The following is a 71,434-nucleotide window of genomic DNA, read 5'->3' on the forward strand; positions in this document are numbered from 1 at the left end:
TTTCCATGGAGACCGCCTTCACCAACACTCCGCTCAGAACAAATACCGGGGATCCACCAGGTCTCAGCTCCTTGTCCCTTTAATATTTTCGTTAAGACCACATGGTCCTCATTAAGCATTTTGAGGCACAGTGTCCCTACCTCTGAGCCAAGAGGCCTACCTACTCTGAAGGTGGGTCATAACATCTCGGAACAAGATGATTAAAAAATATCTACAAGGTCTCCAATAAGGCTTTGGTGGCACAGTGGTAGTGTCCCTGCCTCAGACCCCAGAACACCTGGGTTCAAGTCCCACCTGCTTCAGATATGTGTCATTACATGATCTCAATAGGGTGATTAAAAATATCTGTAAGGATTCCGCACCCTCCCCTAATGTGAAAATGTGTGATGTTAAAGCTGATTCCTGGATGTACCTCCATTCACTCTCTCGGATCTAACTCCTTGGAACTGCCTTCAGTGGACAATAGCTACAGATTTGGGGGATTCCTTCTTAAAAGGAGATGAGCAGCTGCAGTGGGGTTGTAGGTGAGAGCGAGAAAGATGCTGGACTTATTTACAAAATAGATCTAATAGAGTCATAGAGATGTACAGCATGAAAACAGACCCTTCGGTCCAACTCGTCCATGCTGACCAGATATCCCAACTTAATCTAGTCCCGTTTGCCAGCACTTGGCCCATATCCCTCTAAACCCTTCTTATCCAGATGCCTTTTAAATGCTATAATTGTACCTGCCTCCACCACTTCCTCTGGCAGCTCATTCCATGTATGCGTCACCCAATGCGGGAAAAGATCCCTTTTATATCTTTCCCCTCTCACCCTAAACCTATGCAGTCTAGTTCTGGATTCCCCCACCCCAGGGAAAAGACCTTGTATCCATGCCCCTCATGATTTTATAAACCTCTATGACATCACTCCTCAGCTCCAGGGAAATCAGCCCCAGCCTATTCAGCCTCTCCTGCTAGCTCAAGCCTTCCAACCCTGGCAACAATCTTGTAAAGATATCATAGTTGATTCTGCAAACAAGTTATTGATGGGCTGAAGGGGCCTTCATCCTAAATAATCTTGTGACTGATACAAAATGAATTAAGTAACTGGGTCATTAGTGAATTCATCAAATTTTTATCCTGCTGAAGGACTTCATCCTAGCTCTCTATAATCTAATTTGATGTAATTTGCCAGGAGTTAGTCCCCTCACTATCCAATTACCCTCGTCCATTGTACCATCCCAAAAACACATTACATATGGTAAGAAGTTGAGCACAGTTTGTTGAGACAAAGATGGTGACTGTGAATGAAGCCTATACCCCTTTATCATTGCTTAAATACTCTGATATCACTTGCAAATTGATAAGCACAAATCAGAGTAGAGATGTGCAACACAGAAACAGACCCTTCAGTTCAACTTGTCCATGCCAACCAGATATCCTAAATTAATCTAGTCCCACCTGCCAGCATTTGGCCCATATCCCTGCTGTTTTAGGTTTCAGAAAGTCCTGGCAGTAGATTTAAAATTTACAGGACAAGCATTTATGTTGTTATTCTAAACTTTGCAAAGTGCCATCTTTAGCTTACTTGCCTCTGATTGTTGATTCAGATCCCAGTGCAGAGAGTCTGACACTGAATCCCGTCTGGCACTCTGCTGCAGGGAATACCTAACTATTCCAGGTACTGTCCTTCAGGGGAGACTATAAACCAACACTATGTGTGCTCTCTCGGATGGGTAGGCAAGATCTCATAGTCTACTTTGAAGAAGAGGGGAAGTTTTCCCAAGTGCCCTGGCCAATATTTATCCCTCAGTCAACTCAGAGTCATACAGCACGGAAACAACCAGTCCATACTGACCATAATCCCAATCTAAATTACTCCCACCTGCCTGCACTTGGCCCCTATCCCTCCAAACATTTCTTATTCAAGTACTTATCTAAATGCCTTTTAACCATACCTGCATCCACCCCTTCCTCTAGCAGCTCATTCCACATACAAACTCTCTGTATGAAAAAGTTGCCTCTCATATCTTTTTAGAATCTTTCTCCTCTCACTGTAAAAGTATGGTCCTAATTTTGAACTCTACCGCCCGAGGGAAATGACCCTGGTCATTCACCTTATCTATATCCCCCGTGATTTTATAAACCTCCACAAAACAATTACATGGTCATTAGCATTGCTTCTTTCAGGACCTTACCATGGGCAAATTACCTGCCACATTCAAACAGTGACTCTCAAAACTCAGAATCATTGCTGTGCCAAAGGAGGGAATTCAGCACATTGTGTCTGCGCTGCCTCTTTGAATTATCATTTGTATAGTGCCCTTCTCCCATCTTCTCCCTGGGCGGCACGGTGGCACAGTGGTTAGCACTGTTGCCTCATAGCGCCAGAGACCTGGGTTCAATTCCCACCTCAGGCGACTCTCTGTGTGGAGTTTGCACATTCTCTGCATGCGATTCCTCCGGTTTCCTCCCACAATCCAAAAACGTGCAGGTTAGGTGAACTGGCCACGCTAAATTGCCCGTAGTGTTAGGTGTAGGGGAATGGGTCTGGGTGAGTTGCGTGTCGGTGTGGACTTGTTGGGCCGAAGGGCCTGTTTCCACGCTGTAAGTAATCTAATCTAACTCTGCCTTTTCTGGATGAGTCTAATTTACCTTTGAAAACCATAATTGAATCTGACATTTCCTGATACATTCCAGTCACTGTGTGAAAAGATAACTACTCATGTCACTGTTGTTTCTTTTAACTAATTACTTTAGATCTCTCATTCTCCAACCTTTCAAATGTGGAATAATTTCTCCTAATCTCCTCTGTCTACACTCCTCTTGATTTTGAATACTTCCTTGATTGAAAAGAGCTTTGAGCTGACATAGCTCTATAAAAGGCCCCAAACAAGCCTTTCCTTTACAATCAAAATCTGCTTTCTTACTACTGATTAGTCACTTGATCTCTTTTCTGCAGAGGTTGCATCCACCTTCTCCCCTTTGCACGCTACAACTCCCCCTCCCAACTCTATCCAGCTTCTACCTGCACCCAGAGTTACGGAGTGACCTGTTAACGCTGTCTCTGACATTGCCTCTGTGAATCCAGTCAATGGGCACATAAGCTACCACTGAACTTACAGAGTCATAGAGTCAGTACAGGTGTTGGGAGGTCATGTTGCAGCTGTACAGGACATTGGTTAGGCCACTGTTGGAATATTGTGTGCAATTCTGGTTTCCTTCCTATCGGAAAGCTGTTGTGAAACTTGAAACGGTTCAGAAAAGATTGCAAGGATGTTGCTAGAGTTGGAGGATTTGTGCTACAGGGAGAGGCTGAACAGGCTGGGGCTGTTTTCCCTGGAGCGTCGGAGGCTGAGGAGTGACCTTATAGAGGTTTACAAACTTATGAGGGCATGGATAGGGTCAATAGGCAAAGTCTTTTTCCCTGGGGTCGTGGAGTCTAGAACTATAAGGCATAGGTTTAGGGTGAGAGGGAAAAGATATAAAAGAGACCTACTGGGCAACTTTTTCACACAGAGTGTGGTACATGTATGGAATGAGCTGCCAGAGGAAGTGGTGGAGGTTGGTACAATTGCAACATTTAAGAGGCATTTGGATGGGTATATGAATGGGAAGGGTTTGGAGGGATATGGGCCGGGTGCTGGCAGGTGGGACTGGGTTGGGTTGGGATATCTGGTCGGCGTGGAATAAAAAAAACTTCAAGTTGTAATACATTATCAGTCAGAGTGCGTTTTCTGGAGTTGAGCTTGTGTGGATAATGTTGACAACTTGGACTGAAATGAGCCTTCAGGCAGCACTTCAGCTTGTGTTCTATGCAGTGCATAGTCAATAAGGGAATCACGGCCCAGTTATCTTCCACGATTTCCTGAATCAATCCCTTAGAAACATTTGGTGCAAGTAGCACTATCATTTCATTATTCACAGTGATTCTTTAGCTCCTTAATATCCACGGCCATCTCGGGTAATGGCATTTATAATGCAAGCAGAAAGTGGCATCACTGTAGCCCAGTCATAATGTCCCATTGCATCGCAGGAGCAGACCATCTGACTGGAAATGTATCAGTCTGTAAACAGACTCTTTAATAATCAGTGTTTTTTTTAATTAAACAATCAATCCACAGAAAAAAAAACAGAAGTTGTCAAACAAAATGGCATCTGTAGTGATTGTAATGAGGTCAGCCGGGTAGACCGCACAGAATATGGGTCCCCTGATTGGGGCTGTTAATCCGGTCCAATCAGGGAGCCCTGGCTGACAGATAAGCAGGAGTGTCCGACATGGTGTTCACTCTGAGAGCTGGCTCTGAGGGAGCTGGATCAGTGTCAAAGCCGCTCCACATGTAAATAAAAGGAGACTTGGTGAGACGGGATACCAGCCTCTGTGGAGTTAGTCCAACATCCACCGACTCGCATTATAATTCACACTGCTTTAAACAGCCAATTACAGTATTGCAATCAAGCAGCCTTTCCTTTATTGGCTCTCTAAGGCACTAGGAGAAAGTGAGGACTGCAGATGCTGGAGATCAGAGCTGAAAACTGTGTTGCTGGAAAAGCGCAGCAGGTCAGGCAGCATCAAAGGAGCAGGAGAATCATTTTTTTCGGGCATAAGCCCTTCTTCAGGAATTCCTGAAGAAGGGCTCATGCCCGAAATGTTGATTCTCCTGTTCCCTGGATGCTGCCTGACCTGCTGCGCTTTTCCAGCAACACATTTTTCAGCTCTCTAAGGCACTGACTAGAATGTGTAAGTGTGGAATGTCACTCAGCACACAGGTAGTTCTCTGATAACGCAGTAGCTGCGTTCCTGTGGGACACCATGTCATAGAAAATCACACGAGATAAATAACAGGGCCTATGGGGAAAAACAGGGTTAGGGGCAAACCATCAAAAATATCAGTAAAGATTGAAACAAAAATAGAAGTTAGCCTTACACAAATGAAAGCACAGTCTAAGTAAATCTTTAAATCATATATTTTAATGAAATAATACAGTAGGTTTAACATTTTAGCACAAAAATTGCTGACTACAGCACTGTACCTTTCACGAAGCTCTTCACCTGGAAGTGCGTAAGCTGCCTGTCCAGGTGATGCTGAAGCATAAGTCCAGCCCTCCTCAAGATTCTCAGCCAATGTTCCTTCTCATTATAGACTACAATTCCCAGTTTCAATCTAGTCATGATTTGGAGGTGCCGGTGTTGGACTGGGGGTGTACAAAGTTAAAAATCTCACAACACCAGGTTATAGTCCAACAGGTTTAATTGGAAGCACACTAGCTTGGAAGCTAGTGTGCTTCCAATTAAATCTGTTGGACTATAACCTGGTGTTGTGTGATTTTTAACTTTGTTTCAATCTAAGTTTCAAGGCTTGCAGAGCTGATTGCATTCCTGTTTTAGCTGAACACACTGAGTGGGCATTTTGCAGACAGAGGATCCTGAGGCTGGGTTTTGCTGCTCATCTGCTGCCGAGGGTGGAATCGCCTTATTCAAAAAAAAAGTCTGCAAATTCACATTTCAATCACATTTCAACCAAATCGCGTTTGACAAACGCATGTTATATGTTTGTGCCCATTTCCCATCATGGAGGCCAAACAGGGAATACCAGGCATCGCAACAATCCTGAGAAGAAAAGGGACTTTAAAAGAATCATGTTATAAATTTACAGAGAGAGATACATTCTTGTGGTTCCCAGTGTTTGAATCCCTGCAGGGGTAATAATCACATTGCTAATAATCGCTGTGAATCGTTCCGCTCTGTGGAACAGTGTTGCTTGAGTACCTCTTGTTTGCAGATATGTAAAAGGGTCAGATGTGGAGTTGAGTTTGCAGTAGGGAGTGCATGCTGGAAATTTGACCAGTGCTGTTCACTACTTGCCAACTGTGTACATTATTAGCCGTAAAATTGAGTCAACATGCATTGTAGTTCCTGCCGTAAGCTTCAGTTGGGAAACTGAGGAAGTTTCTCGGTGGTGTAATCTCAGTTTCTGTAATCTTCCCCAACCCCCTCCCATTACAGAATTGCTGCTTCTCAGAGATAGGCTGCTCCTCTTCCACCGCCTCAAAACTTATGAATGTCACTCCTTGTAGGCAGGAGGTGTGGGTATTAAGGAGGTCAAGGAGAGGGAAGTCAAGTAAACAGAGTCCCATCAATTTAAAGACTAACCTGTGACCAAGGTGGTCAAACTGAGGAGAAAGTGAGGACTGCAGATGCAGGAGATCAGAGTCAAAAAGTGTGGTGCTGGAAAAGCACAGCAGGTCAGGCAGCATCCGAGGAGCAGGAAAGCCGATGTTTTAAGCATAGGCTCTTCAACAGAAATGTGAGGGGGGGGGGGGGGGGGTGCATGATGAGGAGCTGTGCTCCTGCTCCTCGGATGCTGCCTAACCGGTTGTGCTTTTCCAGCACCACACGTTTTGACTTTGGTCAAACATGAGCTGATCAGGGAGAGTCAGCATGGCTTTGTTAAAGATAACGGTGTTCACTGAAATTTTGAGGTGGTGACCATTAGGCAGGTGAAGTTACACATGCAAATAAAGGTACAGATTCCCAGAAATCATTCAAGCACATTAATGTGAATACACACAAAACTGACAGTAATCTTGGACTGCATATTATTTGAGAATTAGGAGTAGGGATAGTGGACAGATACAGAAACTAGAGGGTTGTGCTGGGTGCACAGGAAACCCACATCAATTCCAAGGACCACACCCTCCCTCCAGCCAGGACACCCACCCCAGGACCCAACACTTACTCCTGCCAACAGACATGGCACACCATCATTCTGCACCCCCACCCCCAATGCTCAATCTTCCACCCTCACCACATAACCCAACTTTCCTCCATCTGTTCAAAATCCTGGGGCCCCAATGGTCAACCCCATTCTCCCCAGAATCTGATAGCCTCCTACCTCCTCCAGCAGAAACATCAATCCCCACCCAGTATGGACATTCCCCCATTGCTATCTCACTGTTGGGCCTGATACTCCTACTCACACCAACTTACCTTAACTCTTTACCATTTATGCTGGCCAGCTTGTGCCCTGGCATCCAATTCATCTGACACTCTACCTACTTGGCACCCGAACCCACACACTTATCTTGTACCTTTACCCTTTAATGGGGCTGGGTGGAGTGGCTGTCCTTGCTGCTGCGCACTTAAAATATAAATCACAGAGTAAAGCACCAAGTGCCCTGAAAAGGCGGACATGGTTTAAATTCTTGCTATGATCCTATGCTGCAAGAGAGCTGTGGGATTGTGCTAATGCTCACTATTTCTGAAGGAGCAGTAATCAGAATCTCCTGCCGGGAACGCAAAGCTGTGTACAAACGGAACAAAGGAGGAACAGAGTGACAAGATGACTCTGATCACCACTCCTTGGAAAAACGGCCCTACATGTCTCTAAGGAAGGAGACAATGTTATCAACGGCCTGTTTCCCGGATGAGAAGGTCAGGTAACCATTATCAAAGAAGCTGATTATCCCGTGGAAGCCATCTTGAATATGGTACCAGGACACTGGAATGCCATTGTCTTCCAATCGTTTCTTGAACAGCAATCCGTCATCCCGTAGTACGTCAAACTCACAGGTCAAAATGTACGCTGGTGGGAGCCTGCTAATGGCAGCATCACTGGCAAGGAGTGGGGCAAAGGTTGGCTCTAAGCTGGGCTTCACAAGATCATAAACCTCATCGACATGGGTGAGGGCAAGGTTGGGCTTCTGATCTCCGACCTGAAAGTTGCCTGGGATCAGATCTGGGTTTAGCCACCTCCTGTATTTAGATTTGACTTCCACAGGTAGATGGTGACCTGACAGCACATCTTCTGCAATGGACATGTCTCCGTTCAGATACTGCAGGAAGAAGAAGATCATGCGTGTTCGAAACAGGATGGGCACAAACTGGTTTTGTCGGTAGGAGGGCAGGTTGAAGTCGATCATTTGAAGGGCTGGGTAGATCAGGACCTGGGCGCGGAGGGTTGGAACATCCAAGCTGTCCTTCATGGAAGTGACTCTCAGACACACGGCGGCAACCAGGTTACCCCCAGCACTATCCCCACACACAACGACTCTGTTGCGGTCAACTCCATAATCATCTGTGGTCTTGAGGAAATGCAGAGTGGCATTTAGGCAGTCCTCAAGCTGAGAGGGGTACCTGTACTCAGGTGCAAGGCGGTACCTGGGAAACCAACAGGGAAACATTAGGCCAAGAAGGGTTTGTTTTTATTGTAACTTGTTGAAGTGCTCATTTCTACAGGGCTGGGCCGCATTAAGGTTGAAGAAAGACTCTCGACTGCATGAGTTGGTCAGGGCAGATTTGACAGTCTGCTGTTATATGCCTCTGACCATGTGACCTTTCAACCTTGGGCTACAGAAATGGCTTCAGTGCCAGGTGGATGGTGCAGTGGGGGGCTCTTGTCTGCGTTCTGGAGGTTTTCAAGAGTAGAGACAAGAAAGGCAGATGTGAAGCAATGTCAATGTTGAACACAGGAACATAGGATTTAGGAGGCCATTCAGCCCCTTAACCTTGTTGCATGAATTGTTAGGATCCTGGCTGATCTTGCCTACTTTCCTGTCTACCTCCAATTGCTTTGTCAGTCAAGAATCTATCCCATTTGGCCGAAAAAAAATTCAATGACCCAGCCTCCACTACTTTTTGCAGACGATTAATAGCCATCTGAGAAATAAAATCCTAATTTCTAATTTAATGGGTTATTCCTTATTGTCCTCCAGTTCTAGACTACTCCACAAGCGAAAACATCCTTTTAGATCCACCCTGTCAGGTCCCCTCAGGCTCTTAAATGCTTCAATAATATCAGTTCTCATTCATCTAGATTCCAATATTTATAGGCCCAACCTGTCCAACTTTTCCTCAGAAGAAAACTCCCTCACCCCAATAATTAACTAAATGAACCCTCTCTGAAAGGCTTCCAAAGGGAGTGTTGCCATCTAGGGGACGGCCTAGTAGTAATGTCACAGGACTCATTCAGCTAAACCCAGGCTAATGCTCTGAAGAAATGGGTTCAAATCTGAGTAGATAGTGAAATTTGAACTCAATTTTTAAAAACAAATTGGTGTAAGAGCTAGTAGCCTAATGGCAAACATGTAGTCATTGTTGCAAAAACGCATATATGGTTCACAGATGCCTTTTAAGAAAGGGAATCTGTCATCCTCACCTGGTCTGGCCTACATATAATTCCAGACCCATGGTAACTGCTTACCTTGATCAATTAGAGATGGGCAATAAATGACCAGCATCACCCACAATTGGATAATAATGTGTACGCAGTTAAGAATTGAGGTGATATGAGTGCAACTACATTGAAGAGGTGCTTTCCACCAGATAGCCTAAATCATGAAACCCCAACTTCAAGGGTCAGGGACAGAGGTGAGTGTAGTGGCTATGACTAAGGGGAAGGTGCTGGGAAAGTTGAAAGGTTTGAAGGTGGATAAACCACTCAGACCAGATGAACTGTACCCCAGGGTTCTGAAGGAGATAGCAGAGGAGATTGTGGAGGCATTGATGGTGATCTTTCAGGAATCACTGGAGTTAGGGAGGTCCCAGGGAACTGGAAAATAGCTAACATAACACCCTGTTTATGAAAAAGGCAGGCAGAAGACAGGAAACTACAGTCATTTAGCCTGACCTCGGTCATCGGTAAGATTTTAGAGTCCATTATTAAGCATGGATTGCGGAGAACTTGGAAGTACACTGTAAAATAGGACTGAGTCAGAATGGCTTCATCAAGGGAAGATTATATCTGTTAGAATTCTTTGAGGAGTGAACAAACAAATTAGTCAAAGGGGAGCCAGTGGATATAATCTAGTTGGATTTCCAGAAGGCCTTTGGCAAGGTGCCACACAGGAGACTACTAAATAAGACGAGCCAAAGGTGTTAGGGGTAAGGTAATGACATGTTTGGAGGATTGGCTGACTGGCAGAGAGCAGAGAGTGGGGATAAAGGGGTCTTTTTCAGGATGGCAGCCAGTGACTAGGAGAGATCTGCAGGGGTTAGAGTTGGGACCACATCTATTCACATTCGACATTAATGCCCTGAACAAAGGAATTGAGGGCATTGTTGTTAGTGTTCACTTAACACAAAGGTAAGTGGAGGGACAGGTAGTGTCGAGGAAGCAGGGGCGGCTGCCGAAGGACTCAGACAGGCTAGGAGAGTGGGCAAAGAAGTGGCAGATGGAATACAATGTGTACAAGTGAGGTTTTCACATTGGTAAGAAGATTAGAGGTGCAGATTATTTTCTAAACAGCAAAGGTTTTCAGAAATCTGAAGCATAAGGACTTGGAAGTCTCAATTCAGAATTCTCTTAAAGTTAACATGCAGGTTCATTTGGCAGTTAGAAAGGTAAATGCAACGTTAGCATTTATTCCAAGAGGACTTGAACACAAGAGCTGAGATGTACTGCTGAGGCTGTACAACACCGTGGTCAGACCGCATTTGGAATGTTGCGAGCAGTTTTGGGCCCTGTATCTAAGGAAGCATATTCATCAGGGGATCCAGAGGAGATTTACAAGGATGTTCCTGGGGAAGAAGGGCTTGTCAATGAGGAGCAGTTGAGGACAGTTGGGTCTGTACTTGATGGAATTTAAAACAATGAGGGGGGAATTTCATTGGAACTTACAGAATACCAGGAGTTCTGGATGGAGTGGATGTGGAGAAAATGTTTCCAGGAGTAGGGGAGAGGGACAACACCTTTGAACTGTGATGACAAGGAGTTTCTTGAATGGGAGGGTGGTGAACCTGTGAAACTCATTGCCACAGAAGACTGTGAAGGCCAAGTTGCAAAGTGTATTTAAGACAGAGATAGGTTCCTGATTAATAAGGGGATCAAACGCTAATGGGAGAAGACAGAGAATGGGGTTGAGAAACATATCAGCCATGATGAAATGGCAGGGCAAATTATATGGGCCAGATTCTGCTTCTATACATCTTATGGTGTTATGGTCAATTTTGCTATGGAAATTTAATCCTGTTTTTACAGCAATCAATAATAGCTTCATGATCGTCATTACAGAGACCAGCTCTCATCTTTAGGTTACTAATTTGGTGTGCCATTCAGAAAATAGCAAAAGTAAAGGATGTGGCCTAATTTCTGCTCCCTATGTCTTATGGACTTATGGTCCTCTGAATAAGAATCGGATATACATGGGGTAATAGCAGCAGAATGAGCACAGATGTGTGAGTATGACAGACACAAAGCCCCACCATGTATCTGAGAGGAACATGGAGGGTTGGCTGTGCTTCCATCACTGTTAAATAGCTTTCTAACTGTCCTGGCTTTCAACTAAACGATAACCAGAGGGCCTAGGCGTACGTGCCGTGTGTTCAAATTTGTCAAGCCAAGAAAAAGAAGGATTAGACAGGAAACGAAAGCATTACTTCTGAACGAAATAGAGTGGAGGTGGAAGAGAACTTAGCTTCCACTCTGTCTGTCATGTGTCCCGGAACAGTGCTGTGCTGGATTGAGGTCAGCCTGGCATTAGGAATTTGTCAATTGGATGAAGGACTGTGATCCTATCCAAGCAACAGATACTCACTCCACTGACACCACAATCGACTCAGTTTCCTTGGCGATGTACCGGCACAAATTATCATATTCATCTGAGAACGAAATACATACACATTAGTTACTTTCTGTCAAAATGAGGAATCCAAGTACTGGGAAATGGAGGATGTGACTTTCCAAACAGCTAATGGCAGCATTAAATACTACTAGGACAGAGACTGTACGGGATTAGATACAGAGTAAGGCTTCTTCTTACACAATCCCCATCAAACACTTCCAGCACAAGTACAAAACAAGATTACATACAAAGTAAAGCTCCCTCTACACTGTCCCCTTCAAACACTCCCAGGACAGTTACAGCACGGCGTTAGATACAGAGCAAAGCTCCCACTACACTGTCCCCTTCAAACACTCCCAGGAAAGATACAACACGGGGTTAGATACAGAGTATAGCTCCCTCTACACAGTCCCCATCAACCAGTTGGAGAAAACGCTGAAGGAGAAAATGAATCTCCACTTGGAGACGTAAGGTTTAATCAGGGATAGTCAGCGTGGCTTTGTCAGAGGGAGGTCATGCCCTCATGAATTTGGTTAAATTTTTCAAGGAGGTGACCAGGTATGAAGATGTGTGAAGGTGTGAGGCAATGCAGTTGATGGAGTTTATGTGGATTTCAGCAAAACCTTTGACAAAGTTCCACATGTGAGACTGATAAAGAAAATAAAAGCTCATGGGATCTGGGGTAACTTGGTAAGGTAGATCCAAAATTGGCTTATTGACAGAAGACAGAGGGTGGAGATAGAAGACTGTTAGTGTGACTGAAGCCTGTGCCCAGTGGCATACCATGGGGATCAGTACTAAGCCTCTTATTGTTTGTAACATATAGAAACTATAACGAAGGAAATGCGGGATGAATGATAAGTAAGTTTGTGGGTGTTACAAACATTGGCCGGATGGTTGACAGTGAGGAAGAAGATCTTAGTTTACAGGAGAATATTGACAGATTGGTCAGATGGACAGATCAGTGACAGACGGATAAATGTGAGGTGATGCACTTTGTAAGAAGGAACAGGACAAGGGAGTGCTGAGTGAATGGCAGGACAGAGGAACAGAGAAATCTTGGGTTGCTTGTCCATGGATCCCTGAAGGCAGTAGGACAGGATAATGGGGTCATTAAGAAGGCACACGGATTGCTTGCCTTTGTCAGGCACGTCATAGATTATAAGAGCAGGGAGGTAGGAGCTGTACAAGACTTTGGCTAGGCCACACCTGGAGCACTGTGTACAGTTTTGGTCACTGCACTATAGGAGAGATGTGATTGCACTGGAAGGGTTGCAGGGGAGATTCACCAGGACATTGCCTGGGATGGAGCAGTTTAGCGGTGAAGAGAGTCTGGATATGCTGAGATATAGAGAAGGCTGGGGAGACTTGGCAGAGGTGTATAAAGTTATGAGGGACATGGACAGGATGGATGGAAACACGCTGCGTCCCATAGCTGAAGGGTCAATAACTAGTGGGCATAATTTTAAAGTGAAACCACACAGTTTATTGTGGTTTTGAACAATTTTTATTTTACCCAGAGGGTTGCAGGGGTCTGGAATGCACTGCCTGGGAGGCTAGTTGAGGTAGGAAACCTTTACAAAGTACTTGGAAGACCAGTTGAAATGTCACAACTTTCAAGGCAATGGGTCAAATGCTGGAAAGTGGGATTAGAGTAAATTTAAATGACCTTTTGTTGGCCTATTCTATACCAGACCAGCTTACGATTCGCTGACTATGCTCGTGGATATTTATTAACACCTGCCTCAGAGCAGTGGGACTTCGGATTAAAGTGAAAGACTACGTTAACCAGGGGACAGGTCTTTCGCACTTACTTATGCTGCCAAACACCCATCCACCACCGTGGAAGTACAAGATCCCACGCCTTTTCTCCGCCGATGCTGACCTCAGCTGGTAAACCCTGACGGGGACACCATCAAATTGGAGATCCCGGATGATCAGGCCAGTCCCTTCCTTGGACATCCTCCTGAGGGTCTTGGCATGTAGATACCGAACAACAGTGACCTGTGGTCCCAGCCCCAGATTCTGTGCGATCTTTCCCTAAGTGGAGGGGAACGGGGATAAAATATACCAGAAACTTGCATTTATATAAAATATGCACCTAACTTGCCTTTAACATCATAGAAGTGAAATCAAGGCACTGCATCAGAATGTTTGCAGATACAGTGTCAGGTGGGACAAAACTCCCCATCGGATAGCCTGGACGAAAACCCTCTGAACTTGGGAGAGGAGTTTGTGGATTTCACATTTGAATTAAGATTCACTGAGCTCCCTGACTCAGGCAGACGAGGCAATCTGCAAGCCTGGGGGCAGCTGACTGGACAGGGGCTTAAGCTAAAGGAAGACCCCTCAAAGGCCGCAGCAAAAAGATAATGAACAATATGGGGGGTGTGGGGGGGGAGGGAAGGGAGGAAGCAACCTGTGTAGGACCCTGCACAACAGCAACTCCGAGATGTGACCAGAGCCGGAAGGGGTCAGGGTCAACCCAAAGAAAGGGACAGATCGACCGGCTGGAAGGGAAGTTTCTGGAGCTGACTGTACAGGCTGGAGGTGGCGGGGGTGGGGAGCAGGAGGACTAGGACCCCTCGCTGAGGACAAGCACCGGGCTTGTCCAGAGTAGGTACCCAAACAGGTGTTTGCTGGCATCTGAGGGGCAAGGGTCCGATAGCAGCAGCCAGGAACTGTCAGCCACTGCTCAGTCGGAAAATTAGGGTTCAAGGACCATCTTAAAGGAGGGGCAGAGGTTTAGGGAGGGAGGGACGCAGGAAAACACGAGTCCAGGCTGCCAGTGTTAGAGAGGTAGAAGACAGGGATTGACAAGTGGTTAGAGAGCTTGAGGGTTCTCACAATGGTGAGGCAATCACCTCGTGGTAATATTGCTCTGCTATTAATCCAGAGACCCAGGTAATGTTCTTGGGACGTGGCTCAACCAGGGTGGAATTGAAGTTCAATAAGAATTAATGACAAACGTGAAATTGGTGTCTGGAAAAATACCCATCTGGTTCACTTGTGCCTTGTTTGGGAAGGAAATTGGCCTCATGTGATGTATTGGACACTGAACTGCCCTCTAGGGTCTTGCTAGGCCATCACCTATTAACCTCTGGGCAGTTCGAGATGGGTAAAAAGTGCTGGCCTAGAATTCATGGCCACGTCCTGTGGGTGAGTTTTTTTTTAATGTTGTCGGGCTGGAGAAGGTCCCAGAGATGGGGGAGGGCAGAGGCTAGGAGGGATTTAAACACTGGGACAAGAATTAAAACAGATTGAAAAAAATTGGAAAAGAAGAACAAATATCGCCAACAACAACACCCCACCCCTTCTCCCATCTCACTGCCAGCAGCAGCAGATTTCCTGCCCTAAAGGAGGGGCATTAGTGAACCAGATAGATATTTACAATAATCAACAGTGACTATCTTAGGCTAATTTTCTTAATGATTCAAGATTTACCACCTACCCCGGTGGGACTTGAACAAGTCAAAAAATTGTGGTGCTGGAAAAGCACAGCCGGTCAGGCAGCATCCGAGGAGCAGGAGAGTCGACATTTCAGGCACAAGGTCTTTGACATTCCCGATGAAGGGGTTATTCTCCTGCTCCTCGAATGTTACGGCACGGGGTAAACTCCCATCCCCTGCTAATTGAAACCAGCAACACAGAAAAGGTTTACACCGTGCAGTAATCTGTGAAAATGTGAGAGGCCAAGGGCTATTTAAAGTAAAAATTAACAACGTTGTTTCTTAAAGTATTACAGGGAAAAATTAACTCACAACTATTTACAACTCCTTCCTCTAACTTATCGTTTATTTTCCGTTCGATAATACTAGTCCGATAAAACCCCGATTAAGATTTACCAAAAATTCAAATTTCAAACCCAGCCAGCTGTGAAATCTTCCCTTTGTATCTTTCTCTGTTGATTTTCTTCTCAGGGTTTCTCTTCCACAGGTTGTTGATCGATAAAGGTTGCCTCTAAGAGAGCTGTGTTTCGGACAGCCTGTACGTGCTGGTGGCTTGGCAGTTCTCTTTCAACTGTCCGATTTTCCCTGGTCTTATACCCCCAAAGGATCGGATTGTGTCACTGGCTTTTAATATTGACAATATACTCAATTCAAACTTGATTGGAGTTTGGTTTTCTTAGGGTATAATTTAAACTGATTGGCCTAATTCAAATTTGTTTTTGTCTCCAGGCAACCAGCTACACTAGCTGCTGGACCAAAAGGGTACATTGTATCTTGTTCAGAAAACTTGGTGCTGTCAGGTAATTCTGCTTGCTTTTAACTTTGTTAAGGCTACAGTACACCCACATCTTCATAACAGGATGCTGCCTGACCGGCTGTGCTTTTCCAGCGCCACATTTTTTGACTCTGATCTCCAGCATTGGCAGTCCTCACTTTCTCCCAGGAACTTGAACCAAGTCCACAAAACATTAAACTGGCATTTTGGATTACCAGTCTGGTGACATTATCACCTTCCCATTCATCTAGCTCCTCCTAGTTGAGGACCTATTCAGTGCTCAATACAATGGCAAGCCTCTTTGATCTAAGAACATATGAACCAGGACCAAGACTAATCACATGGTCCTTCGAGCCTGCTCCACCATTCAAGATGTTCATGGCTGACTGATTTTAACCTCAATTCTACATTTCCCCATTTCCTGATCATCTTTCCTCTCCTTTGTAATCAAGGACTTATCTGCCTCTGCCTTAAAAATATTTAAAGACTGTGTATATACTGCCTTTAGGGGAAGGGAATTCCAAAGATAACCCTCTGAAAATGTTTTCCTCATCTCCATCTTAAATGGGTGAACCCCTCCCCGCCCCCCATTTCTAACCCATAACCCCCTGCTCTAGATGCTCCTACTAGAGGAAGCAGCCTTCCTACATCCACCTGGTCAAATCCTGGTTGGACTCTCTGCCTCTGCTGAAGGAATGGGGTGGGGAGGGGAGTGTGGGTGCCTTCAAAAGGAAGACAGGCATCACTCTTGTTTCCAGTGAAGTCCTGCTGTGTATGCAGCATTGTTGGTCAAAGGGCTTCCCTGCTCCCGCCACCTATTTGACTTTGATCAGGCCCTGGATGTATGTGGCTTTATTGACCCAGCCTTTCCTTGGCTGCATGAAACGCTCCTATTGTACTGTGACCTTGAACAAACTCAAAACAAGTGAAACCTTTTGTTCAGCTCCTTTTGATTAATCAGCCAGTTAGAGACCTGAGGAGAGAAACAGGCAGCAACCCATAGGGAGTCTCAGGACTTTTCAGTCTTTAATAAATTAAACATATCTCCTCAAAGCCCAACAGTAAATCTTATTACAGCGAATAATTATTGCAACTCTCCCTTGCTAACATTCTCGTTCCTCAGCACCAGATTGGAAAGCTGAGTCTGCTGGGCCTAAATCCCTCCCTTTGTGACTGGATCCTGAACTTCCTGACCGGGAGACATCAGTCAGTCCGGATTGGGAACAGCATCCCCAACACCAACACACTGAGCACGGGGACCCCCCGTTCACCCAGCTAGCACAGGACTGCGCAGCGATGCGTAGGCCGAATCACATCATCGAGTTCGCTGATGACACGACTGTAGCGGGTCCCATCAGCAGGAACGATGAGTCAGCGTTACAGAGAGGAAGTGCAGCAGCTAACGGACTGGTGCAGAGCCAACAACCTGTCTCTGAACGTGGATAAGACAAAAGAGATGGTTGTTGACTTCAGGAGGTCACGGAGCAACCATTCCATGCTGGCTCCCCTGTGGAGATCGTGAGGAGTACCAAATGTCTTGGCAGAGAATCACACCTGGACCCCCAACTCCAGCTCCATAGCCAAGAAAGCCCAGCAGTGTCTCTATTTTCTGCACAGGCTGAGGAAATCCCACCTCCCCACCCTCCATCCTCATCACATTCGACATACGGTTCATTGAGAGCACCCTGAGCTGCTGCAGCACTGCCTGGTTTGGGAATTGCACTGACTCGGATTGTAAGACCCTACAACGGATAGTGAGGACAGCTGAGAGGATTATCGGGGTCTCTCTCTCTCCCTCCCCTCCATTACAGACAGTTACACCACACGCCGTAAAACGAAAGGCTGACAGCATTGTGGAAGACCCCATACACGCCTCACTCAAACTCTTCTCCAGCCTGCCATCTGGCAAAAGATACCGGAGCATTCGGTCTCTCACGGCCAGACTACGCAACTGTGTCTTCCCCCAAGCTATCAGGCTCCTTAACACTGTCTGATCGGACTCTTTCCCAACTGAAATTCTTTGCACAATTTCCAATTGCTGCTAGAAAACTGTCTATTATTCATCATTCTTCTGCTACACAGGAGCTTGTGTGTTTTGCAGGATTTTAATCCATTCATAAAGTCCACCATATCTATCACTTGTTAGTGCACTTCGTTGTTTTTAATCTGTAAGGTAAAGGTTAAACTCTAACTGATGGCACACACTACAACAGAACACCACGGAATGTGAAGCTCCAGTAATTGAGATTCTGCACTGGAAGTGTGCAGTCAGAAAAATTCATCTTTAAGTCTCAGGGTGGTGTTTGCCTTTAAGAGACCAGTCTGGGTAAAATGCATTTGCTTCCTGAAAAGAATTGAATGTTTAATCAGCTCACTGAGACAAGGTACGTATCATTAAACTGCTCTGTTGTAGCTTGCAAAGTTTCTCCAAGTGTTTCTTACCAAAGTGCCTAATGCCAATTGCATGCCGTAGATGAGCCTGAGTTTACCTGGTCCCTGGATACCTGGCGGCATTACCGACTCAGTGAATACAGTGTAAATCACTCCAGAAACCAACAGCACAAACAAGCCCACCACAAGAGCCAGCATCATAGTCAAAGTCCAAAGCACCAGATCCATAATAAGGTTTCGGAAAATAGGTCTTTCAACAGACTCAGTGAGCGTCCAGACAGGCTAGAGCCTTGTCCTGCTGGTTAATGTCCACACTCTACTGTTCAGTGCCCTTAGGGCTGCTAGGAACTCAGGAAGAGGAATTACCTCACTGCTAACTCAGGAACTGGAAGTGGTGTGTGTTGGGAAATGTGTGTTTCATTGACCCATTGAATGCCAACAGCAGAGAAGGAGTCTCTCTGTAAGAGGGACTCAGCTAAGCTGTACTCCTCTGCCTTTTCCCCTGTAACCCTGCAAAATGGTCAGCTTCAGATGGTTATCGAATCACACTGTCCTGCTCTGTTTCAGGCTGATTGTTAGTGATCTGTCCAGGCTTTAAGTGACGTGGGCTACGGTGAGAAATTTGTGAAAATCACGTGAGATGTCGAGTAAAGCCTTTCTGATGTTGGGAGTAAATTGTGGTATTTTACAGTGAGTCTAAGCCATCGAGATGAGATTCTCAGCAGTGAGTAGCGAGAGGTTTATTCAGAGGGTTTAGCACTCATTATCATCCTCATTAATATTGAATCTCACCCCACTGATGTGCAATTCCCTGTTCCCCACACTAGACACCAACATGATAGTCAGAGAGGGTACCAGGCAACTCCAGCTCCTTGCTGCTGGTTCCTGGGCACCTCCATCTTGGATGTCAGTAGCTAACATCTCAGGGCACACTCCATGGGCAGTGACCATGGGCACACTGGAAGCTGCCATCAGATTTGTGCCAACCTCTCCACCTCATCATGGCACATATCTGATCCGTTTGCGGGGCCCTTCTGAACTTTAATGCTACATTTTGGAGCCCGCTTTGTAAAGCTGCTTCACTGTATGTGCAGGGACATGTACCCAGCTCATAACCTGCAGCAACCTACATGGCAGGCACTGATCGCTTATTCTCCCAGCCTCACTCACTCACCTTCTGCCTTGCCATGGTTTTTAGTGCACACAGGTGGCTCGTCAATGTTGTTAACAAGTGGGCGTCCATCCTGCTGTATGCCACCTTGCCACATCAGTGTTTCAGGAGAAAGTGAGGTCTGCAGATGCTGGAGATCAGAGCTGAAAATGTGTTGCTGGAAAAGCGCAGCAGGTCAGGCAGCATCCAGGGAACAGGAGAATCGACGTTTCGGGCATAAGCCCTTCTTCGGGCTTATGCCCGAAACGTCGATTCTCCTGTTCCCTGGATGCTGCCTGACCTGCTGCGCTTTTCCAGCAACACATTTTCAGCCCACATCAGTGATTCACCCGCATCAAGTGCCAACCCAGGACAGACTGCCCACGTTTCAAAGTTTAGCCAAGTCTCAAAGTTGAAGGAGAACTTGGCACAGTGGCTGGGCGGTTAGCACTGCAGCCTCACTGTGCCAGAGACCTGGGCTCAATTGCAGTTTGGATGAGTGTCTGTGTGGAGTTTTGCATGTTCTCCCCATGTCTATGTGGGTGTGCTCACGGAAACAGACCCTTCGGTCCAATCTGTTCATGCCAACCAGATATCCCAACCCAATCTAGTCCCACCTGCAAGCACCTGGCCCATATCCCTCCAAACCCTTCCTATTCACATACCCATCCAAATGCCTTTTAAATGTTGTAATTGTACCAGCCTCCACCACTTCCTCTAGCAGCTCATTCCATACACGTACCACCCTCTGTGTGAAAAAGTTGCCCCTTAGGTCTCTTTTATATCTTTCCCCTCTCACCCTAAGCCTAAGCCCTCTAGTTCTGGACTCACCCACCCCAGGGAAAAGACACTGTCTATTTATCCTATAAATGCCCCTCATAATTTTGTAAACCTCTATGACGTCACTCCTCAGCTCCAGGGAAAACAGCCCCAGCCTATTCAGCCCCTAGTTCTGGACTCCTCCACCCCAGGGAAAAGATTTTGTCTATTGGTCCTATCCACGCCCCTCATGATTTTATAAACCTCCATAAAATCACCTCTCAGCCTCCCACGCTCCAGGGAAAACAGCCCCATCCCATTCAACCCCTCCCTATAGCTCAAATCCTCCAACCCTGGCAACATCCTTGTAAATCTTTTCTGAACCTATCGTAAATGCAGGGTTACAGGCATAGGGTCGGGGCTGGGCCGAGGTGGGAAGATCTTCAGAGGTCATTGCAGACTTGCTGGGGAGAATGGGCTATCCATCTGCACTGTAGGGACTCTGTGATTCAGTCAAGTCAAAGGAGATATATTTCAGACAGGGGGTCCTGGCATAGTATATTCAGGGCAGCTTCCAGTATCAGCCCAGGATCTAAGGCATGGTCAGCCAGTCCATGGGGCAGGTCAGGGTCAGTATCCTCTCGTCATAAAGGCAAAGGTGTCAAATGTAGAGCAGCCCAGCCTTCATCGTGGCTGTCTCAGCCCGATCATGTATCACTTTCCCCTGGAATGAGACATAGGGAGGGATTGAGTGCGAAGAAAGTGGCTGGTGCAGCTGGTGAAAGTAGTGCAACGGCAGTGAGTGAGTGAGTGAGGAGGCCAGGTATGGTTAATGTGGCCCAAAGCAGCAGGAAGGATCATCACCAGCAATATTTAAAGCGGGCGTGCTGTGTTTATGAGAGTCTGGGAAGTAGGAGCAGGAGTGGGCTATTCGGCCCATTGAATTTTCTAAACAATTCAGTAAGATCAAGGTTAATCTAGTCTTGGCCTCACCTTATCGTTCCTGACTGCTCCTCAGAACCTTCTCTCACTCAGTCTTTAACATATTTAATGACTCCCCCCTCCATCGATCTCTGGGGAACAGTATTCCAAACCTTCAACCAGGAGAAGAAATTCCTCCTCACCTCCACCTTAAATGAAACAGCCCGAGTTCTGAAATGTTGCTTTCCTAATCGTGGGGTACCAGCTTAGTCACTGGCTTATGCAACATGGAAGGTTGGTCCAAAAGGTAATTTGGCAAACTGGATCCAAAACTGGCTTATAAAGAGGTGGCAATGGGTGATGGTGGAGGCCTGTTTTTGTAGAGTCATAGAGTCACAGAGACGTACAGCACGGAAACAGACCCTTCGGTCCAACCCGTCCAGATATCCCAATCCAATCTAGTCCCACCTGTCAGCACCCGGCCCATATCCCTCCAAACCCTTCCTATTCATATACCCATCCAAATGCCTCTTAAATGTTGCAATTGTATCAGTCTCCACTACTTCCTCTGGGAGCTCATTCCACATGAAAAAGTTGCCCCGTAGGTCCCTTTTATGTCTTTCCCCTCTCACCCTAAAGTAGTGAGACGGGTTTGGATATGGGTGGGATGCTCTTAAACGAGGATCAGTTTGGATTTAATGACCTGTATGACCTGCTCCCAAACTGTAGGGATTCGATAATTCAATGAAGGGGGTGTGCAGAATTTGTGCAAGGACCATTATTGCTTGCATCCACTAGGTGGAGATATAGGATCAATCAGGAACTTGGTAACACCAGGCTCCTTCCCCAAAATGTGGAACATTAAACATTGCCACAAAGTGGCTGAGTGAATGGCCTGTCTATCGAATGTTATTTCAGTATCACATGCAGCGTTCGTAGGAAATAGCATTGGTTACACTGCAGAGGAAGCTTGCTAGATACATGATGGAGATGGATATGATGGTAGGGAGGAAGGTTGTGTGAAGCATAAACAGCATGAAAGAGACGGGCTGAAAGGCCAGTTTAGGCGATTTTATATATTCCATAATGGCAGCTGATTGCCTAACCTGGGGCTTGGAGATCTTTACTGCTCCACAAAGAACATGCCCAAGTTCACCACAGGCCCCACAGCTACTGCTGAGCAGGAACAGGCCCCTCCCTGGTTTCTGTGGCTCAGAGCCAAGTGCAGGTACAAACGGAAGGGCGGGGAGCAGTGTTGGAACCCTGTCAAAGGCGGAATGAGAACGGAAGACCATCTGCTTCCTGGAGCCAGCAACTGGTTTGCATTGCCGACTCCCATTTCATGCTGTGCCCACACCAGTGGAGGTGAACCCATGACTCTGCTTCAGATATTTCATTCATGACAGTAAGGCCAAAAAACTCTCAATGAATCTTTGGCACTCACCGCATGGAAAATAAACACAAATTAAAACCTTTTCACCCATACGCCGGTCAGGTGCTTCTCCTGGATCCAGTGCCTGATGATCGATCTTCGGAAAAGGTTGGGGAGGGTAGTATCTTCAGGAGAAAGTGAGGACTGCAGATGCTGGAGCTCAGAGCCAAGAGTGTGGTGCTGGGAAAGCACAGCAGGTCAGGCAGCATCCGAGGAGCAGGAAAATCGAAGTTTCAGGCATAAGCCCTTCATCGGGAAAAATGCCTGAGCTGCTGTGCTTTTTCAGCACCACACACTCGACTCTAGGTGGTACGTTCAGCCCTTTGTTCATTCTGGCAGCTAAAGGGGGCACAGTGGGTAGTGTCCCTGCCTCTGGGCCAGAAGCTCCAGATTCAAATCCCATATCAGGACTTGATCCTTTTCTTTCTCTCTCCTTTCCTTTTTTTTCCCTCATCTTCCTGATATCATGGAGAGGCTGGTATCGGTGGTGACTGGAGTTGGGACCCCTGGCTTCGGAGGCCCGATGTGTGGACTCCTGGAATTGGCAGTGATGCTGCAGTGATGAAGGAGCAGGGACACTAGGTGGTAGCAGGCCTGGAGGGTTGACCATGCTCAGAGTGGTATCTGGGACTCCGGGTGATAAAGGTGATCTATATTTGAGTACATCCTTCTCACTCTTTTGCACCTTGAAATGACACTGGTGGCCACAGAAAACTTTTCATTGTATCTCCCAAGATAAATGTGACAATAAATCATTCACTCACTCATGATGTCAAGGAGGGTTATGTTCACAACATACAACAAACAGGTCGGATGTCAACCTGTCAATCTTCCAACACGTGCCAGTAGCAGGCAACTGGAGCAGGAGAATTTCCTGGTCAGTCATGTGGAGGAAAGAACATTGGAGACTGCTCTGTTATTATCAAGACTACAATGAAAAAGATGGATATCGCCACAGCAACTTGCCTTCCTTTGGAATGGGGATGAGCTACATAATTATCTGAGTCATCGAGATGTACAGCACGGAAACAGACCCTTCTGTCCAACCCGTCCATGCTGACCAGATATTCCAACCTAACAGTCCCATTTGCCAGCACTTGGTCTACATCCCTCTAAACCTTTCCTATTCACATACCCATCCAGATGCCTCTTAAATGTTGTAATTGTACCAGCCTCCACCACTTCCTCTGGCAGCTCTTTCCATACACGTACCACCCTCTGCGTCAAAACGTTGCCCCTTACGTCCCTTTTATATCTTTCCCCTCTCACCCTAAACCTATGCCGTCTAGTTCTGGACTCCCCCACCCCAGGGAAAAGACTTTGTCTATTTATCCTATCCATGCCCCTCATGATTTTATAAACCTCTATAAGGTCTCCCCTCAGCCTCCGACGGTCCAGGGAAAACAGCCGTAGCCTGTTCAGCCTCTCCTTATAGCTCAAATCCTCCAACCCTGGCAACATCCTTGTAAATCTTTTCTAAACCCTTTCAAGTTTCACAACATCCTTCCTATAGCAGGGAGACCAGAATTGCATACAGCATTTCAGAAATGACCTTGCCAACATCCTGTACAGCAGCAACATCACCTCCCAACTCCTGTACTCAATGCTCTGACCAATAAAGGAAAGATACCAAACACCTTCTTCACTATCCTATCTACCACGTCCAAGGAGCTATGAAATTGCACTCCAAGGTCTCTTTGTTGGGGGCCAGTATGGATCAGATTGGTGTTGAGCAGGGGGTTTTGATCACCATTCTGCCCGGGGTGGTTTTGGGATCCACCTTCGTGCCCGCCCGATGGTGAAGGGGAGAGTCAGGGGACATTCAGGCAGAGAAACTGAGAAAGAAGAAAGGAAGTAGTGGAGCTTGTCTTCAGGAAGGAAGGGGAAACAAAGAAAAAAACAAGCAGGTGGAACTGGCAGGGGTTTGGTAACTAGCGGACAAAAGGAGATAATGCACGAGGTTAGAATTTATTTAATGCAATTCGCAGTGATCTGGAATGTGCTGTCCCAAGGTGGAAACACATTCAAAGGGAACTTCCATATGCACAGATCCCTGAAAGTTGCCACCCAGGTTGATAGGATTGATAAGAAGGTGTGTTAGCTTTTATTGGGAGAGGGATTGAGTTTTGGAACCCTAAGGTCATGTTACAGCTGTTCAAAACTCTGGGGGGTGCTGCCACACATGGGCTATTGCATACAGTTCTGGTCACTGCATTATAGGAAGGATGTGGAAGCATTGGAAAGGGTGCAGAGGAGATTCACCAGGATGTTGCCTGGTATGGAGGGAAGGTCTTATGAGGAGATTGAGAGACTTGAGGCTGTCTTTGTTACAGAGAAGAAGACAGAGAGGTAACTTAATAGAAACATACAAGATGATCAGAGGATTGGATAGTGTGGACAGTGAGAGCCTTTTTCCACAGATGGTAATGGCCAGCATGAGGGGGCATAGCTTTAAATTGAGGGGTGATAGCTATAGGACAGATGTCAGAGGTTGTTTCTTTACTCAGAGAATATTAAGGTCATGGAACTGCCTGCGACAGTTGTAGACACACCAACTTTAAGGGCATTTAAATGGTTATTGGATAGGCATATGGATGAAAATAGAATAGTGTAGGATAGATGGGCTTCAGAGGTCAGTTTAGGTTGGTTAGATTGGTTTCACAGGTCATTGCAACATCAAGGGTTGAAGGGCTTTTCTGTGCTGTAATGTTCTATATTCTCTGAAAGGGGTTGAATATTGTGTATACATAGACAGGATAAATTTACAGGGGGAGTGGGATGAACTGGAAAGCTCTCTTAAAGAGTCAGTACAGGAACAATGGGCAGAGGGGTCTCATTCTGTGCTTTAAGATTTTCTTGCGAGATTTTTGTCTCTTTCTAAGAATCTATCTGCCTATTTATTTGCACCATAATTTAGGCCCAGCTGCAAAACTTTTGATTTGATTTGATTTGATTTATTATTGTCACGTACCTAAGTACAGTGCAAAATTTTGTTGTGTGTGCAGTACAGACAGATCATATCATACAAAGCGCACAAGGGTAATAGAACAGAGGGAGGAATACAGTGTTTCAGCTGCAGAGAAGGTGCACATACAGTGAGGTCAACATTACATTTTAAAATTTCACAGGTCCATTCAGAAGTCTAATAACAGCAGGGAAGAAGCTGTTCTTGAATCTGTTTGTACGTGCAGACAAACCTTTATATCTCCTGCCCAATGGAAGAGGGTGGAAGAGAGTATAAACAGGGTGGGAGGGGTTTTTGATTATGTTGGTTGCTTTCCCGAGGCAGTGGGAAGTATAGATGGAGTCAATGGATGGGAGGCTGGTTTGTGTGACGGACTGGCCTGCGTTCACAACTCTCTGTAGTTTCTTGCAATTGCCCAATCTGAGTGTGCGCTGGCCAGGAGTGGAGTGGAAGGTGACTGGTCTGTGTGACTGGGGCTGCAGCAGAGCTTCAGATGGAATCCAGCCCCAGCTGGTGAGGTGGAAATCCCCTCTCAACGATGGCTGCGTCTGATCTCCCTCAGGATCCTCTCCTATAATGCAGCATCCTGCTGGGAACCATTCAGTACAAGTGACAATTCCATGTTTGTAAACTTGGATTAGTTTGTACACACTGAGACAGTGAGCATTAGCAAGTCACCAGGTGCTGACTAAGTTTCCAATGATTTAAATTCTAGTTACTGTACCCAGACCCCTCAGCCCAGGCTGAGGATTGAACCTGGGACCTTTTAGGACATTTTGTCTCAGTTGATCAATGACAATGAAATCATATTAAACGGACAGAATGGTTTGCTGTGATTCAGCAGCCCAGTTTATACACTGTGGTATGCAGCCTTCGCTCAGTTGGTATTATTCCCTGGCTCTCTGCTGGATGGTCAAGCCCCAGTGCAGGGATTTGAGTGTGCTGGTTCAGGTCATGCCCTAGCGCATTACTCAAGCAGTGCTGCTCTGTTGAGATGATGCCTTTCAGATGAGATAGAAAACATAAACTTCATTTACTGTCAACGTGAAGGCTCCCAAATTGGAAGGCTTCCCTATTTGGAAAATGAGCAGGGGATTAAATCCAAAGTCCTGTCTAATGTTTATCCCTCAAACCGACATCACAAAAGCAGGTTACCTGGTCACGATCACGTTGGTGCCTGTGTGAGTTTATTGTGTGCCTGCTGGCTGATGTCTCCCCAGGGTTACACCTTCAAAACTACACAAATAGCTGTAAAGCAATTTGGGATAACCTGAGCTCGTAAAAGGCATCACGTAAATGCAAATCCTCTCCTTTCTTGTGTAGACTGAACCTTTTGGAGAAAGATTAAAAACGTGGAGGACGTCCTTTCAACTCTGAGACTCCTCGAGACTTGTGGAATGCCGCGAGTGCATTTAATGGATAAAACTCGTTTAGACATATAAGTAGACAAACTGAAAGTAACCCCTCTGGGCTTTAACAGTCTCCCTCTTTCCCATTATAACCACAAGATAAATCCTTACTCAAATTAACCACTTGGAACCAACTGAAAACCAACTTGGACTAAGCCACTGTACTATTCCCCCTCAAACCACTTAGACTTGAACTACTTGGTGATCCTACCCCACCCGCTTTCAATTGCCACTACATCCAAATTAATGTAAAGTTATATATTTTGTCATCTCTTAGCCCCTATACATAAAAAAGTGTATATGCGCTGGTTTCTTCTAAATTAGACAGAAATATAAACACTTTAAAATTTAAATAAATATTATAAGGGAACATCTTATTGAACCATTCCAAAATCTTGTTTTAAGGTCATCACATACATCACTTAAATCCATATTAATCAAACATAAACTTGTGAACATCGTTGTTGCTTGTGTCTCTGAGTACCGTTGTGCTGTGTGCATTGAAGCTGCTGTCTTGGCTGTGCTATCTTATCCGAGCTTTGAATATGAATATTTTTGAACCAAGACTAAAGTTTCCTGGGCAGAGTGATCCCCCATGCTCCTACAGGTTTCAGAGACTGGGTCCACTTACAGTAAACACTTCAACGCTCTGGATACTGACCTCCAGAGTAACCTTCACAAGATAAGCAACTACAAGGAATATAACTTTTCTCCTTTCTATTTCCCTTTATTTCTGTATTTTGTATCAAAGATCTGTATCAAGGTACTTTGACTCGAAGATGGCGCCATATGTGAGGAAGTGAGGATGCCATGATGGCGCCAAATGGGAGAACATTGTAAACTTTTCACAGCACTCCTGTACTTGTGTATTGTGACAATAAAGGACGTTCTAATTCTAATTCCTCCAGACCCGGGGCAAAAAGGCAGTGTTTTCTCCCAAGCCAATTTGCCCAGCATTGAGGTACTAATCACTCGAAGCCAGTCTGCAGGGTGAGGCATGGTGGTGGTATAGGTGACTTCAAACCCCTGAAGCAGCCGCTCAACTCAGAGCTCAGCTACATCAAGAGTCTTCAAGGAGGACTGCTGGACTCTTTAAGTCCCTGAAGTGGTCAAACCAAACTGCCAACTCATGAGACACTGCTGTTTGTGACTGACTGTAAATAAGGGTTAGTGGGGGAAGCACTGATCACACTGAGAGAGCTTTGTGAGGAGGTAAACTTGAGGTGTCAGAGGGAACACCGAAATCTCCAAATAAGCCATCCACTGAACCCTTCAAGAACCTACTGTCCTGCCAATGGCTCTCTCAGAACCCCTCAAACCCAAGGGACTGCCTCGGGGAGGGGGGGGGGTGTGTGTGTGGAAGAAGCTGGGGATGAGAGCTCTGATCTGTTCTCTCCTATGGTTTCAGCTTGAGATATATGTCAGTATCTTACATGTCAGACTGTGATGTGGCAGGGCCAGTGTTGGGCTGGGGCAGACAATGTTAAAAATCTGATGAAGGAGCAGCGCTCCGAAAGCTAGTGCTTCCACATAAACCCATTAGACTGTAACCTGGTGTTGTGTGATTTTTAACTATGTTGGACAGTGATTCCTCACTATTGCATTCAGGCAGCTCAGAGCCTGCGAATGTGCCCAGTAGAGAGCAGCACAACCCTGCCTTCAAATCTGCAATTCGCAAGAAGAGCTAGTATCAGAGGTGTCAACTCCTGGTGTTTCCTTGATGGCTGCAGGTTAATGGACCCAGAGTCCAGCTGTTGGAAGTCTTTCCCATCTCTTTGTTCTCCTCTGAATCAATCTGTCCATCATCACAACATAAAACCAGCATCCCACCCAATCCTATCTCGATTGCCACCCAGTGGGTTAGGTTAAAATTGCTCCCTCTAAGTGCTGACAGCAGAGCCGAGTGTACATCTTGGAAGTGGTCACTGGTCAGGAACCAGATTGGGAAACCTGAGTAGATGTGCAGGTAAGGGTCAGTGACAGAGAGGCAGAAACACATAGTTGGGTTCAATGAACCATATACAAAATCACACAGGCTGATGTGAAGGATGTGACAGATAGAGTTCCAGGGTCATTTTGGCTACTTACAATTTGAATGTGATGTTAAACTGAGGTCCCACCTGTCCTTCCAGAGTGATATAACATATCCCATGGCACTGTGTTGGAGAAGAGCAAAAGAGCTCTCCCCTGTATCCAGGTCAATCTCGCATTCAAAGCAGGTTAGCTGGTCGTGATCCCAGTGCAGCTTGTGGTAGTGTGTGCAAACTCACTACCTCATTCCCTATATCACAGCAATGACAGCACCCTAGAAAGACTGCAGTGACTGTAAAGTACATCAGGGCACTGTGATGTTGCAAAAGGTGCTATACACATGGAAGTTTTTCATTTCTGTACAACTATAGCAATTATCTGCAGGCACAGACTGGGTAGCTGTGCTGTTGGTTTCCTGACAAATCGAAAGCTCACCACAGTATGACAGAATAGTTATCTGGTCAGAACTGGCTCTCCCAATGAGTATCATGTCTGGCTCAAGCTCTCTGTTCATAATAACTTCTATTTGGACAATCATTGAATGACCTCTTGGGAATGCTTTGATTCTCTGACCACAACACCATGTCTCGGAGTTCAATGATAATCAGTTTTCTCTTGCTTACACACCCTGATTTTTTTTTGAAGTTCAATGCAGGAATTGCCAGTTTCTGATCTTTGACCCATATTCTCTTGTATATGCCTGATTCATCAGGAAAGATTGTGAAAGACAACAGCTATGAAGGTGCATTTAAAGAAATATCCAGGGGAGGAAGCGTTGAGGGGAGGATGTGGGGTGCAGTTCATGCCCCAGAGAAGATGCCATACTGTGAAGCCAGACTCTTGGCACTAGCTGATAGCAAAGGGGAAACTGGGAAAGAGAGGGCAGGAGACAATGATAAAATGAGACAGGCAAGGGAGAGGGAGGTGTGCAGGAAGCCGCACACACACACGTAACATTGAGTTGCTCTCATAATCCCCCCAGTGGCAACATCAGGCAAAACCAGCCAACATCTTGCTGTGTCAGGTTCATTGAGCACAGGGCATGGAAGGTGGTTTGGTGAGTTGGGCGCCGGGGTCATGAGGCGGTGGAGGGGAACATCATGAACACTGACTCACTCACCTGTGGGTGGAGGTACCGGTTTTACAAGCGAGGCCAGCTGTTCTCAATTCCGACACATGTTGGGCAGAGACTTCCTTTTTCATTCTATTAATTTTTTTTTTAAAAATGCGTGCTCTCTGCAACAGTGTTGCAATAACTCCCAGGCAGTCACAATACCCTGCTGCAGGTGATTGCATGGCTCGCTTGTCTTGGGGAAAGTCCGTGTTAACGTCTCGCCGGCGCCAGTTGAACGAACAGGAGGGGCACCTATTCAAGAACTGAGGGCGATAGCTCCTAAACTGACAATGGGTAATACAGGGCAGACCAGGCACAGGCACCGAGTCGGTACCTTGCCTGAGGGAACCATTTGAGATGCTTATTCTTGAAAATAAAAATAAAAATTCTCAAATCGCTCCTTGGCTTCACCCATCCCTATCTCTCCCATCTCTCCCAACTTCTGGGAATAGATCAATTCTGCCCTCTTGATTACCCCCAAATTCAAACATTTCACCACTGACGGCTGTTCCCTTCAAGTTCCGCTCCTTCCCATCCCTCCAGCCTTAGGACTTAAAGACGCTCATCAATACCTACCTCTTTGACCAATATTTTTAGTCATCTGTCCTCAAACATCACACGGTGGGGAGCTTGGGATTTTTTTTAAGGTATATAAATGCAAGTTGTTGTTGTACAGTGTGTACAGCATTTAAAGGGGCAGTGACACTGGAACCTGGGTGCAAATACACGAGGCAGATTACCGTGCAGTTTGTATGTGGGATTGCTGTGAAAAGTGAATGAGTGTGCTGTCCCAGGTATGAAGATGTTGCTTCTTTAATTAAAGGCACAGATTGCAAATTGCTGGAAGTGGTGTTTTTTTTTCCCTGAAAGAAGAGTTGCCCTACATATATTTAAACCAGAAACGATTTGCAAATCCATCTTGCTCCGTAAAGAACGCTTGTTCCGACAAATGTGCCCTCAGACGAGTAATCCTCAGTGGTCGCTGCACTGTACAGATGCTGCAAGAGCTGGGTACGGGCGAAGACAGAGTTGGAGAGAGAGAGAGAGAGAGAGACAGCAGCCTGCAGTTTTGGTGCAGAGGTTGGCTTGTTGCAGGCTGACTCTAGGGGGAGGGTGAGAGAGAGAGAGAGAGGGAGGGAGGGAGGGAGGGGGCGGTGTGGGCTGAGGGATCGCCTCCATACAGTAGTACCGAGCGGATCAGCTCCCACCCGACACTTAAGAGTCGTCAATCAGGATTAATGGACCCGCTGTATAAAAACTCACCGCGGCTTCTCGAACACACACACAAACGCTTCCAGCTCTTTTATTTATATGGATGTCTCTGTGGCTCATTGCCCTGCGACCATTAACCTTTGGTTGATCCTGGACAGAGAACAGAAGAAAGAAATAAAATGTTGAAAAGAAAAGCCGGTGGCTTTTAGAAAGAACAAGTGAAATTGACTGAACAGCAGACAGTGAAATTGACACGCACTTTAAAAGGGGCACAGGGGAAAAAAAACTTTTTTTTGCTAACTTGCAAGAGGACCGGTTGCAGTTCCCCTTTTTTCTCTCTCTCCTATGTGTTTGTGTGTCGTTGTTTTAGAATGAACACTGAGATGGACTGGAGGAGCCTGGCTTCCCTCCTGCTTTTCCCCGTGCAGATGGTTTTCTACGTGGTGAAAGCCGCCGTGTCGCTACTGCTGCCGGTCAGGCTGAGGGAGCTGAGCCGGGACACGGTGCTCATTACCGGGGGAGGCAGGGGAATCGGCCGCCACCTGGCCCTGGAGTTCGCCAAGCAAGGGGCGAGGAAGGTGAGTGTGAGTCTCTGTGTGAGTGTGTGTCTAGTGAGTGTATGTATATGTTTGTGTCTGTGAGTGTGTCTGAGTGAGTGTGTATATGTGTGTTTGTGTGTCTGGGTGAGTATGCGTTTGTGTGTTAGTGTGTCTGGGTGAGTGTATGTATATGTGTGTTAGTGTGTCTGGGTGAGTTATGTATAAGTGTGTCTGGGTGAGTATGCGTTTGTGTGTTAGTGTGTCTGGGTGAGTGTATGTATATGTGTGTCTGGGTGAGTATGTATATGTGTGTTAGTGTGAGTATGTATTTGTGTGTTTGTGTGTCTGAGTGAGTGTATGTACTTGTGTTTGTGTATGTATGTGTGTTTGTTTGTGTATGTATATATGTGTTTGTATGTATATGTGTTTGTGCGTCTGGGTGAGTGTGTGTATGTGTGTCTGGGTGAGTGTATGTATATGTGTGTTTGTGTGTCTGGGTGAGTGTGTGTATGTGTGTCTGGGTAAGTGTATGTATATGTGTGTGTTTGTGTCTGTGTGTATGTAAATGTATGTGTGTCTGTGTGTGTATGTGTGTGTGTATGTATGTGTGTATATTGTGAGAGTCTGTGTGTGTGTTTGTGTGTGTCCCTTTCTGAAATGGCACGGAATAGTTCTTAAATGTTATGAATCCAATTCGTGCAGAGAGAGAGGGAGGCAGCACTGAGTAGCAGGACGTTAGTGCAGATGCTGGAGTCAGTTCTGAAAACAAAAATAAAATTCTGGAAGTCATGTCAGCTCTGATGAGGAGTCATTCGGATTCCGAATGTTAGGTTGCTCTTTCTCCACGGATGCTGCCTGACCCACTGTGATTTCCAGCATTGTTTTGCTTACAGACAACAGGAGGTGATGGGGGCTGGGGGGTAGGAGGGGGGTAGGAGGGGGACTTTTACAGATTAGAACCAGTCCTGCACAAATGTGTGTATGCCCTTCAAAAAGGTGTTTTAGGAAACAACATGTGTCTTTTTAAAATTCCCCGAGTAAGGGGTTAGAGCAATGGGGGTGATTTTCATATTCAGCCCCCAATCCTCCCTCCCCCCCGATTGTGGGTTATGAAGAGATTAAAAACCTACAGATGGAAAGTGAGGCGGTGGATTTTTAAAAATATATTCATAATAATATCTTTGGATACATTGTTACAGACGCAGTTCTGTTCTGTACAGTAGCACATCACGGAAACAAACATTGGAGTTTGACTCTATCCCAAAACCAAAGAGTTCTTGTATAAATTCAATACTATATTTACATACATTTCAGGTAGCAGGAGACGGCGAATTGTGTGACTGGAAGAGTTTGTAGGCAGTTGTATTGAGAGTGGGAGGGTTGCAGTTCTAGTTGATAATCTGTGCTGCTGTTAGAATGTAGCCCCGAGGGAGCTGCTATTCCGGACACCCACCCTGCTAACAGGCGCGTCGCTAATGCTTTTAGAGAGAGGCAGAGGGAAATCTGGGAATATTTTATTGCAGGGAACGTGTGCAGATTTCTCCTCGTATTTAGCAGTGAGACTAGTGCAGTGTGTATTGTGATAGAGAGAGTCCCCTGATGTGTCACTAGCAGCAGCCTGTAGCTGTAGTTAGCTCACCACCCCCTCGGAGCGCACAATGTTGAATTATTTAAATACGCTGGTGAGTGTTTCTTCCCGAACCAATGATATTAATTGCATCGCCGTTTGAGGGGAAGGGAACCCACGCTTTATCCCTGTGGCTCTGAACGGAGTCTGCAGCCAGTTCAGCAGATTGATATTTCCAGTGTAATGCAGCGTCTGGGGTTAAAGGAATGCAGATTACAGTGTTGTCCACTGCTGCCAAGTCACCCCCTCAGCCCCTGTCGAAGGGAGAGATTGGGGGTGGACATTGGGTCACTGGGTCAGATCAGATTAGACTTGGTGTACTTACACTCCTCCCTGCCACCAGACTTCCGTATCGCCTGTCAACTCTTGCTGTTCACTCTGCAAGCCCAGGCCAGCAGAAAGATGTCCCTTTTTGGGGCAAGAGACGAGAAACCAATAATCCTCTCCAGTCGCATTTGACACTGGAGCTGTTTGATAGGACACCCCCCTCCCCCCTTCCGAGCTTGATCTAATCTGTACCTTGAATTCTTACTTACCATGATACTGCCAATACCCTAACAAAAAAAATGTCATCTTCTGGTATGATGAAAGACTTAATAACAATCCAGGTTTCTTCAATATATCATTTCAGTTGCATGACACTGTAATCTTTTGCTATAAATTATTTTGTTTTATGGTCTTAATCTCCAAACAACTGATGAAGGAGCAGCGCTCCGAAAGCTAGTGCTTCCAAATAAACCTGTTGGACTATAACCTGGTGTTGTGTGATTTTTAACTTTTGAAGGATATCTCCATAAGTGACCTTGCCGCCCCCCAGCTATTATTCTGGATTCCCACATCAGACGAAATAGGTTATTTATCTCTTTAAACCCAGTCGGATTATTATCCAATGATATATTATTCAGTGTACCATATGCTGGGAGAGCTCTTGTGGTGCAGTGGTACTCTCCCTACTGCTGGGCTAGGAGATTTGAGTTCAAATCCCGCCTACACCAGAGATGTGTCATAACATGCCTGAAAGGGTTGACTTAAAATGTCTATTCTGTGATGGAGGATCCAGCCGCGTCTAAGGTTTCTATAAAAATAATCCTAACAGGAAGAAAGCAAAGATTGTAACGTAAGGCATTATGCACTGCTTAGGGCGCCCCCCGAAATATGTGTTACAGTACGAGTGCCAGTTGAAGAAATATCTCATCTCGTGTTGCAATTATCTATGAAGTGAGCGTGCATTTTCCCATTCAGCCTGGGTACTACCTGGTGCTGAAAGGGTTAAACGCCATTCCCGATCATGGAGCATTCCACTTGGATGAGATACTGGAGGGGTGCTTGCCAGCTCGAACTCTCTCCCCAAAGACCAAAAAGTGGACCTCGCTCAGTTTCCAGAGATAATTAGTTCCCCTCTATCCAGTCACCTGTCCTGCAATAATGTCCTCCAATAGATGGTCCTTAAAAAAAGGTCAAACCCAAGCTCAGGCAGATGTAAAAGATCCCAAGTCGCTTCTGAAGAAGAACATGTGAAATATTCCCAGTATTTTAGTCAGTATTTACCCCCTCGTAAATATCTCAGAAACAGATTATCACATTGCTGCTTGTGGGCTCTTGCTGTGCATGAGTCCGCTGCCCCGATGCAACATTGTATGAGTCCTCTACACTTCAATAGTACTTGGGCTGGCAGTGAAATTCTCCGAGACGTTGTGGTTCTGAAAAAAATGCTGTATAAATGCAAGCTTGTATAATATGACTTGATTTCACAATTGAAAACAAATGTTGAAATTATTTGAAGCGTTTGCCTCATAGAATCTCCCAGGAGTGATTTGCATGTTGGTGTCTTAACATAGAGGACTTGTAACCTCTTAAAAATCACACAACACCCGGTTATAGTCCAACAGGTTTAATTGGAAGCACTAGCTTTCGGAGCGACGCTCCTTCCTTAGGTGCTTCCAATTAAACCTGTTGGACTATAACCTGGTGTTGTGTGATTTTTAACTTTGTACACCCCAGTCCAACACCGGCATCTCCGAATTTTAACCTCTGGTTTGTTGTAATTGAGCTGAATTGCCATTCTAATGGTGGATCGCATCCCTGAAGCATATAGGAACTGGAGGTGTACAGTAGCTACTGCGCTTCTCAAAAGTAGCAACATAGTTTGCAACATTTGACGTCAAACAACAACTCACATCTTACCTATTTAGCTCCAAGGTGTCTTTTGCCCGTTTGCATGCAGTTTGTACTGACTTGTTGCCAGGGCACAAGTCCCTTTGAACCAGCCCGTCCTGGCTGGACAGTGAGCAGTTGTTTACATCAACATCCCAGGAACAGGTGGGTTTTGACCCCAGAATTTCTGACCCAAAGGTAGTGGCACTACCACTACATCATTAGGATAGTGTGTACTAGAGGGTTAATTGGGCAGAACTTGGATATTCTCTGATGCCTCCCCCAGTGCAATAGCTTATTAATACTGTCTGGACTGGACAATTTGGAATGAATGTGTTCAGTACCCATGGACCCTGACCTATAATACAAGGGGCAGTCTGTATTATCCCCACCACAGGAAGAGGCCAGATAGCATTCCTATCCTTCCCTCCCCTGGCATCAGATGTAAAGACAGTGGGAACAGGAATGCTGAGCTCACAAGCTGGTCTGTTATTCCTATCCCAGGGCCATTTTGGTGTGTGGCTCACTATCCCATTTGCACCCATTTTGGCATCGCTTAAAGCCAGCATTTTCCAGGTTTTGGTTACCAGTATCACCCACATGCTGGATTATGCCATAATCCCTCAGCAACAGAACGTAGTGAAACTGACTGAATGGGGTAAGCCTTGTAGCTGAGGTTGATACTAATGACTGGGACTTGTTGACTTGTGGTAGCTAAGATTTTATAAACACTACTGTTCTCATGTGGGGCAGCCAACATCATTGGTTGAGGCAGTAGGTTAACAATGCCACATGCACCGCTGAGATGTACACAACAGGAGTTTGCATGTTCTCCCCTTCTCTGAGTGGGTTTCCTCTGGTGCTCCGGTTTCCTCCCACAGACCAGAGATGTGCAGGTTGAGCGGGGTGGCCATGCTAAATTGCCCTGTGGTGTCCAGTAATGTGCAGGTCAGGTGAGTTAGGTATGGGGTGTGCAGGGTTACAGGTATGGGGTGGATCTGGGTGGGATGCTCTTTGTGGACTTGATGGGCTGAATGGCCTGCTTCCACACTGTAGGGATTCTGTGATCACAATGTAACTTGTTCAGTCCATGATAGCAATGTGTAGTACATCTGCTTTTTGCAAGGACAGTGCTGCTTCTCATTAACGTGGAGGTGCTGGCGTTGGGTGGACAAAGTTAAAAATCACACGACACCAGGTTATAGTCCAACAGGTTTATTTGGAAGCACAAGCTTTCAGAGAGCTGGTCCTGCTCCGAAAGCTAGTGCTTCCCAATAAACCTGTTGGACTATAACCTGGTGTTGTGTCCTTCTCATTAAGACCCAACAGTGGCTTATCCTGTGCCATTACTAATTTCTTCCTTGGATTGATTGATTGTTTCTCTATTACAGTGCCCCACTACAGGCTAACTATTTCTAAATGTTATTATAAGATTAGAAAAGGTAAAGATGAGACAGTAGAGTAGTGGTAATGTCCATGATCTACTAAACTCACAGTCCAAGCTAAATCTGAGGCTTTAGATTCTACCATGGTAAAAAACACTGCAGATGCTGGAATTCAAAGTAGACAGTCTCAAACAGTCCTTCCAGGTGAGACAGAGATCCACCTTCCTCTCCTCCAACCTAGTTTACTGCATCAGGTGCTCCCGATGTGGTCTTCTCTACATCGGGGAGACCAAACGTAAACTTAGGGAACAGCTGACCAAGTGTCTCAGCCAGGCCCGGAGGGGCCGACCAGACCTCCCAGTCACTGCCCATTTCAATTCCCCCAACCACTCCCTTTCAGACATGACCATTCTTGGCCTCCTCCATTGCCTCCTCCATTGCTACCTGTCTTCACCTATTCCCACCTCACCCCCCCTGCCCCCCCCCGCTACCCCCTTTATCTGCAGCTCCCTCCCACACCCACCCCCAGTCCTGAAGAAGGGTTACACCTGGAACATCGACTTCTGCACCCCCTACCTGGCTTGCTGTGTTCTTCCAGCCTCCTGCCTGTCTACTTTAGATGCTACCATGGCAACTGGGAGAATAAGGCAATTTAAGTGAGGAGAAAGGAGTGTTCTTGGCATCAGTGGTTGATACTACAACATAAGACAGAATGATTCTAAATTGCTTTGAGCCTCTGGATTTACTTGAATCATTCCATTGGGTACAATTGAGCAGAAGGAAATTGATCAGGGCTCTCGCATGTGATGGTTAATCCAGTGACTCGTAATGTAAAGCATGGATATCAGACATGGCTGGTGTGTATTTGGTGATTGCTTATAGCTAACTAATTAGAAGGCTTCTATGATGGACAGACAATCTCACACAGGGCACCTCACACCTTCAATGCATTATTTGAGCCAACATGGCACTTATTGTTAAAGTTCACTTGAGAAGGAAGTTCTGGGATTTACATATGAAAGCACTGAAACCCACATGCCCATTCTAAAAGACTTAACACACAATCCAGGTCTTTTTCAATATATAATTACAGTTACATCACACTGTAAACCTTTTAGCTATAAATTCTGTGTCCTACAATCTTATACTCCATAACCACCTGATGAAGGCGCTCCAAAAGCTAGTGCTTCCATATAAACCTGTTGGACTCTAACCTGGTGTTGCGTGATTTTTAACTTTCTATGAGGGAACCAGTGCTGATACTAGATTTGAGGTAGAGCTGCAGAAGTTGGCTGGTATTACTGCAAGTGAACATCTTCATGTAGTCATTGCATTCAAGCCTTGTGGAGTATTTTAAATTTCGTTGAGGAGTTTGGGGTTGTTGTTGGTATCTGTGTAGGGACAAAAGTGTTTGTTTTGGTCATGGGTTTGTGAGATCATTTGGAGTAAAGTGAAGACCTGCAAGTGATATGAAGTTAATAATTTGGGACTGGACTTTTATGCTTTCAGCCTTCTCTGCAGCACTCAGTAAATACAGGAACCCCCTCTGCAGCTTCTTGGCTTTTAAGAATTTTCCTCGCTGGTTGCACATGGATACCACTGACAAGGCCAGCATTTAGATTAGATTCCCTACAGTGTGGAAACAGGCTCTTCGGCCCAACAGATCCACACCAACCCTCCGAAGAGTAACCCACCCAAACCCCTTTTCCATCTGACTAATGCACCTAATTGACAATTTAAGCATGGCTAATTACTGCACATCTTTGGACTGTGGGAGGAAACCAGAGCACTTGGAGGAAACCCACGCAGACACGGGGAGAATGTGCAAACGCCACACAGATAGTCACCCAAGGTTGGGATCGAACCCAGGACCCTGGTGCTGTGAGGCAACAGTGCTAACCACTGAGCCACCGTGCCTGCCCTTAATCTCCCATGAAAAAGGGTTTTGCACCAGCGCAGTCAATGTGCTGCAGGTCCTCTGCAATGTTGCTTGGGAAGGAGTTCCAGGATTCTGGCCCAGTGATAGAACAGGATCAGCGATTTCGAAAGTTTTGCTTCTCCACACATCTTAAAAGAATTTAACATTGATTATAAAATGCGTACTGTATTGCCTTGCTCCAGTTTTACAGCCCTTCCCCCATCCCTTCCTCCTCCACCATTGTCTTCCAGAGTTACTTAGCCTCCAGTGTTCTTAGTGCTCTAGGAGTTCTTTTAGTCATGTATTGGACCCTGGATTTTGCAATCAGTGCTGCTCCATTAATGTTAACTATGTTAATCCTGGCTGCTCAACCATCAGAGGCATCACAGCCAACTCTAAACCTGGTCTTAGCCAACGTTTCCCCACCGCCCTGCTGAATTGGAGCCATTTTTGGGAGCTGGGGTGGGGGGGTTTACAGCAGGTTTATGCCTCTTTGACATTATTTCAGGGGTGGAGGGGTTTTGAGGTTCAGTGTAGTTAGTTGAGATTACCCAACATCAACATGCCCCTTCCTTGTGTCCCAACTTGTCCTGTTCCAGACAGTAATGCAATTGATGATGTAGAGAGTAGGTTCTGACACTAGCCAAAACTTGCATTTATATAGCACCTCTATTTCAGTAACACATCTTAAAGCACTTCACTGGAGCATTGTTAGCCCTGACTTTGGCACTAAACTGCTTAATATAAAAAGAAGATGACTGTTTGGCCAAGAGCTTGGCCAGAGTGACTTTATTTTTTGTGAAAAGTGGATTGATAGAGAGAGGAAGAGACATTGTAAGACTGAGTTGTTTAGGAAGAGAATTATAATGGATGTATGTTGAGCTGGAAGGTTTGTTTCCAGACTTTTCGTCACCATTCTAGGTAACATCATCAGTGAGAGTCTCTGGTGAAGCGCTGGTGGTATGGCCCGCTTTTTATTTATGTATTTAAATTCCTTGGGTTGGTGATGTCATTTTCTGTGATTATGTCATTTCCAGTTCTTTTTCTCAGGAGGTGGTAAATGGGGTCCAAGTCAATGTGTTTGTTGATAGAGTTCCGGTTGGAATGCCATGCTTCTAGGAATTCTCGTGCGTGTCTCTGTTTGGCTTGTCCTAGGATGGATGTGTTGTCCCAGTCGAAGTGATGTCCTTCCTCATCCGTATGTGAGGACACTAGTGAGAGTGGGTCATGTCTTTTTGTGGCTAGTTGATGTTTATGTATCGTGATGGCTAGTTTTCTGTCTGTTTGTCCAATGTAGTGTCTCAAAACTCGCTAAGAGAATTATGATATCTGGAGACCGGGATTTGAGGATTAACATGGACATCCACCAGGGAAATAATTGGGCCACACTGGTTGCATTTAATTTATGGTGTTTGGTTGCATCTGAATTGTGGACTTCGGGATGGGGCAGGGGGGGTTAAAAAAATAATTCAGTTTGACGCCAGTTGGATAAAAACGCCAATCCTGTGGTCATAATTCACTCATTTTAAAGAAAAGTAACTTTTCCTAAACTGTTTGCTTTTGTTCTGTCATAACTCTGCCATTTCTTGTCGTTCTGTTGTATTCATTTATTTTGTCCTTTACCACCCCGACCCCCACCCCCATTCTTTTTGTGCCTGTGGGTGGCACGGTGGCTCAGTGGTTAGCACTGCTGTCTCACAGCGCCAGGGTCTCAGGTTCGATTCCAGCCTCAGGCGACTGTCTGTGTGGAGTTTGCACATTCTCCCCGTGTCAGGGTGAGTTTCCTCCGGGTGCTCTGGTTTCCTCCCACAGTCCAAAGATGTGCAGGTCAGGTGAATTGGCCATGCTAAATTGCCCGTAGTGCTAGGTGCATTATTCAGAGGGAAATGGGTCTGGGTGGGTTACTCTTCGGAGGGTCGATGTGGACTGGTTAGGCCTAAGGGCCTGTTTCCACACTGTAGGGAATCTAATCTAACTTCCTCTCACATTTTGCCCCTTTATTTGCTGTTGTTTTGTTTCCGATGTGTGTTGTGTTTAGCTTGTTCTGCGTCCTCCCTGTATTGCTCAGGGTACAGCTCCAGAGCAAGTGGGATCTGAACTCTGGGCCTCTCAGCTCAGAGATGGGAATACTGCCACCCCCGCCACAAGGTTTGCTGAATGCTTTGAAAGCCTCGTTTTCTCTCGAGTAGCTGGAGGAGCACCTTGCAGTTCAGTCACAGCCTCGGGTTCAACAGGAGGTCAGCCGAGTGCTGTTGATGTCATTAATCTTGTTTACCACTTAGAAAGGAAACGCACGTCCAGCGGGCATAGGAGGAGGGCTGGCCATGGTGCTTAGGGGCGCTATGCAGGCTGCAACTGGTTCATTCAGACCCTGGTGAGCTCCTTCCTTAAAGCACCCCAGCAGCAAGCATGTTGCTGTATTTATTTTTAGCCAGTTATTTGGGACACAAGGCATTTTGTAAACACACACTTGACCTGAAAGGGACAACCTGTTTTACTGTTTATTGCAGTTGTCTGACCTCAGCAACAGCAGTTTGAAAACCCAGTCAAACTCAGATTGAATTTGTCACCGTGCCTCACAGAATGTGTTGCATTTATTTTCCAATTTATATATTTGAAGGAAGTTGGTCTGATAGATTTCCAGGATCTGGATGCTCTCAGATTGCTGGCTTTTCCCAGCAGTGCACAGGCTCCCCATTCGACAGCTTGCTAGGAGCAGTTATTCCTTGTGTCTGAAAGTGGAAGGTGCTTTTGCCAAATGTAGCCCTTTACAGGTTTAGCGGATGCAGTTTCAAGAACAGGTTTGAAGAATTGTGACCGGGAGTCGAACAGCAGATGGATTCTCTTTCTCAAGCTCAGGATCCTGAGTTAAAAAATCACACAACACCAGGTTATAATCCAACAGGTTTAATTGGAAGCACTAGCTTTCGGAGCGTTCTTCACAGGTGGCACCTGACAACGCAGCGGCGCTCCGGAAGCTAGTGCTTCCAATTAAACCTGTTGGACTATAACCTGGTGATTTTTAACTTTGTACACCCCAGTCCAACACCAGCATCTCCAAATCATGAGGATCCTGAGATCAGTCCCCAGTGCCCCTGGCTGTTTAATCTGCTGGTTCACAGCATCTGCTTTCCACACTCTCCCATTCTGTGTAGCCTAACCAGCTTAACTATTTTTACCCAAGGCAAACTAACCAAATCAACTGCTAAGGATCGGTCCTCCGTTTCATTTTTACATTGATCATTAATTATGTTTTGCTTAATTTCCCCCCCTCCTGATTTAAAAGAAAATGATCAAACTAGATCCTTCGTTTGTAATTATCAATTCAACATGATTGTGCGATATTTGTGGCTATACCCAAGTACAGACTTCTGCCCAGGTTTAAACATTCCTGACCTCAGCTAATGACGCTGCCTATCCCAATACTGACAGTGTCACTCTCTCACTACTTTAGCGTGGATGGGTGGATTGAGGTATCGGGGGCGGGGGGGGCAGACAGAAGTGTGCAAGGCTAATGCTGTTCTGTGTTGGAGGTGACCTCTGATTCACCCTGGCTCATAGCTAACAGGCTTGGCTGTGCTGACTCCTATGTGAACCCGTTCACTCCCCTTGCACAGATCACTGGCTCCTGCACTTGGTTTCAGCAAATTACACTGAAGCATCCCCACACAAGCTACATTCATGTTGTGTCTTTTATCTTGCTCACTTATATTCTCACAGTCATGGCCTCATGGTCTCTGGATCACTGCTGCTCACTCTGTCTCTCTCCCGTTTGCACTAGAGATTTGCTGTCCTGTCCACATCTCAGATCCCATCTTGCCTGCTGTATTTGAACTGGCTTAAGATAACAAAAAGGTTTACAAAATGACTCAATATGGATTATACCTGTTTGGTTATAGTGGTATCTGGCTCTTGTTGCTTGGTATTGGCATCCCTAACCAAGAGAATGTTTATCACATCTGACGGGAATGGGCAGTGCCATCTGGCATTTGTGTGTCACCACTGATTTAACATGGAAACTTCTGGTGGTGAAATAGACAGCTGTACAAGTCCTACATGTTCCAGAGTGTTTAGGACCATCTCTGAACAGGTTGGTTAGAAAATATCTAGGTTACCATTTGCTGCTTGAATTTCAATGAGAATTGCGGGGTATCTGTAGTGATGTAGCCCAGCACCTGCCTTTGCGTAATTCTGTTGTCCTTTCAATGAACGAGGACAGTCTGCCACAATGATGGCTTCATGCTGGGCCTCAAGGTAAATTGGTCATTGTCTTACCAGACCATAGGGCTGCTCTCTCATTAGAGAGAGAGAGAGAGAGACCACTGGAGGTGACCTCAGTGTGAGGGATGTGCATTCAGTTTAGTTCTGTCGCTGGATCTAAACCACTATTCGCATGTCCTTTGGGTCTCCATGCAGTGTTTGTAACTATCGCTGGGGCGGCTGTACAGTGTAACCTGTAAACACTGCCACATACTGAACAAATGTGGTGTCACCTGCTTTCTGTGGTGTGAGGTTGCTGATGCTGATCCTCACTGGAAGGTACGCTGCCCAGGATGTGTTTGGAATGCCTGTGATGCTGCTGTGGTCGAACAGCTTGTCAGTACAGACTGGGCTAGTATGTGGGGATTAGCTACTAGGTCATGGGGTGGCTATTGCCAGCTAAGCTCAGTGAGGTGGGAGTGAGGAGGAAAGATTGGGAGGGGGTTTGAGGTGTTGCTATTAGAAGGGGAGGCTGCATTCCATTGTCTGTCTCTGACTGTGTGTCTCTATCTCTATGCATTTCTGTATGTGTCTGTCTCTCTGACTGTGTTCCTGTCTCTATGTATTTCTGTGTGTGCCTATATGTACATCTGTGTCTGTCTCTCTGTGACTGTGTGTGTCTCTCTCTCTCTGTATTTCTGTGTCTGTCTGTCTCTGTATGTATTTGTGTGTGTGTCTAACTGTGTGCCCTTGTGTGTGTGTATCTCTGTGTGTCTGTGTGTATCTCTGTGTGTGTTTGTCTCTGTGTGTATGTATCTCTGTATGTATGTATCTGTGTGTATGTATTTGTGTGTGTGTGTATCTCTGTGTGCCTGTGTGTGAATGTCTGTGTGCTTGTGTGTTTCTGTGTACCTGTGTGTATGTATCTCTGTGTGCTTGTACCTGTGTGCCTGTGTGTGTATCTCACTGTGTGTATCTGTATGCATGTGTGTGTATGTATTTGTGTGCCTGTGTGTGTATCTCTGTGTGTGTGTGTGTGTATATCTGTGTGCCTGTGTGTGTGTATCTCTGTGTGCCTGTGTGTGTATATCTGTGTGCCTTGTGTGTGTGCGTGACTGTGAATGTCTTTGTGCCTGTGTGTGTATCTGTGTGTATCTCTGTGTGCCTGTTTGTGTATCTCTGTGCCTCTGTGTGTGTGCGCTTGTGTGCATATCAGTGTGCCTGTGTATCTCTGTATCTGTGTGTGTATGTGTGCGCGCCTGTGTGTATATCTGTGTGCCTTTGTATCTCTGTGTGTGCCCGTGTGTGTGTGTGTGTGCTGGAACGATCTGCCTTGCTGTGTGCGTGGTCCCGCTGCCTGGCATCCAGCCGGCATCCCCTGAACCTGACACACTTCCAATTCAGAACTCGCTGACCATGAAATTAGTGAGGGCAGCTCCTCGCTGCAGCCCAGCAGCCTGCAGGCACGGTCTGCCTCAGCCTGGCTCTCACTCCGAGCTTTGTGCCCCCTTTCCCCTGTTACCCCCAGCTCACCCAACGGACGCCTGACAAAAAGACAAATGCAAATGTCAAACCAGAGGTCGGGGGCGTGGAGGGGGTGAGGAAATCCAAGAAAAATCAGCAAAATAAATCAGGCTTCAGCAGTGTGTCTGTCCTGTGGAAGGAGAGGTGGGTGCTGGGGGGGAACGGAGGGGAATTAGTTTGCTTCCAGTGACAGGATTCGAGTCCCAGTGGGTCTCTGAAGGCTGTTCGATTTCCAAACGTGACTGGCGAGGCCGCTTCTTCCTTAGGGTAGTGCATCTTGCAGTTTAATTGCATGATTTGTGGATTTTGTAAAACTTGCATTTATATAGTGCCTTTTATCATATGCCTCACACAGGATTACCTGGAGTTGTGAGTTCGTTTGGATGCATTTTAGGTCAACACAGAGGCAGGCTGGAATATTGCAGGGATATATTGCACTGCCTTAATTCATGGAATAATCTCTTTTATTTAATAACAAAGAAAGCAACAAAGAATTGAAGGGACTAACAGGCTGTGTTCGGACCCCACACAGCAACCTTTCTGGTTCTACAGATCAATGAAAACAACCTCTTTTTGTGTGACTTTTCTCTTTTTATCTTGATGCTAATCAGACTGCACCACCTTGGCACTAGTTTGTGTGAGGGCAACAGCTATTGTATAATGTGGCTCATTGCCCCCTGGCACAAACCCTTGTGGAATTTCAACTCGCAAGGCACCCCTCTTCCTCCCCCTGTGTGTGCCCCTATTGTTCCAAATGACATCTCCTTTCAGACTGTCAGGATTATTTCCTTTCCTAATCCTGCATAAAACCTGTTCAATATCCAACAGTCTTTTATCAGCATTGACAATTTAGAGGCTCTTGTTGTGTTTTTGAAGTCCTGTGCATTTTGCTCTGTCAGATTTGTAGGTTCAGGAGCATTGGCCATCGAACGATTTGCTGTAAGTATGTCTTTACTGAGCAAGGTGCTGGCGAGACCACATCTGGAGTGCAGAGAGCAGTTTTGGTCTCCTTATTAAAGGAAAGCTTTGATTTCATTGAAGGCAGTTCACAGAAGGTTCACTAGAATGATTCCTGATATGGGGAGGTTGTCTTTAGATTAGATTAGATTACTTACAGTGTGGAAACAGGCCCTTCGGCCCAACAAGTCCACACCGACCCGCCGAAGCGCAACCCACCCATACCCCTACATGTACCCCATTTTACCTAACACTACGGGCAATTTAGCATGGCCAATTCACCTGACCTGCACATCTTTGGTCTGTGGGAGGAAACCCACGCAGACACGGGGAGAATGTGCAAACTCCACACAGTCAGTCGCCTGAGGCGGGAATTGAACCCGGGTCTCTGGCGCTGTGAGGCAGCAGTGCTAACCACTGTGCCACCGTGCCGCCCACGAGCAAGGGTCAAACAGGTTGGGAACTCTACTCACTGGAGTAGAGAAGAATGAGAGGTGATCTCATTGAAACACTCTTAAGGGACTTTATTGGGTAAATGTTGAAATGATGTTTCCCCTCATGGGAGAGTTTAGGACCAGAGCACACAGTATCAGAACTAAGGGGCACATATTCTCAGGAGATTGTAAAAGCCACTGCTTATCCCAGAGCAGGATGAGCAGGTCTTCTTCACACATGGTTGATGGAATCTTTGATCATGTGGTCTTGCTGCATGGAGATTGGCTGCAGCGTTTGCAAACAGAGTTAAGGAATCTGCACTTCAAAAGGGAGCTTTGTGGAGACGTAAGATTTCCTCCTTAAATGTTGAATTACATTTGTGAATGTCTGGACAATCTAACTGGTCACAAATGATCCTTTCCTTGTAGATCATCATCTGGGGGCGGACTGAGAGATGTCTGAAGGAGGCCTGCGAAGAGATTCAGAGCCTGGGAGTTGAGTGTCACTACTTTGTCTGCGATGTAGGGAACAAAGAGGAAGTTTACCAACAAGCCAAGGCCGTACGGGAGAAGGTGAGCCTGCTCCAGTAACGTGCCTGTGATTGGGCCAGATGGTGGTGACGTCGTTAGTAATCTAAAGGCCCAGACTAAAGTAGCCAGGAGTTTGATTCCCACCAAGGCAGTAATTGATAAAATCTGGAATAAGAAGCCAGTTTCAATAACAGTGACAAGGAAGTCACAAAAACCCGTCAGATTCACTGATGTCCTTTAGGGAAGGAAATCTGCCATCCTTACTTGGTCTGGCCTACACATGACTCAGACCCACAGCAATGAAGTTGATTCCCAACCGACCTCTAAAATGGTTTAGCAAGCAACTCAGTTCAAGGGCATTTGAGGATCCCACAAATATCGCCTCCATCCAACAATACCCCGATCCAATGAAAGAAAAGTCTATAACCTGGATACATACTGGTGGCTGTTGTCTGGTCATTAGTAAATTGGGGCCTGATGGGAGATTTTTGTTCTGAAGTACGCTTATGGATTCTGTGGCATTGTAAGAGGCCTTAATTTTATCTCTGAAAGGCTATCAGAGCAGAGCAGATTGGATGATGATTATCCAGTTGATTTGAGTGCCCAACATACTCTCATTTAGGTGCCTGTGGGATCTTGCTGTGCCCCAATATGGCTGCCACACTTTCCTGCAAACCCTTTCAAGAAAGTGATTTTGTAATGTGATGTGAGGTGTTGTATTAATGAAGGGAACCTGAGGCACTCTGGGTGAGGGAGAAATTCAAATCTGAACTTTGTTAACCTCTGTCTGAGTGCGGGCTCAGGCTTTTAGTTTGAAGTCTGAGGGAGGGAGGGATTGGTTTGTGACTGATCATTCTGTTTGTGTGCAGGTGGGTGATGTCACCATCTTGGTCAACAATGCTGGGGTGGTTCATGGCAAGACTCTAATCGATAGCGACGATGATGCGCTCCTGAAGTCCCAACACATCAACACGCTTGGCCAGTTCTGGGTCAGTACGTGCCCTTTTGGCATCTTCTCAATACACTCATCCCCTCCTGTACAACAGCCATCTGTTATAATCAGAACAGCTTCTGTTTAATGATGGTATGAGCTTTAGGATCAGTGCAGTGTTGCAGAACTAAAGGCGTGCTGCACTGTCAAGAGGTGTGATGTTAAACCCAGTCAATTCCTCTCTTATCCTGGTGAATGACTAAGATGCCATGGCGATATCGGTTTTACAATGCAGGGGATGTTTTCTACTGTCCTGATCAAAGTGGCTCGCTCAGTGCAAACTATCAAAACCAGATTAACTGGTCATCCATCTTTTAATAGCTATTTGTGCTAACTGGATTTGGAAAATGGTCCACTATTTCCAGTGACACATTTAATTGTAATTTACTTGTGTGAAATGTTTTTGAGTTGTGTGGAGCATCTATTAAATTGCTGTGTAAATGTAAACTACTTTCCAGCTCACTGCCAAATTTCTGAATCCTGCAGTCTGTGTGATTGACCTCCCAATCGTAACACAGAGGCTGGGAGGTTTCAGCAGTCCATTCTGGGCACCGACATCCATCTCTTTTGATCATAGAACATAGAATCCCTACAAAGTGGAAACAGGCCCTTCGACCCAACAAGTCCACACCGACCCTCCGAAGAGTAACCCACCTAGAGCCATTCCCCTACTCCTCTACATTTCCCCCTGATTAATGCACCTAACCCTCACACCCCTGAACACTACGGGCAATTTATCATGACCAATTCACCAAACCTGCACATCTTTGGATTGTGGGAGGAAACCAGAGCACCCGGAGGAAACCCGCACAGACACTGGGAGAATGTGCAAACTCCACACAGACAGTAACCCGAGTTAACCACTGAGCCACCACGCTGGTCAGAAATCAATTTCTGATTGTCAAACAAACCAAAGATGTTTTTTTTTAAAAAACACGTGTGGTTTTGGAAATGCTTGAGACTATTCCCTGTGGAGCTGCCTGTGTTGACAGCCTTGCAGGAATGACTATCGGGGCTTAAATTGAGGAAATGTGAATTTCTGTTTTGCTTTACTCTGGAGGACCCGTGGTAGTTGAGAGTCAGTTTGGATACGGCTGTTTCCACTGCTGCTGTGGTTCCTGTTCGGTATAGCAGAGTGGGGAGTAGAGTTGACAATCACTTATTGTTCATATTTTAATGTTCTGGTCTTGGCAGTGTTAACTTGACGGGAGGGATGTTGGCCATGACATTGGAGGAAAACATCCTCTTCTTCCAATACCATCCAGTACCAGACACAGAATTGCAGAACTCAGAACAGTCAATTACCTAGGAACCAGGGTGAAAGCAGTGATTGAGACTGTAAGATTCTCTTTTTGCGTAGTTCTAATTTTCGCTCCCTCCCATCCAGACTACGAAAGCGTTCTTGCCTCGGATGTTAGAACTGCAACACGGACACATTGTGTGCATGAACTCTGTGCTGGCACTGTCTGCCATTCCGGGTGCCATTGATTACTGCACTTCCAAATCCTCCTCCTTCGCATTCATGGAGAGTCTGACCCTGGGCCTCCTCGACTGTCCCGGGGTCAATGCTACGACAGTGCTCCCTTTCCACACCAGCACCGAGATGTTTCACGGCATGAAGACAAGGTCAGTGCACTCGCTCAGAACTCTCCATAACTGGGTCAGTTGCAGGGTTTTTGCTCAGTGTTCACCACAGGCTGTTAGGGGGTGAAGGATTCATTTTAAATTAATTCTTTCACAGGACGCGAGCATCACTGGCTAAGCTATCTCCTGTTCCTCATCTGTTGAGGTGGTGGTGATTGCCTTTTTGAACCATGACAATTCAGATGGTGTCGGGAGACCTGCAATGCTGTAAGGAAGGGATTTTCCAGGACAATGATTATATTTCCAAGTCAGGATGGTTTGTGACATGGAGAGGAATTTGCAAGGGGTGGTGCTCCCATCTGCCACTCTTGTCCTTCCAGGTGATCTGGTCATTGATGGAGGCTTGGCAAATCACTGAAGTACATCCTGTAGATGGTACAGACTGTTACCACTGTGTGTGCCGATGGTGAAGTGTATAGTTTACAGTGTGAGACCATCACTGCTGCAGAGCAGGAGCCTGGGGGGGGGATTGATACCTGACCATTTTGCTTTGCCTTATAACCATGCTTGTGCTTAGTTACAAAATACATGGGGATCTCTGCTATGCTAGAATGCTACATAAAGGGAAATTCTTCATTGAAGGCCTATAGGTTATAGGATGGTGAAGGAGGGCGGGAAGGGTTTTACAATGTAGAGGTAACTGCACAAAAAGTGATTTGGAGTAAGAGGTGGAAGATAGAGAAATGTCACCTCTGGATTCAGAGATCAGGAGGGAAAGGAAGGTCGAAGCAGCATCCAGGCAGGATCTTGAACAAGTCAATGCAGTGAAGACTGTTTCAAGAGAGGGTGGGACAGTCACTAATCCAATGACAAACTGTTCTTTGTTCCCTGCTCAGTACCTCGAATGCTGATGTACAGTAACATGTTATCGAAAGCACTCGTTGGAATGACATGAAAAAGTGGCATTTCCTGATAGTAGTCAATTTGCTGGAACCGCCTCCCATTGATTGCTGATGCGATTTTTAATTAAAGTGCTAAATCCAGTGAGTGGCCCGGAGATGGGCACAGCAATGGAACCTGCCCTCGTTAGATGCCAGGTTTCCACCTTCCTAACCCTGTGATCCTGAGTCTGATCGTAGCTGCTGTCCTAGCAGCCTCTGAATCAGCTGAATCCAGATTGAGAGACTGGGAAGGTGCATATAACTTCAACAAAGATGAAGGGTTTAGTTGGTCTTTTTTATTAAAGCAGCAAACATAAATCAGTTCATGTTCCTGTTTTAAGAACGGCAGTGTGCCATTCAGATCTCTCCCTCTTGGATAGAGTCAGTGCCTACTGTGCTGGCACTAATCGTTAAGATTTGAGGTCAGCCCAGTGCCAAGTCAGTGCCATCCCTGAGGTGTCTGCACACATCCTGACCCACCCTGTCTTTGAGCAGATCTTACGAAGGAACTGTGTATTGACCCCTGGTGTGGTGCTAAACAGAAATCTGATTCCTTTGTGTATCTTTCTGTCTTGCTGCAGATTTCCAAAGCTGTTCCCTCCCCTGAAGCCGGACACAGTTGCCCGCCGGACAGTGGAAGCAGTACAGACTAACCAGGCCCTCCTGCTGCTACCCTGGACCATGCACCTACTGGTCATCATGAAAAGGTGAGCCCTCGGTCACTCCCTCACCCCAGTCCACTGGAAGGAGGTGCCTGAAAAAGCTTCTTAAAGAAGGGGATGGGTGCGATTGATTACTTTTGGGTAAAGGGGAGGTAGGGGGCTGAAACATGAGCATTAACTGGCTAAAGCTGAATGTAGATTGCAGAGTGGCCAGTGTGTAAACATTAATTGCAATCAGCATTCATGTTAAACGAAGATCAGGGTTGGAGGGGAGGAGAGGAGGGTGTGCTGGCTCATTCCGGTGGATTAGATGGGCCTCCCTTATTTCGACTGAGTGCCTGTTGTGAGAGTAAAAGCTGCATGTGGAGTTCTGATGGACAAGGAGCTGCAGTCCCCTTCACAGAGCACGGTACCACCCACGGTGCAGCTACTTAGGGCTGTGTCACTGACAGCATGAGAAGGTCACCAGTGAAATGAGCTGGTGATGACACTTTCTGTCAGGCTCTTCGGGCTTGTCTTCAAACCAAAGCAGGTCAGTGAGACGAGAAGCATTTCCTGCCTGCAAGGGGCGGATACAGCCTTGATTGAACTACTTGGGAGCTTCCGTATATTCCTGACTGTGCTTTAAGAATAGGGTTGGTTTGTAAACTCACCTAGTCACTGCATGTTCAGAAAGGCCTCAGGCTTCCTCCTGTGCGTTGCTGAGCTGGACTGGGTTCTGAGGTGGCCTTGACTAGCGGCTTGCTGGGAATGAGCGAGGGTGACTGCTATCCTGTGACTGCGAAGTGGGTGTGATTAGATTATATTAGATTACTTACAGTGTGGAAACAAGCCCTTCGGCCCAACAGGTCCACACCGACCCGCCGAAGCGCAACCCACCCATACCGCTACCCCTACATTTACCCCTTACCTAACACTACGGGCAATTTGGCATGGCCAATTCACCTAACCTGCACATCTTTGGACTGTGGGAGGAAACCGGAGCACCCGGAGAAAACCCATGCAGACATGGGGAGAACGTGCAAACTCCACACAGTCAGTCGCCTGAGGTGGGAATTGAATCCGGGTCTCCGGCGCTGTGAGGCAGCAGTGCTAACCACTGTGCCACCGTGCCGCCCACAATGTGTGGGATCAGACTTTACACTGCAGCGCTGACCTTCACAAACTGACGCCACTCCCTGATGTAGTAATACTGGTTAAACCATTGATAAATCTCCCCTGGGCCTGAGAGGTTATAGGCTAAACCCCTCATCTGGATTTGAGCAGACAACCAAGGTGAATATTGCAGTGTGATCCAGAGGGAACACTGCATTGAGAGATACTAATTTTCCATTGCAATGGTGAAACGGGACTCCATCTGCTTAGGGTGGCATTATACATCCTGTTGGCATTAACCGAGAACCAGACGTTCTGGTATCTTGACTAACATTGCTCCCTCAGATCAACACGAGCAGAAAACATTCTAACTGGTCATTCATCTCTTCTGCTGTTTTGGGTTCTCACTGTGCTCAAGAAGTAGCCTGTGCTCAAATGTGACTGCGCCTTGGGTGTAATGCTGTGCACAATACACATTGAGACAGACCTGAGTGAGGTGCTGCACAGTTTAATTTGTACGTCGTAATAAACAGCACTTGGTTTTGACCTTATTTCTCCCCCTCTCTGGGTTGCAGTATCCTCCCGCACACGGCTTTGGAAGAGATTTACAGATTTACAGGAAGTTATGCCTGTATGGACAGCTTCAAAGGACGAACATAAGAGGGACAGCCCCACACTGATCCCACCTGAATCTTGCAAGCAAGCTGGAAAATGAACTTTGAACAGAATGTGCACGCGGCAGGCAGCTCTGCGGGTGTTTTCCATCACATCTTGCATAATGTTAAGAATCGAACCCTCACAGCCCAGAGCTACCTCAAGGCAAACTGTGTACAGTCAAACTGGACGTTAATGTGGGGACCAGAAACAAAATCAAGGTGACTTGTTCCTTGAGTTAAATATGGAAATAGGTGACTGTGGAGTGTTGGAAATGGTTCACCAGGAATGCTACGTAACTTCTACTCTTACATGTGATGGTCACTATTCCAAGTGAATACACCAGATGTGTTTTGTTCACGCTGTGGCAATGACTCTTTGCAGCTCCACTCGACTCATCACTTTTCATTTTAAATCATATTGTAAATGTTAATATTTAAACTGTAATTTACCATCTGGCTGAAAACCATTAACTATTTTTCCTCTTTCTTGGATTTAGTAAATGAATAAAATAGAAAAGTGACTATCTAGGGGATGTTAATGACTAGCTGCTGAAAGTATTTATAGGAACACTTCAACTTGTTCAGCTGTTCACTGGCAGCTTTGTAATCCAACTCCACAAACCCCTACCATTTGCTGCCTTATCCCTCTGCAGTTTTTAAAAAACCGTTGATTGGGCATCGCTGTTTGTGGATTGGTCCCAAAATGCTACTGTATGGGTGCACCTGCTGCATGTACACACAAAGTGAAGGTGGAACATTTCCGCCCTCAACTTTTTGACTGTCTCAGTAAACATGTTGCAGGATTGAGTAGCTGCATCCGTGGTTTGCCCGTTCTTGTCTCCTGCCATGGGAAATACAGGGATTAAGACTAGAAGGAACTTGGATTCCATGCCACATACAAGATGGAGACGGTTTGTGTTCTGTGGTTATAACCACAATTGATCTTGAATCCCTAACAAGAGTCAGATTTCTGACGGCAAAGTTCTGCTCTATTCCTTGGTTACAAGAGAGTAAGCCCTTGTGCTGTTTTATCATTTTGTATTTCCACTTGGCCAGGATAAGACCAGGAATTTTGAGAAGATTTGTAGCTCAGGTTGAAGTTTTGGATGTAGGTTTGCTCGCTGAGTTGGAAGCTGAGCTCGCTCGCAAACCCAAACATATAAATAGAAATCAGGAATTTTCAGCATTGTTTTGCATGAGGTCCACTGAAGATGTTACCGAGTAAGGTAACGAAACGTCTGGAAATGAACCTTTCAGCTCAACCAGCAAACCTACATCCAAGATCAGGAATGTTCAATCAGCACTTGTCTCGCCTCTCTCACTGTACTGCTCAGTGTCAACCACCTTTTTCTATACTCTCTGCTTCAGTTAGACAGAGACTGCAACATTTCCCAATTGGATTTGCAGTCTATGTTTCAACATTGCTAAAATGCTACTACTGTACCTAACATCTAGGAGGAGACTAGAGGCTGAAGCTTTCCATCTTCCTCTCGTTAGAACTAGGACATAAGGAACAGACGTTGGGGTGGGGAAGGGGCTAGGAAGACCTCGATTTCTACAGCATGAGGAAAAGCTGCTGATTGGTTGGGCCATCATCAGCAGGGATGTGCAGCTTGAACAGTTGTTCACAAAACAGGGTCATGAGTATTTATATGTACCCAGAATTCTATTTCTCTGTTGACAAAAGGAATTTGTACATACATTGTGCTACTTTCAAAAGTAACGGTGTCATGGAGAGAGTCAAACGCTGATGCATCCCCATGGCAATGCCCTGACCAATCAGAATCTACCCGTCTGTTGAGAATTAAGATTGACAATTGTCCTTGCTGCATCTCCAGGTCAATCTTGGCCCAACCAATCAGCACCCTCTTCTCATGCTGTGCACAATGGTGTCTTTCATTTCTTGTGTCATAGGTGTGATATCTTTCCCTCCCCTCCCCTATCAGCGTTCCGGAAAGACCACTCCCTCCGCGACTCCCTCGTCAGGTCCATACCCCCCACCAATCCAACCTCCACTCCCGGCACCTTCCCCTGCAACTGCAAGAAATGCAAAACTTACGCCCACACCTTCCCCCCTCACTTCCCTCCAAGGCCCCAAGGGATCCTTCCATATCCATCACAAATTCACCTGCACCTCCACGCACATCATTTACTGCATCCGCTGCACCCGATGTGGCCTCCTCTACATTGGGGAGACAGGCCACCTACTTGCAGGACATTTCAGAGAACACTTCTGGGACACCCGCACCAACCAACCCAACCGCCCCGTGACTGAACACTTTAACTCCCCCTCCCACTCCGCCAAGGACATGCAGGTCCTTGGCCTCCTTCATCGCCAGACCATGGCAACACGACGCCTGGAGGAAGAGTGCCTCATCTTCCACCTAGGAACCCTCCAACCACAAGGGATGAATGCAAATTTCTCCAGCTTCCTCATTTCCCCTCCCCCGACCTTATCTCAGTCCCAGCCCTCGAACTCAGCACCGCCTTCTTGACCTGCAATCTTCTTCCTGACCTCTCCGCCCCCACCCTCTCTCCGGCCTATCACCCTCACCTTAACCTCCTTCCACCTATCACATTCCCAATGCCCCTCCCCTAAGTCCCTCCTCCCTACCTTTTATCTCAGCCTGCTTGGTACACCTTCCTCATTCCTGAAGAAGGGCTTATGCCCGAAACGTCGATTCTCCTGCTCCTTTGATGCTGCCTGACCTGATGTGCTTTTCCAGCAACACATTTTTCAGCTCTGATCTCCAGCATCTGCAGTCCTCACTTTCTCCTAGTCATAGTTGTGATGACAGGAAGAGAGAAAATTTCACCTTCTAGTTTTCCCTTTAGGCTGTACATAGTTATTTGGTCAGTAGTAGTTTCTTTCCATTGTTTATTGGATTGAGCGCCAGCATTTGTCCTCATCTCTAACTGCTCTGGATACTGTGGCTTACCAGGCCATTTTCAGGGGGCCAGTTAACTACAGGGCAGTTAATTACAGAGTCAACTACTCAGTAATTAGTCATAGCAAACCTACCCTCGGGAGGGTTTTTTAATGTTCCCTTGCTGATGTCGAAGCTGAATGAGGTATAAAAAGAACTCACATCATTCAGACAAATACCCAGTGCAAAGAGTCCAGTGTACATAATAGATACTTGGTTGAGAAATTTAATGGTTGCCAGCATTATGGGCCTTCAGTGACAGTTGGGATGGATTGGGTTGGCTTGGATTGGGGACGGGGAGGGTAGTGGGGGGGCAGTTATTGCAGTTTATTTGTCTCCGTTATCTCATGGTCATGAGATGAGATCTTACCACAGCCAAATACAATATTTATTCATGTTTACCTGATTACGTACACTGATGTCTGAATATAATTACAGACTAATTTAGTTGCAAAGTCCAAGGCTCACTGATAGAACCCACAAGGCAAATGAAGGCTTGTGCAAGGTGAAAACGAAAACCTCCAATCACACAGGCACAGTGTTAAACCCAAACCAGTCTTAAATTGTGGTCTTGGCATGTAACTGCACACATTCATCAAAATAAAACAGAGATTGAAATGAGTACTTTTTCTCCCTCATACAAAAGATGATATGTGATATTTTAAAGGTAGTTCTGTTGTGTTGACAGTGAGGGATGTTATAAAACAGTAAATACTGGAAATACTCAGCAGATGCAGCAACAGTAATGTTTCTGGTAAAGTATAACATTTCTTCACAGAACCTGTTTCTCTCTTCATGAATGCTGTCAGACCTGCTGACCATCCGACATCTTAAAGTGATTAGCGTTCATGTAAGTTAGGATTTTGTTGCTAGAGAATGGACTGCTTTCAGTTTTAACCATCCAGTGACAGTGTTAGGTACTTCCAGGGCAAGTTTAACCCATTTAAGATGTAGACCATGCATCTTGTTGAGCTTGCCTCTTTTGTACACTGGAAGGGTTTGGGAGAATCTGCCTGAACCTATTTCGCATATCACTTGCAACTAAAGGAGGCTTTCATTCTTTGGACTTTATTCCATATTTATCCTGCAATAGTGTCATAAAATCCTTGTAGTGTGGAAGCAGGCCATTCAGCCCATCAAATCCACCCCGACCCTCCGAAGAACATCCCACCAGAACCCCCCCCCCCGTCCTATCCCTGTAACATTGTATCTACCATGGCCAATTCACCTAGTCTGTACATTCCTGGACACTATGGGCACTTTAGTATGGCCAATCCATCTAACCTGCACATCTTTGGACTGTGGGAAGAAACTCACACAGCTACAGAAAGAATGTGCAAACTTCACACAAGATGTGTTTGAAGTAATTTTTAATAGGAGAGTTTGAAAGAGCATGATTTAATTTCCACCAATGGAGTTGAGACAGTTTACTACAGCTTTTAAGAGATTAATAGATAAATATTTTAAATTTAAGAATACAGTACACCAAATAATGGGGAAGTATGACTACTTTGGATTATTTTAGCAAATGACCCAGCATAGACACAATGGATTGAATGGCTTCCTTCAGTGCATTGTAAATGCATAGGGTACATATAATCCAACTGGACAATCAAGACAGCTCTTAAGTATAAAGTGAGAATTTGATTTTCATTCCCTGTACATGCTACCCTATATAAGTCAAAGAATCAATGGCGATTTTAACAAAGGCCATTGTGGTCCCTGTAAACTGGGATTTCACTGAGGTCCCATTGGCTACAAACCTTATGATGGGAATTGAGCATGACACAGTGCACCATGGCAGAGTTGAAAACCTGATACCTTAAGCCATATAGGCTGGCAAGCCTCTGAACCAGTCAACTCAGAAACACTGATGGGACCTGGAGAGGTATCTCTTATTACTGTAGCCTGGCTCTCTTCCAGCTTGACACTAGTGCCAGTCCCCAGTAATGTCAAGTAATCAGACATAGACTGCACAATATTCACCAACCAAGAACAGAGGTTTGAATTTAATCAGGTACCTGAAGCTGTGTGTTGGTAAGCCATGTGGCTTAAATACAGCAAGGCAAGGGAAACCCTTACAGTTACAGTCACTCTGAGAGATAGCAAACAGAAAACTCTCTCGTGGTTTGGCCACTCTCAGAATGAATAAGACAGCCACAAATATTAGACCCTTCCCCTTACAGTGAAATTCTTCTTAAAAATAAATTGCGTCAACAGAAAGTTGGGAAGTGAGAAAAATGAGATAATGTTTAAAATCAGCCAAAATTGAGCATTTCATCAGAGAAAAACTCGGGTCCAGTGCAATCTGAGTCTGTGGAACGTAGAAGTGGAACATCATTGGTCTGAAACGTAAAACCGCTGTCTGCTGTATGTCCATCTTTTTCTGTTTAACCAGATTGTCAGAACCACCGCTGGAGTTTATATTGGGATAATATTTGAAAACACTGGAGTGTCTTGATGGAAGGTCATTGCCTTGAAACATTGCACAGAAGTTTCCTGATGTTTTGGTGATGGATTTGGAGTCTGAGGGTCTGGGGGAAGTTGCTTCAGGAAGTGTTCCCTCGATCAGGGAGGTATCCCGGGGACAGGCTGGGACTTGGACCAGTTGCCTTCACAGTGGGATGGAATAGATAATTGATATAATTAAAACCCCAGGCCGGGGTGATTTTGCAGCCTCGCTGGCCTCTGCCTGCAGTGTAGAAGTCCCTCTGCCTTTTCCAGAGGCTCAAGCCTCAGAATAGAAGGGTTGTAGGCATCAAAGATCCCTAACATGCCCTCCCCCAACACAGTCCCTACAGCCTAAGCAGAGGATTTTGCCTTCCACACTAAGGAGGTCATGGTCATTTTTACTAGGTAAAAACAATGACTGCAGATGCTGGAAACTAGAGTCTAGATCAGAGTGGTGCTGGAAAAGCACAGCAGATCAGGCAGCATCCGAGGAGCAGGAAAATCGACATTTCGGGCAAAAGTCCTTCATCAGGAATAGATGCAGGGTGCCTGCAGGGTGGAGACAGAAATGAGAGGGGGGTGGGGGTGGGGAGAGATAAATGAGAGGGGGGTGGGGGTGGGGAGAGATAAATGAGAGGGGGGTGGGGGTGGGGAGAGATAAATGAGAGGGGGGTGGAGGTGGGGAGGAAGTATACCTACATATGAATCAGGAGCTGAAGTAGGCTGCTTCTACCCTGGAACCTGCTCCACCATCTTGCTAAGATTGGTCAGACCACTATTGGAGTATTATATTCAGTTTGGAGCACCTTACTTAAGGAAGAATGTTAAAAGCCCTGGAGAGAATGCAAAGGGGAGTCACTAGAATGATACCAGGAATGAGGGTTTTTAGATACAAGGAAAGATTAGAGAAATTGGGCTTATTCTCCTTGGAACAGAGTAGATTAAGATCTGACCTTATTAAGGTGTTCAGAATTATGAGCAATTTTGACAGAAGGATATTCTGTCTCCACTGTTGGTATGTTAAAAACTAGTGACAATATTACGATTGTCCATAAGAGAGCTAGGAATGAGATGAGGAGAACCTTTCCTCAGGGAGTTGTTAGGATTTGGAATATGCTGCCTGGGAAAGTGGTGGAGGCAGATTCCATTGAAGGTTACATGTCTGAATGTGAGAGGGCTTACAGAGATAGGGCTGGAGAGTGGGACTAGCTGGGTGGCTCTTCCGGGAGCTGGCACAGATAGGATGGGTCAAATGGCCTCCTTTGTGACATGCTTTGATTTCTATGCTTCTGTAAGAATATGGCAGATCAAATTATTGCTTCAGTTCCACCTTCCCGACTTCCTCGACATTAATGCTGTCCGAGATTTGCCTTGCCCAGTTCTGTTAGTCGGGTTGCAAGAGACTTCTCAATGGACTGGCAGTGTCATGAACCCACCTGTTGTTCTTAATAGGAAGGCAAAGGTGAATACAGTACATCCAAATAGGCCACCAACTCCAGGATGAGAGATAGGTGTGGGTCCCAAGGTGGAGGCCTGAAGCCCTGGGTAAAGTCCTGCCCATTCCTTCTGTTCCTTCTGCCAGATCCACTCAGTATCCCAGCATTTTCTGCTTTTAGTGCAGATTTCCAGCATCTGCATGATTTTGTCTTTGTATCTATATGAAGACGGTAAGAATAGCAATAGGAAAAGTATCATTGTTAAATAAAATACCCTAGTATGTTCCTTTAGTTCAATGTGCTGTTGCTGTTGGGTATTAGAACTATCTTTGTACAAGTTTAGTTTTCTGTTGGAGGAGAAAGTGAGGGCTGCAGATGCTGGAGATCAGAGCTGAAAATGTGTTGCTGGAAGGGCTTATGCCCGAAACGTCGATTCTCCTGTTCCTTGGATGCTGCTTGACCTGCTGCGCTTTTCCAGCAGCACATTTTCATCTCTAGTTTTCTGTTGGCCTGGCAATTCCCAGTGTGTTTTTTTCCTGGCCATTATTCTTGCAAATCTGGAAAGGTGCTGCAAATAGTGTAAGCTGTGTACACTGGGGGCAAGGTGGAATGAGCATGTTATCAAACCAGGCCATTCAAACTGAACAAGATTTTGACTTTTTCACAGCGGTGAGTCCCTACATGTTACACACATGTATTGTTCTGGATCAGGTCATGTTAAGCTTTGTTAAACTTCTCAAATGCTTTAACTGAAGTGAAGTATTCGCGGAGAACTGCATGCAGCCAGTAAATGTTGGAAAAACACGCTGTTGCTGCCTGGACTTTGATAACATACACCTTGTGCTGCACATGGGCTTTATTTAGATGTTCAGCTGATGAATGCTCCCCCTGATGCGCCAACAACATACAGAACAGAAGAGCCTTGACCATGCTGAGTGAACTAATCACAGCAGTGGCAGTAATTGTCACTAGTGCCCCACACCCCTCTAACCAGGGAAAAGTTGTCCAGAAAGTAGTTCCCATTGAGAGTTTATGGACAGATTTAGCTCAGCTGCCTGTGGTTCATTAATCTACTGTCACTAACTGCCGGTACAGAATAGCCAATGGGCAATACTGGTGGGTGAAATGAATCTGCAGCCCAGTGGGAGTCAGTGCCTTCAGGAGGGGAAGGGATCTTAAATTAGAAAAGAAATCCAGGAATTGCTGGGAAAACTCAGCAGGTCTGGCAGCATCTATGGTGAGAAAGCAGAATTAATGTTTTGGGTCCAGTGACCCTTCTTCAAAACAGAGTTAGACTCAGTTATTGGTGACCAGTCCTTAACATACTGTCGCCAGTCCTGTGAAGAATCTTCTGATACTCAAAGTGCTACATGAATGTTAATGATTGTTGTTGGTTTATGATTTTAGTTCCAGCAATGCATTTTTTTAAAGTAAGTGAAAGCCCTGGAAGAGATATGTGATCACTGTACGATTGTGTCTAAAACAAAGATTCTTGTAAAATAGAAACTGTGACTAATCTTTAATTATAGATCTCGGAGAAGAAAAGGATTTGGCAGATTAGTTTTGCATTGAGCTTTGATTTTTGAAGTTCTGTTTAAATTGACCTCTTGGCCAGCATAAGTGTCAGTGGACAAACAGGAGCTCTCTCTTGCCCTGGTAGTGAACCTTTCTCTGTATTTTGTTGGACGGTGGGGAGGAGCAAGGTGAGGTTGGGGGCTGACAGCAGTCTGCTAAGGCAGTGAAAGGAGAAGAGTCTTTGTGGCCGGGGTCACAGCAAGGTTAGCCAAATAATAGATTAATTAGGGAGAAGGTGGAGCCCGGCCTCACGGTGAACTCTTCACCGGGCTAACCTGTACATAACCCAGGCAAGCACAGGTGAAGAGTGAGCAACTCAGTCAACAGTCTCTGCACTACCTGCCCATATGGGAGCTGTTTTTTAAACACCACCAGGGGTGCAGGCTGAGGGCAAGGGTTAATTCCTGACCATGACTAAAAAAATGCTCCATTTTACATGGATTCTGCGCAGACAGGCTGCCCTCGTCAGCTTGTTAGATTTGCTTCCAGATTCTTTAGTCTGTCAGTTCTCCTCGGGTGTGTCTAGTGCTGTGAGCTCAGGTGCTCTGACAAATATAAAGGTGCCACCTTCTCTGGACAGAGGATGACTTGTCCCCACACTGATGGGTTCTCAGATTGGCTGCTAAGATCTAAAAGTATGCTTTGCAGAGTTCGCCGTCTGTGCAGTGGGTACCTGTTGGTCGTTTGGAGGTTTTGCACTCTCCTTGACATATCGAGTTGACCTCCGCTTGTCACTGACAAAGTCTCTCGATGGGTTGGGTGTTCCATCTTGGTCAGCCACAACCCAGAGAGCCCCACGAGTTGTTGGGCATGTTTGACCTTTTCAGGCTTTCCATTGTCCTCCCAGTAGTGTCCTGTCACAACCAAGCTCTGAGCAAGAGCACATACTCCTGAACACTACCCTAGCCATATAAGCTGAGGGGAGATGGTTTTGAGTAATTAGCGCTTCAAGTCTACATGGACTGTGGGAAAATGGCAACTTGGATTTTTCTGAACTACTTCTCAAAAGCAATTCTCTCCTTCACCACATCTTCTCCCCTCATGACAGGCCATTGGGCCATGGCAGTGCCAAATGCAGTCATGAATAGGTGTCAGGATTGAATAGCACTATTTGTTTTGAGTAGGAGACTCAGTCTGCCCATCTGGGCCAACACTTCAAAGTCTGTTCCTCTGACCTGAGGAATGACCCACCAGAAGAGCTGTGACTGGGGTATCTATCTGTGTGAATACTGCATTATTTGTTTTGTTGAGTGAATGTACTGAGATATACAGTACTGATCTCTATGTACAAGTATGTCCAAGGTGCCGGTCTCAGTCTGTGCTGGTTTAGCTGGTTTCAACAGGGGCAGGGAAGCAAATGTTGCAGGATGGTTGTAACAAAACATCAGCCGGAGCTTCTGATCTACTAAAAAATGCAGGCAAAGTCAGCACAGGATACTGAGACAGTGGTTTCTGTAATTGACATCACAGTACTGCTCCTGCCTATACACAAAGACATGACAAAAGGGAACTAGGGCTACATAGCAACCAACAGCTGGTGCCTGTAAACTGTAGAAAAATTGTTATTTTCAGGAATGGAAAGGAAGAATTTGGAAAGCATATGACTAAAGACACTTATGGTTAATATTTCTATTTTTTTTATCATCCTGAAGATCAAAATGCAACACCAGTGAAATGGGATTGAGATTTATTTTAGAAAATAGTAATGCTATATAAGTGCTGTCACGGGAAACACTCCTTAAGACGATTTTTATTAGATCATTAGCAAAGGAATGACCAAACTATTAACCAACCTGCTGTTTATGGTCACTGACTGGAATGCTGCACCTTTTTCCTTTTTTATTGTCAAACATTTGAATGAAACAAAATATGGAAAATAATGGACATTCACAGGGAACCCATTTGATATTGAAAGCTGTGGCTTTTGAACTTAATAAACTGTAAGAAGGAAGTAAGAGAATCAATGGGTACTTTGACCCCGTATTGCACCATGGATTATTACAGTTCATTAGAAGACCATTGTCATTTTTTTCATGTATGGCCAAAATTTGATTTTTAAAAATTTCATCCCTTGGCGCCAACTTCATTTGTAGAATGTGGTACATAGGTGAATGTCTGTATGAAGGATATTGCACGTTACTTGCAACATTAAGTTCCATCTGTTGTTTCTACACCATGAGGAAACATCAACTATCTGATAATGTGATGGAATATTTCAGTGAAGGAGCAATGGAACAAATCTGAATTCCGAAAATGAGAGATTCTTCAGTAAAGCAATGTCAGATGAGCCATGCATTAACAGCTGCCACTCAATACCACTTTAAAGATAGATTATATTTCTTGAGTGTGCAGGCTGAACTAATTTATTTCTAGCATTCAAAATTGTCTGTCACAGTTTTATGTCAGAAGTGTGGTGCTGGAAAAGCACAGCAGGTCAGGCAGCATCTGAGGAGCAGGAGAATCGATGAAGGGCTCTTGCCCGAAGCGTTGACTCTCCTGCTCCTCGGATGCTGCCTGACCTGCTGTGCTTTTCCAGCACCACACTCTCGACTCTGAACTCCAGCATCTGCAGTCCTCACTTTCTCCCTGTCACTGTTATAAGTTTAAATTTTTATTTTGAGTTTTCACCTTGTGCAAGCTTCTGTAATCATTGCAAATAGCAAATTGATGGTGACTGAATTCTCAGAGTACCAGTTAGTCAATCCAAGATATACTCGTTTACAGTATGCGGTTTTTCATTAACCATCACTTCAATGCCTTGGGTATCAGCCAATTTCTGCCTTTCTTGGTTAAGGCATGTGGTTACTGAGATGGTGCAATTAACAGGCTGACAACAGTCAGAACTTCACCACTAACGCTGATCTGCTTCAAGCACCAGGACTTTGTCTGCAATACTTAAAAAATGCCTAACCGATGAAGTACACTCACAATGTGCTACCCAGCTACACATTCCAAGGAAGTTTCATTGCTCAGTCAATACAGAGCTAGCAGAGGCATTGGATTTGGCCTTATACTTGTTGGCTGTAGAGGGAAATAAAAGTTAATGTGAGCTACTCTTCCACCATTGGTCCATATTTATCTCCTCAATCTATAAAGCTCCGTTTTGATGTTTACCACTTTGAAGGAACTATGTAAGGTGCAAACTTTTGAGTGGTTAACATTAGTCTTGGACTGATGCATTTTCAGATCTGAGGCAACTGGGAACATGTAACTTCTAGTTGCAGTCACCACATATTAAAGAAAGCCTTTCGTTATGATGCAAAGGTAAAGTTTGGAACTAGCCTGCTCCTTTTTGACTGCTTGTTAGACAGTACCTACTGAGAACTAATGTCACATCACAACATGCTAATGTAGCAATCGAGAATAGAAGAGTAGAGCCTGTCTTTGTTCAACGAATAAGGGGAACACTGGACAAGATGTTGAGTGATGTTCTGCCCTTCTTTTGTTATGGTTAGCAATATCATGTAAGGTGCACAATCTACATAATTTCAAGGCTGAAGGTGCAAGAAAATACATAGAATTATAAACTGATTATAGCGATGAAGAAGATCATTATGAACCTGTCAGTTTTCTGCAAGAGAAACTCAATCCATGTTCCCTTTTCTCACTCTTTCCTATACACTGCAATTTTGTTTCTCTTTAAATAGCCATCCAATTCCCCTTTAAAAGCCTCACCTAAATTAATATCACAAAGTAAATCTATGATCTGGAGATTTGGATGCATCCTTGGTTTTTCTTGCCCATTAAAGATTTTTGTGTAGGTGAAAGCAAAGGGATTTCCAAAGACCACCTTCAATGAGTGATATTGACTCTTCTGGAACGTTCTTTGCCCATGAACTTTTTCTCCGGAGGAAGGAGATTGAGAGGTAAACTTACAGGAGTTTATAAAATAATGGAGCGGTATAGAGAGAGTTAATGGTAGTTGTCTATTCCCTAGGATGTGGGAGACTAGGGGGCACAGAGGAGAGGAGAGAGACTTTAAAAAGACATGAGGGGCAAGTGTTTTACACAGAGGGTGGTTTGCGTGTGGAATGAACTTCCTGGAAATGGTAGATGTTGTTATAGTTAGAATATTTAAAAGACATTTGAATAAGTACATGAAAAGGAAAGGTTTGAAGAGATATGGGCAAGGAGCAGGCAGGTGGGAAATGTTCAGCAGAGAGTGGTTGGACAGAACGGTATGCATCCATGCTGTATGACTCTATGAATGATTACTGCCCATTGATAGCTTATTCCTCTGTCTAATGGGTTGAATCTCGCAGTTTTCGTTTACACTATTGATGTAGATCTTTGAGTCTGTATTACCTGCCAAGATAGCTTTTCCACTCGACATCCCAGGCAATGGAGAATCTGATACAATGCTTTGATTTGCCAATGACTTATTTCTATGATCAATCACAGACCTTGACTGTGCTATCAGGATAATGTACCAGAGAGGACAGGTATTTTCCATGTGATGGGCTGTAAAGAATAGAAAATAGTGCAAGAGACAAACACACTCCCTGTCCATCAGCAGCAACAGAGGTTTGTTGTATGTCTACCTACCATGTCAGCTTAAAAAATAAATTCAAAACATGAACAGGTTTTTGCTGAGTGCAGTAGCTAATGTGGGCTTCTTACAAGATACTAGTTTCCATACAATACTGAGTATATTGTTTAATTTATCCTCTCATGTGGACTTGGAGTAATACATTACAAATTCTATAGAGATAGCATTGTTTAATACAGTAATAAGATCCAAAAGCAATAATTGATACATGGGGAGACTGATTCAACAGAGAAGAGGTTAGGAAAGATGATCAAAAGTTCAGCCAAAGTAGTGTCGAAGGGAAGAGACGATGGAGAGGCAAAGAGTGGGGTTTGCAGAGCATTGCACCCAGATGTCTGAAAAGAAAGCCTAAAAGTGCACAGCAGTCTGAGTCAGTGATACAGCGTATGTTGGGTGGGGGGCATGGAAGGCCAACACAGTTAATAGAGATAGAGAGGAGCAAGGTCATGGGGGAGTTAAATAATAATGCATTGAATAAATATGCAGTGGTGTGCATATTAAGCATACATTGTGTGTGACTGAATTAGCTGTACTTGTACTTGATTCAGCCGTAATGTCATTAAGATGAAAAATGTTTCATTGAGCAGTTGGATGCAGAAATGCTATTTTACGGATTGGAGGGGTCACTGAGTCTCTCTGCTGTTAGATAGGAATAAGTTGTTAAGTGTCAGACTGAGGCAGGCGGGTGATCCATCATGGCTGCTGCCTTAACAAATGCAGCCTGACCTTGTCCTGATCTTGTTATTTCAGTCTAACATGGGATCAGGGGTAAATGGGCCATGAACTGTCACCCCTACCCCCTGGTGAGGGGTCAGCCTGCCTGACCTCATGAAACTGCCAATCAAAATGAATAATAGAGAGAACATAGACCGAGACAGAAGCATGTTCTAACTGGACAGGATTTCAGGCATATCTTTGTGTTTCCCAGTGAGACAATATTACAGATTTAAACTTTACAAGGACATTCCATTTAACTATGGTTTGTGCAATGGGATAATTTTATTAAAAGAAATTAAATTCTCAAGATAATTTGTCAGACTAGGAAATAATGTCATATGATTAACTATATGTAGGTAAGTCTTTAATACCCAAATTTGGCATCACTAAATCTCTACTCAGTCTGGATTGCTCCCTCTCCTGTGCCTGGAAGGAAGGTTTTCTTTGGAGCAAACACATGCCAAATCATAAATTGTATGTGATTTAATAAGAGAAGAAATCTTTCCCTTTTTATGAGTCAGCAATGTGAGCTATGACCTTCATCGTGTTTTCTCAATGTCCAAGTGAGTGGACCTGCAGATTTTCCAAAGGTGCAAGGCTTATGCAAGTTACAACAGAGAAGTAGCAGGGGGATTAACACAGATATGTGTAAACTCTAACAACCATTATTCTAGTTATTTAGGCTGTCAAAAATCACAATTATAAAGTCTCTTCCCTAAGGTACACTGTCTCCTGAAAGTGCATTCTGCGGTTGGAGTGTGTTTCAGCAAATATTAAACATTCAGCATCTCACAAGCTAAGCCGTTTACATGAGCTTGGGCAGTGAATGCTGGCAGGATGTGGGTGGCATCACAATCAACCTCTGTCTGTCCTCACTCAGTTACCACATGCATTCTTCTGGAAACCTTTCCACTTCCAGCCCCAACATTATTAGGATTAACAATAGAGACCTGATTACTGTTGCAGCTGGGTTTGCAGGGATCATTAATCAACTAGGTCTCCACCTCACACTGGGTTACATATTGCTAACTGAATCACAACATAATATAGATTTTAAAGCACCAACACAGTTCATTTGGCCTATTGGGTCCATGTTAGTGTTTCACACTAGCCTCCCTCTACTCTTTCTCATTTAGTGCTGCTAACACATCCTTCTATTTCTTTTTCTCATGGTTTTCCTAGCTTCCCTGTTAATTGCCAGTTATTTGACTCAACTATTCCTTATGCTATTGAGTTCCACATTCTAATCACTCTCTGTGTAAAGAGCTTTCTTCTGAATTCCCCGTTAATACTTATAATTTGATATTTATGGTTTCGAGACTGGCCTCGCTCTGCAAGTGGAAACATCTCCCCCATGTCTGTCCTGTCAAACTCATGCCTACTCTTAAGGGCTACTAACATGTCACATTCAATTTTTGTTTTTGAGAGAAAAGAATCCATCTATTCAATACCTTTTGATAGTACAGGTTTTAGCATCTACTGTTGACAGTACAGAACTGCATGTGTAGTTAGTGTGGTGTAAGCCTCTGTACAAATTCAACATAATGATCCTGCTTTTCAATTCTATCCCTCCAGAAATTAATCCTTCTGGCTTGTATATCTTTTGTGGTCTTAATGACCTGCCATGACTTTCAATGATTTGTTTATATCTGTATCCCTCTGATACTTCTGTTCCTATGCTTCATTTAGACAACTTCCAATAGGTATTTGGCCTCCTTATTCTCTTCCTAACAGTTACCTATCCTGAAGTTTTTTTTGTTAATTATACACCCATTCTGCTGGTCTACTGATGTCCTCCTGTAGTTGGTCACTATCCAGAATGTTTGATGCTCACTTGTTGAGCATTTTCAACACAATGGGCTACCGATTTGTGGGCATGAAGAGAATCGAAGGATCTGCAGGAAATTGGAGATGATTAGACATGACTTGGTTGATTGACAGAGAAGGTTTGATGAGTCAAATATCCTATTCTAGCTCCTATATTTTGTGTTCTTGCATCACAAACCTCCCACTTCAACATTAGGGTCATCAAATTTTGAAACTGTATTTCCAAGTCCTAAATCCAAATGGTTTACATAAAAGGTGACCAGAAGTGTTCTCAGTACCAATCTTTATGGAACACCTCTTTCCATTTTCTAACCTGTAATCCTACTTCCCCTTTAGTTTTGGAGGCAGCTTGCTATCCATTTAGCTGCATGCTCCCCCTGACTCCAGATATTCCGACTTTAGTCATCAGTCTATTCAGCCAAACGATTCTTGAAACCTGAATATTTTATTAATTCACTCCATTGTACTATCTTTGCTTATCCTTTCCGTTACTACTTCAACATATTCAATTAAATTGCTCAAGCATGAACTCTGCAATTTCTACAGACATTTTAAAAATCCTTTTATCGGCTGTAAGCTGGCAAGCTGGGACAACAATTATTGCTCATCCCAACTCACCCTTGAATGGAGTGACTTGTAAGGCATTTCAGAGGGTAGTTATGAGTCAACTGGGGACCCTCTTGTGGCACAGAGGTAGAGTCCCACCTGGTCCAGAGGTGTATAACAACATCTCTGAACAGGCTGATTTAAAAAACAGGTTAAATTAAAAGAGTTAACTGAATCTGGAGTCACATGGACCCCAGCTTAGGTAAGGATAATAGATTTTCTTCCCAAAAGGACATTAGTGAGCCAGTTGGGTTTTTTGTAACAATCAGCAACAGTTTTATGGTCACCATTACGGATTCAAGCTTTACATTTCAGTTTTATTAATTGAATTCAGATTCCCTCAGTTGCACCGGTGGGTTTTGCACCCATGAAGCTAGTCCAGTGGCATCCAGCTCCATGTCAGATGTTATTTCTAATTTCTAGATGTGTGTCTAATGCATCTTTGACTAAGGATTCTAGTGGTCTCTCTTACCACTGACAGTAAGCTCATTACTATATTGTTTCCTGGGCTTGTTCCGTCTTTTTGTTGATATACCAGGGATTCTATTCTGTCGAAGTTTGACTTGTTTATCAATAATCTCTTCCCTTTCTATCTTAAGATTATTCATATTGTCTTTGATCGCATGTTATTTTATGAAGTGGACCCACCTGCTACATTTCGTTGGCATGCTAGGCTCAATTCTAACAAATATCAAATCCTTGTTTACAGCATGGAAAATAAGGACAGCAGAAACTTTTAGAATCTTTCTCTTCCCAACAATTTGATAGGGCAGAAGGTAAAACTTTAAACCAACCCCAGCCACCGCTGTGTCCAGCTCCATTCATATCCTTGAAGGTTAGACAAAGAAGCACAGAATGAGCCAAGAAGGTTTATTATTGGAATATTTGTGCTTAAAGTCAGGACTCCTTGTCAATAGATAGGTTGGATATTGTGCAGAAGATGCAGAGTAACACTTCTCTGTCCTCCCTAGTTGTGCCCTCTGGTACAAATTTGAAATACACCTCTTCCTGAACAAGTCTAAGGTTTCAACTTCTCACACCAATCAGGCTTTGCATTTTTATAATGTGCTGCTGTGTGCTGAGGTAGTTCCATTCATGGACAAACCTTTATTTTATATTTAATTTTATTTTAATATGATCTGTACTGCCACATAGTGTACTCCCAGCTCAGTCTTAGAAACAGTTCTAAAATGCCATGGATTGTGCAGACTGCAAAGTATTACATTCACACACATCTTTTGTAATAATTCCTTTTATTTTATAATAAAAATTCACAAAAATTCAATTATGTTGCTGGGGTTGGGTGGGGATGGTAAAATCATCTTTTTTGTTACATGTCCCTCGCAGGAATATATAACTCTCTAAACCGTACCCTCCACCTACCAAACCTGGGAAAACTTATAAAATAATCTCAAAGATGGTGCTTCAGAGAAAAAGCAGGAACAGCAACTACCCACACAGTTCTGCTAGAGCCTACAACCATAGCAGACTGATCGGAATCTCTTGTGCAGCAAGCTGATCAGGATCTTCTGAATCAAGCGATCAGTAATTCTCAAATATGATCAGATTACACATCATCCACTGTACAGCATACGGTACTGTAAATGATTGAACAGGCTAGATCAGCTCTTTCCTTACTGTAGCCAGCTTTTGCTCTCTGAAAATACAACTTGGCCCACCTGGGACACTTGTACATGTGTAGAGCCTTTGGTTGGTCACTTCTTGTTTGCTCTTCAAACTTACTACGCAGTCACTAAACCTGGCAGTCTACTGGATGGTCACTCTAATATTAGCTCTCCTCACCAAACCAACCATTGCTTGAATACCATGATGTATTATTCCTGATTCCTTATACAATAACAAAAAATAGTGGCAGACATTTGTCCAACATGTTTGCATATATGGAGAAATAAGACCCCACTGCGTTATAATTGGAGTTTTATAGTTATAGTCTTTCTTTTTCTAGAGAGCTCTAATTTTCTAACTGCATTACTATAAACTTCTTTTGAGCATGTGCATCAATGTACACACTAAGAATACTTACAATAGGTCTCAGTGCAGTTGTGGTTACACAGACTCTGTCATAAGGCTTGTTCCAAATCCCATCAGAATCTGACCACATTCAACGGCTATTTCTCAACAGGCAACTGTACAGCATTCTGCAATCAGAGACACATCAATTCACTCCTTGCTATTATTTTGTGCTCTTTTGACAGAAGCCAGAAAGTGAGGATGAGGAGAAAGAGGATTTTTTAAAACTGATGTTAACTTTATTCAATCTGAAGAGATGGTAAATGGGAACTTTTATTCACATCCCTGGGTTTCTGGATGAAATTTTCAACCACACCAGATAATATCTTCCCCATCTGAATAAACCATTCGTCACCAAAAGGGCTACAGTCATCTCACTGTCATTCCCACACATTGCCAGAAAAGTGACTTTGTAATACTGCATCACAGAAACACACTTTTGAATCTCTACCAACTCTGAGAATAGACAAATTCCCCTTTAACACAATGTGTTAACAATTCATCTTGTTTACCAACGTGCAAAGGCAGTGACTCTGAGTTGTGTGACAAACAAAGATCTGAGAAGAGTGGCCAGTGAATCTGGTGACTCTTTTTGCATATGCATTTTCCCTGACCACTCCATAGGGCACGTACTGCCCTGAGAAATGAAGTACATTCAGGTATAGTACTAGTGCAATAAAGTCATCTGTTACATTATGCTGCAACTAGTTCTGAATGCAGCTTCTGTACACAAACTGTTCCTGTGAGATTTTCTAAATATTTACATTAAAGTAATATTACAGGTATGTACAGATTAGTAAAATATAAAGAACTCTCAACTCTGTCTCAGTTTTTTTCTGTAAATACAATATATAAAATGTAAAATACAATTTGATCAGAACCTGCTCCGCATTAGATTCCCGTAATAAACTGTCCCCAAAACCAAACATGTCATCAATCCCTCACCTGTTTGCTTCGACTAGG

At 45.0% G+C, this 71,434-nt stretch overlaps 3 protein-coding genes across 14 annotated transcripts in view; 1 reads left to right on the plus strand and 2 right to left on the minus strand.

Moving 5' to 3' along the window:
- Positions 1-6,310: 6,310 nt before the first annotated feature.
- On the minus strand, positions 6,311-33,875 carry aadacl4 (arylacetamide deacetylase like 4). Of its 3 annotated transcripts, none has more exons than XM_087980544.1 (5): positions 33,857-33,875; positions 31,206-31,304; positions 13,361-13,586; positions 11,520-11,583; positions 6,311-8,145 (listed from the first exon to the last, which is right to left on the minus strand). In XM_087980544.1, exons 1-5 carry the CDS (start codon positions 33,857-33,859, stop codon positions 7,362-7,364), a joined length of 1,176 nt encoding a protein of 391 aa, XP_087836670.1. In that variant the 5' UTR covers positions 33,860-33,875; the 3' UTR covers positions 6,311-7,361. The 3 variants fall into 3 exon arrangements, with proteins under 3 accessions (XP_087836670.1, XP_087836671.1, XP_043531582.2); XM_087980545.1 differs by lacking the exon at positions 33,857-33,875 and adding an exon at positions 33,001-33,137; XM_043675647.2 differs by lacking the exons at positions 31,206-31,304; positions 33,857-33,875 and adding an exon at positions 18,213-18,496.
- On the plus strand, positions 31,150-52,874 carry dhrs3b (dehydrogenase/reductase (SDR family) member 3b). The gene is made up of 6 exons (XM_043675646.2): positions 31,150-31,732; positions 46,322-46,465; positions 47,293-47,412; positions 48,802-49,040; positions 50,521-50,646; positions 52,272-52,874. Exons 1-6 carry the CDS (start codon positions 31,526-31,528, stop codon positions 52,354-52,356), a joined length of 921 nt encoding a protein of 306 aa, XP_043531581.1. The 5' UTR covers positions 31,150-31,525; the 3' UTR covers positions 52,357-52,874.
- A 16,802-nt stretch (positions 52,875-69,676) lies between these two features.
- Positions 69,677-71,434, minus strand: part of vps13d (vacuolar protein sorting 13 homolog D) — a 314,700-nt gene continuing 312,942 nt past the window's right edge. For all 10 annotated transcript variants that reach the window (XM_087980553.1, XM_043675642.2, XM_087980550.1 and 7 more), the window contains one exon: positions 69,677-71,434. This exon is cut by the window's right edge and continues 259 nt beyond it. The gene's annotated coding sequence lies outside the window, so the exon portion shown is untranslated.

This window comes from Chiloscyllium plagiosum, unplaced genomic scaffold (genome assembly GCF_037043375.1).
Source record: "Chiloscyllium plagiosum isolate Xiang-an unplaced genomic scaffold, Cpla_swu_hap1 HiC_scaffold_37, whole genome shotgun sequence".
Lineage (NCBI taxonomy): Eukaryota > Metazoa > Chordata > Chondrichthyes > Orectolobiformes > Hemiscylliidae > Chiloscyllium > Chiloscyllium plagiosum.

What these genes read in the sequence shown, in the direction of transcription:
- aadacl4 (XM_043675647.2), bottom strand. Translation starts at nt 18,389, where the DNA reads ATGGATCTGGTGCTTTGGACTTTGACTATGATGCTGGCTCTTGTGGTG. An exon ending in ATGGGTGTTTGGCAGCATAA is followed by an intron (nt 11,584 to 13,360) that starts GTAAGTGCGAAA and finishes TTTCGTTCTCAG; the next exon opens with ATGAATATGATAATTTGTGC. An exon ending in TCGATTGTGGTGTCAGTGGA is followed by an intron (nt 8,146 to 11,519) that starts GTGAGTATCTGT and finishes TTGGTTTCCCAG; the next exon opens with GTACCGCCTTGCACCTGAGT.
- dhrs3b (XM_043675646.2), top strand. Translation starts at nt 31,526, where the DNA reads ATGAACACTGAGATGGACTGGAGGAGCCTGGCTTCCCTCCTGCTTTTC. An exon ending in ACACGCTTGGCCAGTTCTGG is followed by an intron (nt 47,413 to 48,801) that starts GTCAGTACGTGC and finishes CCTCCCATCCAG; the next exon opens with ACTACGAAAGCGTTCTTGCC. An exon ending in TTTCACGGCATGAAGACAAG is followed by an intron (nt 49,041 to 50,520) that starts GTCAGTGCACTC and finishes GTCTTGCTGCAG; the next exon opens with ATTTCCAAAGCTGTTCCCTC.